The 72089-nt window shown below is 35.3% G+C and overlaps 2 protein-coding genes across 2 annotated transcripts; both read right to left on the bottom strand.

The window, feature by feature from the left end:
- Positions 1-12419: 12419 nt before the first annotated feature.
- LOC142986449 (protein SERAC1) lies at positions 12420-15094 on the bottom strand. Its single transcript, XM_076134963.1, has one exon. It carries the CDS (start codon positions 14990-14992, stop codon positions 12728-12730), a length of 2265 nt encoding a protein of 754 aa, XP_075991078.1. The 5' UTR covers positions 14993-15094; the 3' UTR covers positions 12420-12727.
- Positions 15095-19691: 4597 nt separating this feature from the next.
- On the bottom strand, positions 19692-39773 carry LOC142986596 (uncharacterized). Its single transcript, XM_076135118.1, has 2 exons — positions 39023-39773; positions 19692-23279 (listed from the first exon to the last, which is right to left on the bottom strand). Exons 1-2 carry the CDS (start codon positions 39744-39746, stop codon positions 23041-23043), a joined length of 963 nt encoding a protein of 320 aa, XP_075991233.1. The 5' UTR covers positions 39747-39773; the 3' UTR covers positions 19692-23040.
- Between the last annotated feature and the right edge of the window lie 32316 nt (positions 39774-72089).

Below are 72089 nucleotides of genomic sequence, written 5' to 3'. Positions count from 1 at the left end.
GGACACTATTCTGTAGTAGCTAAGGCTAGCCAAACACCAACGATTTTTCAAAGTTGGGTGTGTAATAGAAACAATTCTCATTAACTAATGATGGTGAAAGAAAATATAGTTCTTTAATCAGTTGTTGTAGGATTTTAATTTCGCTAACTGGTATTTAGGCAGTCTTGTCTACGCCTAGCCCCTTTCCTCATTCCAGGGAAAGACCTTTACACAGCAGAAGTTGCATTAACCGGTTAAAATTTATTTATTATAAGGTTTAATAAATGTTGTACGTAATAATATACATTACCTACGTATTATATTATTATAGGGGCAGGTGAACACCTCTGAGTGCACCTGTGGCGTTTTAAGAAAGTAGTCCCTTACTTGCCGTCCGCGTGAACGAAGTTCAATTCCCCGCAGAGACGTTTTGGTTGGTCAATGAGTTGTTTGAAATTTAATTGCAGTAATTTGCAAACGTTTAATTTAAACACCTAACTTCGTAATAACTACCTACCTACCTAAGTATAAAAAGAATCTTGCTCGCTGATTTTTTCTCTGAGGGAATCTTGTTTATTAATTATGGTTACTACTATTTTGTTGCGTCATTAAAGTTCTAATTACTGATAAGTAGTCAATATATTTTATTCAATAAGTTTGTTTCAGAAAGCCAACTAAGTTAGGGTTTTCTTTCTTATCACAACAATTACGTATGTTCCAAAATGTATTTCAAATCGTGGTGCAATAATTTAAGGTGACTGTGCTTATTCCATTATGGTACAAAAAATATATAAGGAACAATTTTGGTCGCGTTTACCGTCGTTTACGAATTTTTGTATTGATGAATAAGATTAGACCTTTAGGCATAAACATTTTAGATCTGCTCTTTTACGATCGTATATCAAAGTTTAAGGCCGGCTTAATACTTCTACATGCCTGTTTGTTAGTTTATCAGATGATATTTTGACAGTAATTTTAATTTTTAAGTATTTGCCGCTTTATCTGTCACTTTATTTCCATAGCAGAACCACCGAATAACGAACACAAGAGAAAAGGGCATGTCAAACTATTTCATTGAAGATAGCTGTCGCCAAACTCAGCCGGTGATATTTCACGCACACTGAAGTATGAAAGGGAATAAAAGACTATTACTTACAAAAATTAAATTGACCAGCCATATTTCAATGACATTAGAGCATTTGCGTGCACGTACTTTGCACTAATACTTTGTACTTTATGTCGAAATTCTATCTACGTGCTCTTAGTGTCATCTCTTAGCTTAGTACTAGGTTCCAGGTATAGCTAATCATAATTTATATGGCACATGCTCCTCCCGTAGGACACTGAATTTTGGCATCTATCTAACACTTATTTATAAACAGTTCAACTAGTTCCTTCAAAAGGCTTATATTCGGAGACAATTTTAAAAGGTCTACACTAGTGATTGAAGTGAACAAATGTACAGTTAACGTTTATCGATGTACAAGGATTTTATTAGCACAGCTGCGGCCACCACCTTACCTTAGTCCTGCTTAAGACCGTCATTAAAATATACAAGTTATTATGCCTGACCCTCGCACGTGGACTCGGTCAATGATTTAAATAGATATTATTACTTATTGTAAGCTTTTTTGAATGTCGCTTTGAATTGTTAGAAGAGGCAACGTGTAATTTGACTATTAAATAGCACGTACTTTGAAGTATGTTGATTTAATAGCACTTTTGGTTAGTATTAGAGAAATTAAAATAAGGCGTTGCGAAAAATATTTCTACATTTATTTACCTATTTTCTATGAGTTCCTAAATAAATTTTAAGTCATAGGCATATTATTTATATATATTTTTTTATTAACCCACGACGCAACGAGAGTGGTGTTATTTCTTTACAAATAGCAGCTTTACCTCTGAGTTCATCTCTAAATAATGTTAAAAACATTTTGATTATGACCACATAGATGGATGGATGGATGTGAATGAATCAAAGACACTTTGTAAGGATCGTACCAAGTGGCGTTTCCAAGTTTATGCACTATTGTTAAGTGAAGAAGGCGCGTGATTTTAATGTATTCATAAAATTTGTGTGTAGTATATTTTATACCCCATGGTATTCAACATAATATGTCGAATTTCCCCTGTTTTCAGATATCACAAGACATAGCATTAAAACAGCATAGCTTTGAATTTTATATAAAGTTTTTCTTAATATACCTTAGGCTTAACAAAAAGTATTTTGTAAGGACAAAAACAGTGTGTCTACTAAAATCCGTTATGAATACGCGTATGTAAAAATACAACGTATCAAAAGAACATCTTCAATGTTACCTATTCTTGAGATTACTGAAATCCCCTTCATCTGGGTACAAAAGGACCCTAAATAAGAACAAGGTTGCTAGACAAAGCTTCTTTTTTTATACATCTACTAAGAATCGTGACAAATGTTCACAAAATATATTTGTAAAGATTATGTTTGTGTACTCGTTGCTATGAACCTTATTTAGGCGCTTAGAAACTCTTTGAACGCACATTATCTATTTGAGTATATAGGAAGGATCTTAAGGTACCTATTGCTTTTGTGTACCATCTGATATTTTGCGATCACGTGTTTGCAAAAATCTGTATAAAGGATTCGTCTTTAAGCTTTTCAATCTACCAAGCGCCTACTTTAGTAAGCATGTGATATATTTGTTGTATTGCAAGTAAATACATTGTTATCATAAAGCATTCTAATAAAAAAATAACAGTTATAATATAATGTTTTCATTTTAGTAGGAATCACGAAAACTGAAAATCTTATTTGTGATACGAATTAAGCATTTGATAATTGCGAAAGTTTAAGTATGTTTCAGTGTTTCGCCGTCGATCTATGTATATGAACACTAAAAATGTACTGAATGCTATTGCAAAAAACGCCTTTAAAACCATTTTAACTATTTTTGAAAGACGGCTATATAGTTCATTCAGTCTTACAATACCCAAATTGTGCGTTTACTCAAATATTTCACACACATACTTATGGTTTACAGTTTTAAAATAAATACGTTTAATTATAATTCAAATCTTCAAATCAAAAATAATCATAATTTCTGTAAGGGTGAAAGTTTCAAATACCTTAAAAAATCTTTGAATTCGTGCCTTTCTCTCATGAATTTTTTAGACAATTCTTGAAGGAATGCTAAGCCCTCAAACCTCAATTAGGCAGCCTGATGGTCAAGGCACAAAAGCTCTCTCGAAGACCGTCACCAACAGTAACGAGCCAATTACCAACATCCATTTCATTTTAAAAATTAACTAAGTATTTATTATTAATTCTACGTATTTTACACTCCAATGTAAAGTGAATATTTTATTTGAAATACGTATCGTACATATTTTATTTGGTGTGGTTGTTTTAACAAAATGTCGCCGGTAACAAGCACGCTGTCACGGGCTGGCTCCAACGGTTCTGCGATTTTATTTAAGCGCTACAGGAAATTCGTTTAGAGCAGGAAATACAACCTGATGAAATGAACACCGAATCTCAAATACATTACACTTTACCCGTTTTCTCGTTTTATATTTTCTTTCGCGATAAATGTATTTAATTATTTCGTTGACGAAGTAAATGTGCATTGTGCATTCTATTGGGAAAAGAGAAGCAGGGTTTGATAGTCAGACAGAAATGTCAGTTAAATATTAACTGAATTGGTAGTGCAATGAAGTAGGACCGGACTTGCGGTCTAGACAACTCGTCACACAAGGCTTGAAGCTTCGCTGGAGGGGTTAACAGGACCACTAGCACCTATTGTCTGAATCACAATGGCGCTATTTCACACATGAAATATACCTGATGTGAGTTCTCCTACGCTAGAGTATTGCGTATAGTAATCTAATAGGGGTTGATAATTGTTGCTCATAAATAAATAACGCCAGCTTGAATCTTAAAAAAAATTATAACAAGTAAAACCACACTTCTACAAATACATTCCTTTGTAACAACTTTATAATTAGTTACGTGAATTAGTTTAACGCAGGTGAGTGTCACAATAAAATTGTCTTCAACATTTAGTGTGTCATTATTTTACGACACAGGTGATATGTAGTTAATAAAGTATTGATAGATCTGCACTACTCACTAACTGGTTTTAAGTAATAAATGTTACATCATAATTGCTTCAATTAAGAACAATAATAATAGTATTCCAATAACGTTTATTTATTATTTAGGTAATTCTTTTTTACTGTACTTGGAGGTAGGAAGAAAGAAGGACTTAGGTTTAACTGGACATTTTTCAATTTAATAGTATCTATTTCACAAAAAATAGGGAGAAGGGAGCCTATTGTCATTCACCGGGCAACTTTGCAAAGTTTTCACAGTTGTCGAGAATTTTCCAAATTGGAAAACCTTTGAACTACGAGGAAATCGAAATCCGAAAATCGTGATTGGTCGCATGATACGAAAGTCGGACCACGGAGGCAATGCAACCCTTTTTTTATAAGAACTAAAGTGTAAATTGAAAAGGCTATTGAACGGACTGCACAATAAGTACACAGTCCATTGGTTCGGGGCACAAATAAAAGTTGCTTCGATAAAAGAGAAAAGTTGAGGTAGCCTGTATTCAGTTTTCCCATCGAGTCAAGAAGTTATTTTCCCCAAGTTGTATAAGTTCAATCGAGGTCCTAATGGCGATCGCTAATCGATCCTCGTAACTTTTCGTCGTTGAAAAGTTTCGGCGGCTAGACCAGAAGTACACACGTACCTAAGCTACGTGCCTTTACTTTTTGTTACGTTATGACGGTTAGCGATTGATATTATTTCTAATTTTATAAATCAATGCTGCTACGGTTTGGTTAGTGAAAGTTTAACCCTGAAAGTGGCAGCCACCTAAAAAGCGCAAATTTTAAAAACAGTTGTAGTTTAAAATTTTGCTGTAATTTAGAGTTTACTCTTCATTTGATCATTGACGAAAAGAAAAGTAAGTTTCTACATATTGCCATAGGGAAGTACTGTGCGTACAATATTTCAGACGCATTTAAACCCTAAAACAAAATATTTTGTGTTGTTTTCGTCACATAAAGAATAACAAAATAAATTGCGCCAAATTATTGGCATTTTGAGAACATTTTGCCTAGTACATTGTTTAAAGCGCCGATAGTTAGTAGATACCTATGTATATTAGGCATGGAATGATAGCAATGGGGTAAACTATTAACCCGTATCCTTCTATAATGCTAAAATTACACCTGTTAATCTATCAAGTATTATCTACGAATAAACTATCATCGATAAATAAACTAATAGATTTTATTTAGAACCAGCTGTAGGCTTGTTCCACACTGTTAAATATTCAGTCTGTCTGAAAGCACCTGAATTAGTGATACAGTTGTCCTAGCTATTGACAAGTCTAGTTTATTCCGGACACTGGATTTTAGTTCTATTTGTACTACAATAGGTTGGACATCTTTAAAATACTTGGTAATACGATAAAGAGGAATTTCTAGTACTAGATAAGTTCACTTAAGAGGAGAGCATTTTTAGGGAGCTCGTTTTTCGTTTTCGCGATAAATATGGTGGAATTTTAGGTCTGACATTTTATTTTCTTGTAGTTATATTTATTAGTAAATGTTTTATTGTTTGAATATAGATGAATGGATGTGAATGAAGCAGGAGAAGTTTGCAAATATCGAACCAAGTGGCGTTCTCTGGGCTCTGACTACCTCTGTAAGTAGGATCCGTGGTTTTATGTACATGAGTGTTCGTTCAAATAAGTAAGTGAGCCTACTACTATTTACAACTTTTTATTTATAGAATTTATAAAAAAAATCCCTGATTACATGGGACTAACATTGTGAAACGTGGGTGTAACTCATACTCCTCTGCCTCGTGCCTACACCTTCGGGCATAACAGTTGTGACATTGTATATCTGCAGAAACTACCGATCAATACAATTTCTATTTTTAATAAAGTAACTGTACATCGGGTACATTTTGTCTCCGGAACTTCGAATCCCTCAACACGAGTGAAATCCCGCACAGAGGAAAAACTACTGCATATTTGATGTGTTAGTATTCGCAAACCGCTTCCATTCTAGACCAGTATTCATAAAATATAATGGCTTACCATGTTTTTTAAATTGGATAGGAAAGAACAAAATAAATTAAAACGTGCCGATATACCTATACATTGAAGGTTTTCATCAATTGACATTGTGTTTTATGAATAAATTTGCAACTGACATGACATGTGAAATGTATCATAACTTATAAACTTTCGCGTTGCATGATTAATTTCGAGTAACTATAGATCTCGGGTACTATTAGTAAATGAATACTTTGTCCCGCACAGGAATATCTATTTAATTTTACTATCAAAGTTAATATGCCAACAATCCATCTAGATGTGTTATCACGTAATTACTAATAATGGAAAGGTTTTAACAGAAAATTATATCATATTTATGATCTACATATAGTGTTCATACATATAAAAGCACCCCCACAATTCGCGAATATGTAGTCAACTTAATCATTCAATTTTATCTTTAAAATGAATAAAATAAGTTAGCAAGGTGGAAATGTCACAATATTTTTATATCGAATTATTCCATGGTTATGTTTTAAAATTATATAAATAACATGTGCGTAGCGCAGTAGGTGTATGGCGAGACGATGCAGAGAAAGATAGCATCCCGATAAAATATTTATGATAAACTAACTTCTGCACACAATTTCGTCCCCGTAAAAATTATTCCCGAGGTAAAAATGTGTTATTGCGGTCATTCTGTGTTAATCCAGGTTATAAGCTATCAGTGTATCAAATTTTATTAAATCCGCCCAGTACTATTTCGTTAAAGACATATATAATATATATTCATCCATACATACAAACATTCTGTTATTAGTAAGACTATAAAAAATACTATATTTTACGAGCTAAATGCTAAGATTACTATATTTTACAAGTAAATTGTTTTAGTAATTGAAAACTTACTATTTTATCATCAAGTTATCAAGAAATAAAATGTCAGTCACGAAAATTGTTGTGAACTTTTACATCAGCCTTTTTCTTCGCCTCGGGAGTCACGGCTCATGCTGGTAGCTCTGTTCTTTTCCCTCTTCTGGTGTCTTAGTTGTAAAGAAAAGGATGGGGAGTGATGTAATTTCGCACGTAGCATTGCCAAAGCCTTAGAGGAATTGGGAAAATTAGAAAGTAATTCGCAGTGGCAATAAATCATTATGAGTGTCAGTAATTAAGTATATCTGAGTGAGGTAGCGATAGAAGAGATTGTCTCATTAGACTTTAAACAAAAGTAGATATGAAAAATCTTTTGTATTGTGTAACAAAACAAAGCATTGAAAATAATATTTCATTTCGGTTTAAGTATTTTCACATTTTTGAACTAATCGTGTATTTGGTAATTACTTAGCATATAGAAAAAGGTAAACGACAGTATTTTTATTATTATTATTTTAGTACAAAGTGTAAAATTATTGGTAAGTAGATTTTTCACTTGTTTTAGGTTTGTATTATCTAAATTAATATAGCAACCTACTGCAACTAAGTAATTTTAAAGCTTATTACCGAATGGGTAAGGAAGAATTTACGAGAAGAATTTGAAAGAGCTTTTAAATTATAACGATATAAAAATGTTCAAAGTTGAAAGGCTCGTTTAAAAGTTTTAATAATTAAAACATTTCTGCAAAGGTAATTAGTCATAAATGTCATCACTTAATTGCTTTATGGTTAATGGTGGGCGAGTAAAGAATATTTTACTTTGTGTAGGTTGAGGAGAGAAGATACGAGGCTTTCTTTCCAAGTCAATATATCTTTTAATAAATAATTTCGATATGGAATATGAAAAGTTACAGTAAAAGTAGATATTTAGTTGAAAAAAAACATTCTCTCAAATAGGTTGTGGACAAAGGACTTAAAAAAATAAAATATGTATAAAGTATCAATATTTCCATCGCCCTTTATGATACTTATTCATGATACAATATTCTCTAATAGTCAGTAAGTCGCTTTTCACAAAACTCAATAGAGCAAATTCTATGTTTTTCTACTACATTTCAAGTATCCAACCACTCGAGTAAATGCTCACTTGTGTTAGAAAAAAATCAGCCTCTCAAGAAAATAAGTAAGAAAGATTTCCAAGAAAAATTCAAAGCCAAATAGAAACCTATAAGCTATGAAGCTTGTTTAATAAAAAACATTTGCGAAATAATTCTTAAAGAAGAAAAAATATTATGATAAATAAAATGTAGCTAGTAGAAATATTGAAAATTGTGAAATACTGTTGAGACGCTGAAGGATCGTAAACCGTCTGAATGAGCGTAAACAGTGGAGATTTTTGGGGGAGCAGAGGCTATGGGTATATGGGGCACGGGCCGCCCTGCCAGGAGACAACTTTTGGGGATCGATACGCACAAGAGTGGTAACCATGGTGATAACGCCTTCATGGCCGACTTTCGCCAGCCCTACATAATTTACACTGCGTACAGTGACCACCGCTAATCCGCATTTCGGTCCCATATTTGACTGGCTTTGTGAATTCCCTGATTTTGCGTTTGTTGTTCTTTGTTTCCAGTTTGTGTTTATTGATTTGCCTATTGTTTCATGTTAAAAATGATAAAGGACCACGCCCGGAATTAGGATTAATTTTTTACGTTCACGCTTTGTGAGAAAAAGAATCAAATCGGACATTTTGTTAATTCTTTTTGTGCCATTAAGCAATTTGATTACCTAGTAAATGTTTAGGTATAAACAGAACATGTTTGTGTAGATTACGCAGCTGATATATATTTTGCTACTAAATATTTCTTAAACTTCTTAAATAGGTATATTCTTTTTTATTCCTTCTACTCATAAGTAATCTACTTTTACTCAGTAAATTTTAAAACACGACACACAAAGAATATTGTATATTTATATTTGAAAAGACGTAATTTTTACTTACTCATTCTTTTATATGTATAAATTCCGTAGTTTGCACGACTGAAAAATATATTCAAATCAAAAGGTGCTTCATCTATTTTAGTGGAAACAAACGCAATGGTCACTACTTTAGAGATATTATTATTCTATTATACATCAATCTACATTGTATTACATATTAACGAGACACAAAGACGCTTTAGCTTGTAGACTCAAAGTATTAAAATGATGAAGTGTTAAAACAAGTAATTAATCCTTGGATCTCCGCGAAACTTTAGATTGTTAGCAGTTATTTGACTTTTATGCGATTCGGGCCTCTGAAGAAAACTAGCGGCGGCCTGAGGGGTGTGTGGTCCCGACAATGCTTTATCATTTTAGAATAAATTACTGCATATCATTAAAATATAGTTACCTATGTACTACTATGTAGGTAGGTACATTTGTTCACATGTTAAGGATTTTTCTTGGATGGACTTGATTTGTATGACTCTTATAGGTACTTTTGAATGTTTTACTTGTAGTAGAGGAAAAAAAATTTTCTTTACAAAAGTCATGCTAATTTAATGTAGGTAGATATACCCCTATTAGGAAATCAGTTTCGGGCGGAAAGAACAGATTATAATAAGTATTACCAATTATAAACCTACAGGAATGGGATAATGGATACATTAATAAAAAAACAACTGAATTGTTTATGATAATAGGATTAATCTAGTAGGAAAGAACATAAGAATAACAAGAATGTCGGTAATAATATAGACATATTTTTTGCCTTAGGGAAAATTGTCTTAATAGTTCAAAAAGTTTAGATTAATGCAATTATGTATCATAATCTAAATTTTTAAATTAAGTTATTTATTGTTAGTTAGATGACGATGATTTACAAAGCGTGTGAACTAAATAGATATTTATTAAAGAGACTAATTTCTTTCATTATCTACAAATTATTACTATTCGAATACAAATAAATTCAAAAGCTGCAATAATCGCAGGAATTAAATTTATTTATCAAGAGCATTCAGCTCGAAAATGCAGCAGCGGGTGGTAGAGGAAATAGTGTTTGAAGCCTGTGAAAGTTTGGTCCACCTCAAATGTCCTGAAGACTGAACCTTAACCCGCGGTGAGCCGCCGGTCACAAACTTAAATTGCGCTGAACACCGGGACTTAAGGGACTTTTCAACAGCACGACTCAACGAGAATTACTTTCACAAGTTTCTAACTATTGTAATATAACTTTAAGTTGCAAGAATCACAATTATTTTTGTCACACTCCTGGTGGGAAAAAGCCTTTCTAGGGGTGCACTAGAATGACATTTAGCCTATTTTTGTCATAATTCTTATGCGAGAGACCACATTAGGAGTTATTTTATACATACTTACAAAAGTCTAAAATGTCTTTATTTATAAGTGAAAATTTTAAAATAAACGTCTTAAAAGGCTTGCCTTCTAAATGTTTTTCTTTTGTTGTAGTTCCGAGATACAAAACATAGGTAACATTATAAAAGTGATATTGAGTAATAGATTACGTTGTCCATACGATGTTGGTAAACAAGCCACACCAATATCACAAACATAAAGACCGAACGAAAAAATAAAGCTTAATAAAAGAAAACCAATTTTCTTTCCCGTCTTTGTTCTAATCGGTGAGTACTTACATTTTACTTAAAGTGTATCCATTACGGCTGTCCTTGGGTCGGTAATTGGCGAAACTGTCGTCACTAACATTGTGAGGTTTCTACTCAATATTTAATTAAGAATGAATCGGTGAGTACCTATAATGGCCGTGATCCGTCGCCGCGTCGCCTCGGGCAACGAATTACCAACAAACCGTTAGATTTCCTAGAATCCACATTCGCGAAATCATCCATCGATTCTGCTGATTGTCGTTAGACAATGGGTGCCCTTACATTTATGCGACGGTTTCAGCAGTTCTTCCAGTGTGAGAATCAAAACTGCTGGGCGCCGGCGGTACTGATGACTAGGACTAGGACTTTACCGGGCTATGTATAGTTTTATAAGTATGATAATCTGCTCTTCAGAAGTTAATTCTGTAGTAAATAGCGTTTTAATTCCCTTAATACCTTAGATATAAATATGTTTTCTTTTTGGGTTTGACAACTTTGGTAATTTAACGCAACCTGGTGTTTTATAGGAGCAAAGTTATCATAATAATGCGAGTGATTCAGTGAGGCAGAGCAAGTTTGAGTTACAATCAATCACCAAACTCTACCGTAGAAGGTCCAATACCGTAGATGTCCGTTGAAACTTGAAACACCCAGTAAACAATACCTTCCTGAATAAGCGGAAACCGTTCGTCTTTTCTTCATTTTTTTAATGTTTGCTAACTGATTACTAGTATTCGAGTGGAAAATCCACTTGAATACAAGTAGGCAATCAAAATTATTTAAATACTAAAGCACCTATTACCTTAAACTAAATATTTATGTAAGAATGGTCATGATGACTTTTGATCTCATTAGGTGCCTAGCCTAAATGCTACTTGGCCTTAATAAGGCCACGAGTTAAAATTTAGTTCCATTTATTGACATAAAACAAATAAAAACTAAAATCCTCAATCTGGAAATTGTATATTTTTTACTAAATAATTTCAAAACAGAAGTTACAGAGCCCCTAAACTACTTTAAGCATTCGCCAAAAATAAATACTCTTGCCGATTCGGACGACGAGCTTGCTCTCGATGTTCAAAAACTTTTAGAAACTTTTTATTACCGGAATGAAACAACGCCACTGCCATCTAGTATGTCGTCCTGAACTATTTGAAGTTGAAGTTTTATATGAAAATATTGTAGATGGCCCTGTATGCAGGGTTGCCAAAGCACTAAAAGTTAAAACAAAATATAAGAAATAATCCACAACAAATTGATTAATGTATAATTAATTGATTACAACGAATACGAAATAATCTTAAAATAATATTTAGGGTCAAAACTTAGCGTTTCAGTTGAAATTTGATGGTTTATAAAATTTTCAGTACTTAACCTACAAATAATATTTATATGAATTTTTACTAAGCTTTCTGTCTGGCTAAATATTATTATCTTAATGCTTTAAAAATGTATGGTACCTGGTTAAATATAGGAAAGATCTAGTGAGAGGGTCCTAAATTGCTACCATAGCATAGTTTCATAGGCTTGCACTGAATGGGTAGGTATACCTACCTACACTTCTGTAAGATCATTTACATTAAAAATCGGGACTGTAAACTGATTGTCTGTCTTTAATACTTCAAAGCCACTGCATAAATCATAGGATTCAATCCTTGTTACTTTGGTGAGCTAAATGAGTTCCTCTTTTATTTTTTAAGATTTTAGGCTAACTCTAACTGAGGAGCAGCATTGATTAGTGTTCTAACATCAAGCGAATTAGAAAAAGTGTAGTACTACACAGGTAGATTCCTGTAATCTTTTAGAACTCAAATTTTAGTGGACCTACCTTTTCATGAGTTCTTATTCAAAGAGGCAGGAAACAGGTTTTGATGGTAGTTTCATGAGCAAAAGAAACAGCCGGTTAGAAATATAATACTCTTATTATTGAAATATAATCGAAACATGATCTAAACTCTTAATATAATATAAAAATATTTATTATGACTTAGATTCTTGAGATACCTAATGTACAAAATTTAAACAAAATACTTAGTAGGGCATAACAAGAGTTTAACATAGGAGCGGAATCCTAAGACCTGCTCGAAGCCAAGACACATTAATATCAACAATTTATAAAGCACACATATAAGATTTTTAAACAATAAATGCAAACAACAACTGTACTAGGAACTGGACCATGACATATTAATAAACAAATTAAATGGTACACTAATCAGTAAAATCATCTGTATGTGAATCCAACAACAATCTTTCAATCCAACGCAGACCATCTGAGTTTTGAGTTTCATCAAGCACATCAATTAATTTTCTTATTCTATCTTTGAAAATAGATACTAGCAAGTCGACCAAACGTCGGATAAAAGGCTCTTCTAGTTCAATTTCTTTTACACAGGCTCGCTTTAACACATCTAATACTGTAGTGTATAAAACAGATTGTCTGGTAGCAGGTTTGCATATAGACAAATGATCAAGAGGTAGTTCATAAAATACTCCACGTCCCAAGTCAGCTGAGTAAGTCTGGACAAAGTGCACAGGGACCTTGAATGCAGTTACTAAGGTTGGCATGGTTTCGGCAAAGCTTACAGTCTCCCAATTGTAAATATTGGCATACTTAATGAATTCCTTATGCAACTCTAACAATGTTGGTGAGTTTTCTTGCAATTGTCTTACATCATTAGAAGGCCATAAAACAGCAGCTGCAGCTCGAGGCATTGTAGCTAGGGCACTGCCCTTATGGGGAGTACTAAAGAAAAGAACAGCTTTTGTGTTTTCTGACAATCTTTTTAACTCATCATCATTACTTTGGGAGGATTCTACAAGTGCTTGTTTGACTATGAGTCCCCCCATGGAATGAGCTAGCCAGACCACTCCAGTATCTTTAATACCGACCCCGGCATCAATGAGTGCAGGAACCATATCAGAAGCTCTTTTACAAATGTCAGCTGATTGTGACGGACATCTCTCGAGCCACTCTGATAATGAACTCCAGTAATTTACCCCAAGTATTCTCAAATTACAGCAATCTTTAGGTAACCAGTCTCTTGGCCAGCAGAATGTATAGCTGCATTTATCTTGTTCTTCTTCAATCATTGCTAAACGCTTCTTTTTTGCTAAATAAGTTTCAAGAGAGGGTGGTTCTCTTAAAGCTTGTATAGGAACATCATGAAGAACAACTTCTAAGTCTGCCAAGGTTGCCTCATCATCAATTTCTATGAGATCTTCCATTACTTGCTGAAGATCAGGGTCAAAGTATTTAGGTTCTGGTATTGAAGGTGATTCACAAGAAGGGTCTGGACAGTCAGAATCGGTCATTGTGACTTCTATGATTCCAATGGGTTCTGCACATTTTTTGTCCCGCTGCCTCCATGTGACAAATACACCTCCTCTTAGTCCATGCACAAGTAATGTATCACATGATGGAGGTGTTGTTGTTCTGTATATAGGGTGTAGTAAGTAGAGGCCAGGCCGATAGCATTGCTCTCCTGACAAATTTGCAAGACTTACAGCAGCAGAACTTGATAATCGAACATCAGAGGATCTTAATAGTCTACACAATTCTCTTATCATACCATTCTGAAAGAAATCCAAAAGCAAGTTACTATGTACACTTAGGACGGTGAGGATTCTCAATACTGCTAAATCAAAATCAGGGTCATCACGATATCTTAGCATAGCTTCAGCTAATATTGACATAAGACCCTTATTCATCAAATGAATGATAGACACATCCTCTTCATACTTCGTTGTATAAAATAAACTGACATGATGATACAAAGCGTCAAGGCATAGAATACAGAGATCTCTCTCACTAATACTGTCAGGCTTAGATGGTATACTGTCTGCTTCCACAGAGTCCATGGCTTGTTCTTGAACATGGGTAAAGTATTTAAATATGAAATGTTGAATACAATAATGTGGGTTTATACTTTGTACTGCAATTATTAAGTCACGTAGCTTGAATGAGAGGAGTTCGGAAGTGAGTGCTGCTCTCCGGACGTGTATGGGTGGAGGCAAGAAGTAGCGCAGGTCGACGCCGCGCGTTCGTGCCAAGAGCACCGCAGTGTTCTTGTCGAGGGCTTGAGCGAGTTTGCAACAGTCCCAGATCTTGTTGTTTTTAAAAGCTGCCAGTTGCTCCAAAGCTAAATTTCTTTGATCTTTGTTACCGTGACGGCATAACCACAAAAGTTTCCATGCTAAAGAATACTTTAAGCTTTTCCAAATACGAGCAAGACCCACGGATTGTTTCGACTCTCTATCTTGTTCTAGTTTCAGTGTTACATTGTACAGTGGGTCGTCTACGTAGATATATTCAGCTTGTTGTTTTTCTCTGTCGAGTACTTTTGGGTTGACGATGCGACCAATTGCCTTATACGTTTGTCCAATATGATATGCGAGGAACATGGTAGTGCCGCCCCATATCGTTGAAGTCTTTAGGAATTTTACTAAGCCTTTTAGCCTATCGTTGATGGTCATTATGATCTAAACATTGGACGAAACAAGATGAAAATATGAAAAACACTGAATAAAAACATTTACTTGTCACTGTCGTTACATTTTTCCGATGTTGAAATGACAGTTGACACTGATGACAGTAATGTCACAATGGCTAAGCCTATCCGATTCCGGACGTTTTCGATTTGATTTCGCATATATGTACCTCCTAAAATAATAATTAATAATAAAAAAAAAACATCATATCATAATACATTAAAAACAGCTCTAAACTCACGTTATTAGATACAAATTCATATAATTATGTATGTTGCTACAGCAGCTTATGTTTAAAAAATATATTAAATAGTAGGTATAGCATTAAGTAGATAGGTAACTATATATATTACGGAAGTTAATATATTACATAATTTCCGTCCGTCTATAAGCTTAATTTACCTATTTTTATAAATGCTGTAGATAAGCAGGTAGAGAGGAGCAACGGACAGCTGCTGTGGTTCTGGGTTTTGGCTACATGCATCTCTTCTGTAGTTTTGGCCATATTTTCGCTATACTACGGCTTTTGTCGTAGACGGAGAAACTAGTTACTCTGCCTACGCTGTTTGTTTAGGTAGTCTTCATTAGCTCAGAAAACTTTGTAGTTGCCTACAATACTTTTTGGTTTATTTAAAACTATTTGTCAAAATTTACTTTCCTACTATAAAAATTGGGCAAATATCTTCTTTTTGTTACAGATGAACGTTTTTTCAGAAAAAACGTTGTATGGGGCAAAAGCATGTGGGCAGCAAGAAATAACCATTATTGAATCTGAACGGGAAAGTCAAGAGATCATGTCGGAGGACCTTGGTCGCTTCTCATCGGATGTGGGGTGCAGCACGAGGACTCATAGAAAAACAACGTCTGCTCAAACTAAATTTAATCGGCGAGATAGTAATTTTAAACACCAATTCACGAACACCGACGATTTAGAAAGAAGTAATAATATCATGGTCATAAACAAAACTTCAACAAACGGCGAAGAATCTAAGGATAATAAAAATAGTGAAATAACACACGTTTGCGACGTTCAGACAACGATAAGTTTTGGCTTAGTTAAAACAAAAAACAGCAAGAAGTGTGTTGAAATAGATTGTACAAGTTTTTTAATACCCAATATTGTGCCTCCTATTAAAGAAGATTCAGTGATAATGTTGGACAAGTGTACTTCTACTTATAATAAAACGTGTGAGAAGTATGTCGAAGCTCATGAGCATGTTCCTTGTAAAAAAGGGCCAGTTTCACTCCTCAACTTTTCTCTTGGCACGGCTGAGTATCGTAAGTATCTGAGGGAGTTTCGACGCAGCAAACTTATTGGTGGGTGTCGTGTGCCTGTGTGCAGCAATTCTATAACGAGAATGTAATTTTATGATTCCTTTATTTTTATATTCCTATTGTTGTTATACTGTGTTGGTAAATATATTATAATTATTTATTACAGTAGATAAGTTCGTTTGATTTCTCTGTCTGCGGTGACATGAGAACTATGAAATACAATTCCGTATTTTTTTATTAAGCGCCATCTACTCTTGCAGTGTAGAACTTGACGTTATCGTGTTTACACGATTCGCCTGCCTCTGATAGGTACATACTATGCTTACTAGATGTCGCTGTTACAAATTTAACAAAAGTCTTTTTACAGTTTTCAATATTTTTCATACAAATTTACATATTTATTTAAATTATGAATTGAGGCATTCATATTGTTATTTGAGTATAATTCATCACAAAATTCAATGATTCAAACACCAAGCATACCTTGTAAAGTTATAAATGTTTAAACGCTTAACTATTTTTAGTTATTAAGCCGTTTTTTGGCACTCCAAGAATGAAATAATATAGACTACCGTAATATGGTGTTCCATCCCTTGGTTTTTATGTTGAAAATCTTTGTCCTCGTCCTCGAATTATCTCAATGCCTAATTTCATGTTAATAAACTTTAGCGGTCTAGTCATTAAAGCGTTACAGGCATAGGTTGCTGGCTAGCCAGTGAGTGCTTATAAGTGTGATTGGACTGTACCTACGCTATCAACACTTACCCACTAACTTAGATTTAACTAGTTGAGCCCCGTATCCACCTTAGATTTTACAGTCCGAATCTTAGTTAAGGGCCTATAATATAGTTTGATTGTTTTTCTACCTAGGTACCTATTAACAATTCCATTTCCAAAATAAAATAGCTGTATCAAACAGACCACCGTCAGCAGCATAATAACCTACAGTCACCGGTGTCCTTTATTTTGAATACCTCTGACAACCGCGAACCTTGCATACAAAGCTGTACCAAGCTTTTGGACTATAGAGTACTCAGTTAGTTATCATCAACTTGCCTTTGATACCTAAAAATACTGATAGTAATTTCTCAGGCCTGCGGGCTTATCACGTATCTCAGTTGACAGCTAGTATACGTCAATTCTATGGTCACTGTTCAGTACATTGCTGCTTTGACGTAACGTGCTAATCACTATCATCTAAGGAAGAAAACAATGGACAGCATAGTGGCTTTGAAATGGTTGTCAAGTGAGATACGTGATAGCCCGCCTGGTCGTATTTATTGCCACTTTGCTTTTGCCAAAGCAAATGAATAACCCTCACCCAGTAAACTACTATTTGTTCATTCTTATAAATGACATAAGTACCAAGAGTAACATATTATAAAATGTTACATGTTACTTAATGGTACTTACTTTAATGCAGGCTATGGGAATTGAGGCAGTACCTACCATACGTTTTCGAAGTCGGTATATCACAGCCGTTTCATTCCAAACAAAGGCGAACCTTGTGCTGCAGATAAAATTTAGGTACGTCACACAGCTTGTAGGTAGATCTCGAATATACCTGAAGTTGGATTATCATCTGTAGTACTTTTCTGTAAGGTCGTTTCGGAACCTCGAAAGCGGAATTAGAAATCATCTATACTAATATTATAAAGCTGAAGAGTTTGTTTGTTTGTTTGTTTGTTTGAACGCGCTAATCTCGGGAACTACTGCTCCGATTTGAAAAAATCTTTCACTGTTAGATAGCCCATTTATCGAGGAAGGCTATAGGCTATATATCATCACACTGCGACCATTAGGAGCAGAGTAACAGTAAAAAGTGTTACAAAAACGTGGAAAATTCTGACCCATTCTCTCATATGTGACGCAAGCGAAGTTGCGCGGGTCAGCTAGTATTCTATAATATTCTATTCTATAAGTGCCATTAGCGCTGCACTTTCGAGTGTGGAGGTGAGATGAACTGCTCCGTGTGAACATTTTGATATTAGATGTAGAATGTAGATACATAAACTATTTGTGCAGCATTGTACACCGTAGAAACTATTGTATATACCTACCTAGTTGTGGTAGTATTTGAGGGCCTTTACCACCTCGAACGTGAAGTTTCATTCAATTTAACGCACTAATTCGATTGTCATCATTTCACTTGTCTCGGAGCTATCGAAATCGCTGTCGAACTTTCAAAAGTTGGATAATTGACAAGTTTGTTGTACAAGAAATTACTTAATGACTATGTATTGCAATTGCGTTTATGAGATAAATATTGTCCGCCTGCAGCACGATTCTATAAAGTCACTACGACACTACGAGTTTGACATTTAAAATGTACTGCACATAATAATATAGTTTCTACGGTGCCCGTTAGAGCCACTGATCAGATTTTCATACAAAATTATGAATTTTATAATAAGCTAGTCGATAGTCGATCCTCGATAGTTGTAGAGAAACGGGCTACGGTAGATACGCACGATATATCTAAGTTATAATTTATAAATTACAAAATAAAGTAGCTGTATGTAACAAGCCAGTCAAGCCACCGTTCATTCTGCGGGTCACTGATGTTTTAAATTCTGAATTGTATGAAGTTATCTCCTGACTACAGCAGCGAAGCTTGCATACAAGGCTGATAGTCGACAGTAGTAGAGAACCGCGCTACTGGTTTTTCTCAAGAGTTTCTTTAAAAAAATACGCCTGCATTTTTCAAGTGGCTGATAGTGGTTGTGTAAATGTATCGTTTACGTCATCGCCACCTCTACGGTACACTTATCGGGTTAAAGCCATCTGTCAGGGAGCTGTCAACGGGTGCCACTGAATTTACGAGATAACTCGAGTGTTGGTAAGTGGAAGAACTTTTTACCCTTACAGTTTGGCTACAATGTTGCAGTTGTGATAGTAGTGTCTTTAAGTATATTTTGGTAGTTTAAAATATTGTCATATTTTATAACAGATGACTTTTTTTGTTTAAAGTTTGTTGTGCCCCGGCGTGTAAGGGAATCAGCTGAGCTTCTATTTCAGAGTATCTTGAACCTTACTACTACTTTTTTATAGTAATTTCACACTTATTAGCCATATTAAGTTGCTGTCACACGCAGTTTTAATGTTCTCAAGATCATTTTAATATTCTTGTCTTAAGTAGATTGCACTCTTACCCCCGGTTTTTGAGGTACATTTCACGGTAGTTTATCTATTCAATAGCGTTAAAACTTATATAAAAAACGCTATTGAATAGATAAACTACCGCTAAACGTACTCAGAAACCGGGAATAAGTCTGCCGTACTCGCCTAGGACATGGTTGCGAAGTAGAATTTACTTTCAATAAAGTGTGTAAAATACCGTGAAGAAATTCTTCAGCAAATGGCATAATTATTTTCCTGTATGAGTGATGTGTAAATAAAAATAATAGACCAAATTAAATAAAGTTTTTATTTAAAATAGAAACAGCTTACAACTATAAAATAAACCGCATCTGTTCGGATAAAACAATGTGAATATGAAAATTATCTTATTATTAAGTAATACTTTGACGCTTACATATTATTTAATTCTAGCAATTTACTAATGACTTTGATTATAGACAGGCACAAAAATACAACCACAGGTATTGTTTTATCAATACTGATACTGAAAGATCCACTAGACTCGTAAATTTTGAAATGTATATATAGTATTCAAGATTTGTTGAACAAACAAACTGGACCGGAATCACTTGAATTCCATCTTTATCTTTGAATTCAGTTTTGATCGGCTGAATATCGTTAAAGGCACATTTTTGGGTTTAAATTTGCTGTTTCTATGAACCGCGGACATATTCAAGTACTAAAAAAAATATTTAAACTGCGATCTCTACAATCGAAACTATTAGGAATCGGCATATACATTGAAAAAAAAACGTTCCTACGGCAACCGCTAGAGGCGATGATCAGATTTTCATACAAAATATCTCGATAACAACTGGTTGTCAATAATATAATCGATAGTGTTAGAGAATCGCTACTCTGTATTTCCGCCTGTTATAATAATATTTTGTGGTTGTATTTTCGTCCTGACTTTACACCTAATTAAATCGTACGTTTATAATCACTGCGTATATTATCTACGTTTTGTTCCATATACTTACTATTTGTTTTTGGTTTCATTAGTAACTTATAGACAGTGTCAACTAGAAAATTACGTGCTGCTACTTAAACTAAGTACTAAGATTATATATTATACTACAATATCATACGTATTTGATGTAAATAATGCGAACATACATTATTTATAATATTTATTTTTGTTATGGTTTCTTTTGGGACCATAGCGCATAGAATGCTTACCATAGCTAGTTTGCGATTTATAAACCAACTAGTTTGTGATTTTTAAACCTCTAGGGTACTAGAAGTCAAATACACGTAGACCTTGTCCAAGGGGACTATTGTGTATCTCAGCTGACAACTTTTCTTCTAGAGAGAAGTTTAAACTATTTGAAAGCCTGTACATTGTTCTACCCCTTACTTATGATTAACACGTTACATCAAAGCAACAATGTACAGAATAGTGACTCTTAATTTGGCGTACACTAGTTGTCAACTGTGTTGTTACAATGCGCATCGAGAAAGAGGCCAAATCGCCGTGATTAGCCTCTTGCAAGATGTCTACGTTAGAGCTACTACACAATTATCAACGGCATATCTAATTACTCTTTACGATGACGACAGTCAGTAGCGAATACAAAATATTGTAAGAAAGGAATACGCAAACACTGCACTTTTTTAAAATCATGTTAGTTTTGTATGCCTTGGTAAGATAGCATAGGTATCAATCTTGCGCAGTTTCCGCTAAGCAAATTCTTTGGTTTTGAAGAAGATAGTCGCCAATCGCCATTACTTGTACATTGTACCTAAACATACGTTGCTTGTGTGTGCTATGGCCAAAATAATGGTGCGTCACAAAAAGTAATGCGAGTGATTTTACAGACACTGAACTGCTGACAATTTCGTAACTTATAACGTAGTTAAGTATCTTCATAAATAAGTAAGTAAAGTTCATAAGTTTATAAAGGCATGCACATGGGAAAATGGCACATTGCATAATATATCATTTAAGTAGGTACGTATTTTTATAACTCGGGCCAATAGTCTAGTATTTCTATTTACTATACCTCATTTCGACAGACTTGCATCGCTTTTTGTTGCGAGGAAGCTGTCATTCGTGCAGCTTAGAATTAAGTATATTGGTTGATTTACCTAAGTGGTTAGACCATAAGTTTTGTTCAGTAAATAGACAAACTACTTATAACCACGATTATGTATATTACATTAAACCTGAACTCAAGTATTTAGCCTAATTACGTAAGTACATATTCTACTAATCACTTTACAAAACTTATACTAGAATCTTTGGGTCAGAAACTCAGAGTTTTTTGGCTTTTATCTGCTGTTTTCTCTATTATAGTTAGTTAAGTACTGAATAAGAAAAAAAAACAACGTGTCCTACTAATAAACGCGGTGAAAATTCAAAGAAAAGACAAAGAACTGTGAAACTAAGACAGATCTTTGTCTTTTTCACTCATATACCGTTTCAAAATTGATTGAAAGTGACAAAACAATGTATAACTAATTAGACTTTACAGGATGTTTATTAGTAAAACCGTTATGCAATAGCATAGCTTAATAATTTTTCATATATCTATATGGAAAAGGACAATTTCAAACTACTGAAAACAGGGAAATTATAGTTTTATCAGATGGTTACGACGAAAAATCAAAATAAACTATATGAAAATAGCATACATTCACATTGCACTAGGTATTTTAAGTAGATGCAATGTGCGGTTACATAAAATCAAATTCACGAGCGCGCTTTTGTCCGTCGGTCACAAAAACGATACGGTAATGAACAGACTTTAGTAGTCCCAAACAAAAACTAACAAATCATTTGGCATTTCTGAAGCTTTTAACGTTATTTAGTACGGAGTTAGTATCTTCAAACTTTTTCCACAATTATATTTCCAAACATAGGAGAAAAATGTGTCCTAAGAATATTTAACTTGAAGTCTGGTAGAAAAAACTACTAAAGCAATATTACACGACTTACAATAATTGTATTTGATTGAATCTTATAGTATGTATATCACCAGATCTGCTCATCATTCCTCACTGCAGAGAGCAAATTAAGTCGTTCCACGGCGCCCGATCGTTAGCACTTGAGATAAACACCTAAAAACTTGTAAACTATGACGTCAACTTGTAGCTAGGAATTATACGAATATAGGTACCTACTTTATTACACGAACACGATTGTAGACAAAGTATGCTCTAAATAAGATTTGTGAAACGCTAGCCTACAGATCTCTACAATCTGTAGTTTGAAACCCCGAAGACATTAGACTATATATTATCTATATCTATTTTCTAACAAGAATAAATTGTGCTGGCAAAATGTTGGCGAATATGTATCACTCTACCTGTTGTCCGAGCATTCGTGGCTAAGTTTTAAAACAATCTTTTGGTTAGCCAGATATAATTTCATCTCGAGAACTGTGATTCGAGGCTCGATTTGAACAGCCAACAATGAAGATGTTTTCCTCTTCACCGACTTAATAATCCGACTCTAATCCGATTCTAATCAAAATCATTTAGGACCGTAGCACACATCGGCGATTGGCGATTCTAACATTTCAGTAGCTTAACGCCTCCGAATTTCAATCATACACAAACCGTGACCAGCGAAAAATCGCTGTATAACTTTAAAAAGAAAACAATATCGGTTATATCTATTGATAATACGTGTGTACTGATGTGGAAGTTGCTGACGGTGGTGCTGGGGTGGTGGCTACTGAAGGCGAGGGTAGCGTCGGGAGAGGCGTCGACGGTGGCGTGGAGTACACCTTGCGGTCCGGCGGCAGCGTCGGAAGGGGGGAAGACAGTCCGAAGCCCCCCAGCCCGCTGATGGACGAGCCTCCAGACAGCATCTGACCGTGGACTCCACGCATCCCGAACATCGGCGTCGTGCCTGTGGAATAATTACTTACTTTAGTTTTACGACGATAAGATAATATGATGCTAAATTGATTTAGTTATAGATTACATCGCTGAGCTAGATTTATTGTATAAAATTGATTTTCCATATTAAATCTTAATTTTCATTGTTTCAAATTTTAATCTTAATTTCTTGTTCATTCGTATCGGTGCGAGATTAGACTTATAGTTTTCTCAACCACTCAGTAGTATGTACAATCTGTAAAGAATGTATTTTGAGTAGGTAGGTATACTCAAATGTTTTGACTGTCGTAAATATTAAGAATTAGATTTAAAGTAATTTTCTCCATTTTATTACGATTTTATAGCAAAGAGCAAACCAAAGAAGTCACCTAAATGTTTTTGTAAACCACAAGCTCAGTGGAAAAAAATAACGAGCGGTCGGGTGCGGCCGCTGACAACGCGTTGATATAATAAATGTGAAGACGGCGTAAAACCTCACGTACACAACATGGCCGAGATAAAATATGTAGACGTTAGGCTATAATTGCACAGTGCGCGAGTTCCCATCGATCGCGCCTCGCCTGCTGCTCGTCTGTTGTCGGCCACATGCACGCTCCCTACCTAATCGCCATAATTTAAACAAACCTAGCAACAGCTCCCAATTGGGCGGTTTTAGGAATAAAATCTTACTGGGAGTTACTATTTTCCAAGAATATTCTACTTACTAGCTACGTACGTAAACGTTTTAAACAGAATCCCATTTTCTTGGAACGATTCATCGGAATCAATAAGAGGTTGAATATAAATTCCAGAACAAAAATCATTTGATTACGGCATTCATCATTTTGCTTTGTGGAGTGAGACAGCCGAGGATTATCGATATCCGAGTGGCCTCGATCTATGGGCTCCACAAGCAATGCTGTTTCTGGGAAAACTAAAATTAACCTTTATTTAATTATGTAAATAAACTATTCATAATTTAAAATAAATGTGCTCAGTGCACTCCAACGTTTCATAAGCTAACATTCTGGTACTTGTCATCGCTTTTTAAAGCCCATAGATCACGCCAGGGAGAGGGCCTCGCCGATGGGATAAATTGCTTTCAAGTTGGCAGGCGACGAGAGACGTGCGCCGGCGCAGCTCGGCTGCCGCCCGCGCTCCTCTCCACCGACATTACTTTAACTGTTTAACTATAGATTTATTGGAATATAAGTGGCCCACACAGGTACATTGAACACTACACCCGAAATAATATTTCGGGAGCGGAGTTAAAAGAATTCGCATAAGTCGCACAGCAGTTGCACATAAAACACAATTTATAAAATGAAAATTAAGAAAAATTCGCCAGCGAATTATGTGAATCCTGAATGCCGGAAATTTACGATGTAATCAAAATATTTTTTTATGTCATTAAAGCAATAAAACTGGATAATTATTTTTGTATATTAGTACGTACACGTTTCCCTAATTACATTCATTTACGACGCTGGAAATGTATGTGAATGCGTGATGGCCGAGAGAATGATTAACATAAAGATAGAATATGTTCTGTGACTGGCATTAAGGATTCACGAGGACGCAATATTCCAGACAAATAGGACAATAATGTTTGTACACTGGACACGGTTCTCTCCGTCAATAAAATGTAGCGATGATGTAACTAAAGAAAAATATACGGAATTCAATAAATCCGTGTCTCAGTGTACGAGTATATAAAAAGTCGCGTTTGTGCACATTCGCGGTGACAAAGAGAGAATTTGAATTCTTAATACCTGATGGGAAAGTATCGATGAAGAGCGAAAACTTTCAAGTCACAAACGTTCGGAGATAATCTGGTATTGCGCCATCGATCCTCCCTAAATCAAGGAAAATTTACTTTTATTAGCAATAGCTTGCTGGTTTGTTTGATGTAGAACAGTTGTTAATACAAAAGCTTTTTGTTTACGGTATATCATTATGTTTCTGACATACGCTTATCAGTAGTTCTATTAATAGGTAATTTTGGTGATCTTACCAATTGTCACAGCATGTAAAAAACAGACCAAAAAAAAAAAATCGTACACGATGAGTTTAAATCAGAAACACCCTATGTGCCTAAAATATATTTCTTTCGATAAATTTCCTATTTATGTATTGTTCAACTAAAACAAAACAAGACATAGCAGTTCGAAAGCTTTTTTATTTCAACAATCATGTTAAACTCGCAAAATATTTTTTACAAGATGCCTTATTTTTTTGTTGACTCACAGATCTTCCGTCCGCTTTTTTTATTAAAACACGAGTCAAGGATGCCATATGAAAGGGTTGAGTTTTTTACCCAACTCGGAATCGATGGCAAGGGATGTTTAGCATTTTACTTTTTTAGGGCAATCTGTTTATAGTAGCAAAGGCAACGGACTGTTTTTGCTCGGAGATTCAGAGATCTCGAATTAGGGACCACCCATAAACTTAAATACGTGTTGATGCATAATTAGCACGATAATTATGGTAAACACGCAGAGATAATTCTTATAAGGCCTAATGTTAATAATACGCCTTGTTAGAAACGTTTGAAAGGCCGCTGTAAAATGATATCTATTTTCTATCGGAGACCGCTGTTAATTGTAGCGTTTTGTATCAGTTTATATGTATCTTAAATCATATTAAAGTTAAGTATGAAATAAACATATATAAAATTAGAGGCACTTGTGGTGAAATGAAGCCAAAAACATTGTCTTTACGTCACGCGGTCAGAAAAAAAAGAGAACCTGTTATCAATTTCAACATAATCACAATCAATAATAGAAGTTAGTCTCCGAACTGTAAAAAAAAACGCAAGTACTAAAGAATGATTCTGTTGAGAATTATCGAATGATATCTGTTCATTCCTTTATAAGAAACGATCGATTTCGAGTCTGGACCGCACACATCGAGATGCACTGATCTGTGTCAATTACAGTTTCTAAATATATCCAGTACAAAATAGAACAATACCGACGATGTGTTTATTTAATACATTATTACCGTTCAGCTGTCTTTCTGATGCTTATCGTTTTTTTTAATGTGCATTAAATTAATCTTACTAATATTATAAATGAGAAAATTTGTGTAGTATGAATCTTTGTTAGTCTTTTAAGTTTAGATAGAGTATGAATGCTAAAGTTATTGTGTGTGTGTCTGTCTGTATTGTGTGTTTGCCTGTTTTTGCAAAATTACTGCTTTATCGAATTAACAGTCGATGAAATAGTTTTACCTGTCAAGGTACAAATACGTTTTCCTAACGATATTTTTCTCCTTTTAGTTTACTATTATTTATAGGCGTTAGAGTAAAAAAATACTTTCTTCGCCGTAATTACTTGTGCCATTTTAAAAGAGACTTCCTTTTTCCATGATCCGCTTCTTATACTATATTGTGCCTTGTGCTTTATATCGCTTGAATTCTTTAAATAATTGTGAAACGAAAATAGGTTTTCCCATACTGAGGTTGAATCAAATGTTATAAATCACGATTGTTATTCATTGTCATCGGATCTTACTTGTGGCTTACAGAAAATTTATTATCCGTGCTTCCACAGCCACCACTTTGTAGTATGTTATTTTATTACAAAAGTGGTTCTCTACAATGATATTAATTGCAATTTCGATTATTCTGTTTATTTTTGACAAATGCAACGTTAATTAAAATAAAGATAATTTGAATATTATGCATTCAGATGTCAAGATGCAACTGCAACGACGTTAAAGCCACAAAAGCTGAAAGCTGAAATTCAGCTCCCATTAACACGGTTTTAATTCATTAACACGATGATGAAAAGTAAGTATAGGTATATTAGAATAACCAGATCACATTTGTTTCGTGGAATATCAAAGCAATCGTACAAACAAACCTCGGCCGTCCTTCGTAAATAAAAAATAACACCTCATGTTTTGTGAGGCAAGGCTTACTCATATCTTAGTGAGAACGTTCAAACGCCGATAGGGACGCTCTGCGTTCTGTACTGAAATACAATTTTCAAACAGACGTCAGTTACGTTAAATCAAAAAATGCTCATAAACTGAGCACCTATAGTCGAGCATAAACAGAGCATCAAGGTTGTCGTTCTTAAAAATCATTCTCGATTTTTTTTTATTAAAGCTCGTGTTAAAGTTCCGCCGACGGCGATATTTTTGAAATACCTATTGCATTTATAAAGATCAAACGGTTTGAACAAACGGGCGTTTGTGTAAACACATCATACTCGTGGCGCGTAGAGCTCGAGGCGCGGCGTAGTCATCGCTCGCCGACGCGCACGCGCCCGTACGCAACATAACGCACCATTATCTCCACGTTAACTGAAATACATCACACCACGCTCTCCGCTCTCTGTACTTTTATATCTTTGAAATGGTTTCTAGTTCACATATTTTTCTTTGATAAGAGTTTGATTTGAAATTTGTTTTACTTATTTCAATTTACTTCAAGTAGTTAATGTTTGTCGGATGGGCTGGGTATCAACTGGTAACTGTATATCAACACTTCCTCAAACTAAAAGGCTGAAGAAGACATTAAGATTCTAAGGCCAGGTACCTTAGAATCTACGTTTTACATGTTGAGTAGAAAATAAATAATATGTGTTAATAAAATAATACATCCAGTTCAGTTTTTATATAATTTACTTAATTAATTTCCATCAATCTTCATGTATTAAATTAGATGTTATGTTACACAAAACCGACAAATCATAAAGTAAACAAATAGAACAGGCCTTCTCTATTCTATCAAATATCTACAGTCGATACAGACGAGTATCGAAAATGATAATGAAAATAATATCGTAAGTAGTCATTTAATATGTACTGCATTAATAATTCCTAAAGCTCTCGCTAGAGGCGCTAAAAAGATTTTCATAAAACGTTTCTCGATAGCTGGCTGGTTGTTGGTCGATTGCAGTATTGCATCGCGTCTCAGGACATCCAATGTTTCTTTCACAAAAACCACTAGCAATGCAATAGTCGTTACTGGACAGTATTGCATTGAGATGCATTTGTTTCGATGCGCATATAAATAGCTAGCTTACGAAGCGGAAACAACATTGGAATTCAATTATTTCCTCTTCGAAGACAAGAGAATAGACGGCAACAAATTTAGGAGCAATGCAGTTCATACTTTTCAGATGCATTCTTTTTTTCCGATATGAACATTTTTAAACTGTTGCGGCTTGCTCACATTATACTAAAATGCTAGATGGGAACTAAACGCGATAAGAAATTCAATGGTTACAAATATAAAACGTAAGCTGTTAAACGTCGAGTAACAAAGGTATCGATTTCAAGGAGATAAAGAATTATCAGATGCCGTCAAAGAGTTTTACAATAGTAACAATTCCATATTTGTTAAAAATTGAAGCTGTTTAAATGGGCCTCTACGTGTTGGCTTCGGATCCACATACGCCTTTTAAAAGTCCGGTATTCTATATTTCCGAGATGATAAAGATACATACAACAATTCAAAAATACTTAATACTCATTAATACTTATAAAAGCAAAAATCCGACTGCAATACTGTTTCGTCCATTTCTTATTGGAATTCTATTAGTTAAAAAATGGTGGTCGAACATATAAGGTATGTACAAAAACATAAGCTATGCTTATCCGATTCTGATTGGCCCGTGTGGCAATAAAAAAGAGGAATAACATAAACTAAACCTTCATTAATTTCACGTTCATTAACTGGTATTATGTACCTTTTGAAGAATAATATTTAGCCTACTGTTATATTTTCACGGATAAACCTATGTACAAACTAGGTAAACCAAAATTTGGCACAGTAAAAACCAAGTACCTAAGACCTACATAAAATCTCACTTTTTTAGGTTGGGGTAAGGAAATAGCAAAAACAAAGTGACAGAATAATTTAAAAGAAAACAATTTCTTGAAAATATCGAGATACTAAGAAAGAACAACTTTTTTCAAATTTTATCCTGCAGTACGAAGAGCAAGGAAATCAATAAGAATTCCGAATCTCTACTCAAATCGAATTACATTCCGTCATAAACGTGAACACAATAAGACGAGGTCGGGATCACGTAAACGGCTTTATATCTTCCAGTTCGTATGGAGATCTTAAAGTGTATGAACATCACCGTTTCGGTGATGCAGGCAGCCATTGCACATGTTACCACAGCTTTTATGACCGTCATAAGGGAGCGCTGAAACTTCTCAGAAGCGGGGCGATGCGCACATGGGAGGTAATAAATCGTCGATTATCCGGCCTGCTCCGGACTCGGCTATTTATTAGCTATGTACATCACGCCTTATATTTGGTGTTATATTGGCAAGTGCTTCGGCTGTGTACGATGACTTTGAACTGGTATGTGCGTTTCGGAATTTGTAGCGCCGTTGGTTTTATGTTCAATCTGACTTACTAATAAACGTTGAGTAAGTTTTTATTAGTAATAGTGTTTTGTCACTGTCAATCAGTTTTAAAAACGTATATTATGAGTAAAAACGACAAAGCACTGTGTAACCATAGAGCTAACAAAACGTTTTTCAATAAGACAGAAAGACTGTAAGACAAAGGCTTCTTACACTCCGACTACAATGCATCTGTGTTTCCTTATCAAGTTCATGAATAAAACTATTAAAATACTAATTTGCGAGCCATATAAATGAAATTCGCCTATCCACTTCCGAAGCCTATGACGTATGTACTATAGACTTACCCTCTTATTAATTAAAATATATGAAATTATGAAAGGCCGATAAAGTGTTTTGTTTCTTTCACTCCTTAGCGAAATAAAAAAGGGAAAACATATTATAGTGTGTTTATGAATAAGTTAGCGAAAACACGTAATTATGAACTACATATTTATAAAGGGTTTTAGATTTTTTTTTAGAACATTTTAGGAAGTAAGCGACTACCGAAACACATCCAACAAGGATGTGAAAACTGTACCCAAACGGAATGAAACTGCAGCAACGCAACAAAGTAGTAGCAGACAGCAAAATGCACAGAAGGAAGACATGGAAAATGCATTACTCGATCGATACGTCCGAAAGCACGCCAACATAGAACAATGTTCGAGATACTTATTTCCCTAACCTACATTTCCCATTGCATTTTGCATCACCCATCACTTTTCAAGGCACGCTGTATTGCGCTTTCCACAGCCTTCCGCAAATGCATCGAGGCCGCTACAACTAACGGCCCGCCGGACTGCATACTGAGATGCATAAAATGTTTCAAAATGCAAATACCTAAACAATTTCTTTAACAAACGTTTTTTTAGTACATCTAAATATGTATTTGATAATAATTTGCGTAAGTTGCACTCCAAGAACAAATGCACTCCGTGCACCATTTGCATGTCACGTTGCAACATTGCAACGGCTGCAAAGCGCAATCGCATTGATGCAATTCACTAGGAAAACATGAATGTACAGGAGTAATTTTAAAACGAGGCTGCATTTTGTATAGTCATTCTGCAGCAAGTTTCAGGAAATATTGAAAACCTATTTTTAGTACTAAATCTTCAGGCAAAAGTGTTTTATTTGGTTGAAGTAGAGACAATGTTACGTGACAATACGTATGTAATTATTACACTTGTCTTTAAGATAGTTAAAGGTAAAGTAACAAAAATGTATTTGTGCATATCATTGCAGAATGTGGAACGTTTTCCCCGCCCACAATGAGAGTGAAAGTCTTTAGCGTAGCGCCTCATTCCTAGGTTCTACACGGCACGAATGTATTTCTGCTTTTCTACGACGATACGACTTTTGATTCAGGAATTTAATACTTTTTTAAAAGGTTTTTCAGTGTGCATGTCAATTTGATATTAGGTACAATGTTTTCTTTAAATGCATTTAAAAAAAATATATCAAAAAATAATCTCGTTTGGAATGATAATTGTACCAATCAAAGTAAGTATACAGATTTTTGTTAATTTAAGTAATTTTTTCGACATTATTGGATTTATTTCCTGTGTCATCGCTATCACTACTTATTACTCATACGATTTTTTGTTTAGTAAAAACAAAGAACCAACAACAGTATGCTCTTAAAGACTTAGTAAAGTTACTTAAAAAACAAAATGTTACTTACGGATACTCATAAGATTGTCGTTTACCCTTCAAATAAAGTACATAAAATCCTTTTTAGGCCTTAATTTCTTCGAATACTTTTGGTTTTATGTTTCTTAACGAAACCGGACAGAAAAAAGCAGTGTATTATAGGGTCGAACGATTTTAAAGCCTCACAACGAATATGCACGATTATTTAGTGTTTTGCAAACGTTGAAATCTTTGGCCATAGTTACTTTAGTAATATACGAGTAAATTACTTTTGTACGCGTAATGGTATAAGATATAGCTTAATAGTGTCATGTCGAAAGATAGCTCAGACAGCTGAGATTGAGCCTCATCTGATTAAGTGACTAGTATGGTAAAGATAACAATAAATTACAGCGTGAGACATTCTCAAAGCTTAGCAAAAATCGCATTACTCTACCAATGAGTCTCTAAAACCTATTAAAAATATGTCCCGAACAAAAGAAAACATACGTAACGAAAAATACTTTGATAGACCGATATCTCTACAATGTTCACGATTTCCGGGAATCTAGCAAACCGAACAAAAAGCGTTCTGCTTAGAACACGTCTGCAGCGCTTACTACTTGAGTATTCTTATTATTTTAACAGCTTAGTATTTATTAGTATTAGCCTGCCTTATTTCTGCATAATAAATATAAAATATTAATTACATATTTCGAGTAAAATCTGAAAAAATTACTCGTCACGGAGACACGTTTTATTTTTTTAGAAATATGGTACAGGTGACTGAAGTAGTTATTCAAACAAAATTAAAACTTTTTAAACAATAACAAAAGACATCAACACATATTTATCACAAATTTATTAATTCTTAAAAATATTAAATAACGCCTACGAGAAAAGTTTCCGTATCGGATATAACGTGTAAAAAGCTGTACTTCCATGTCCTACATTCACTTTCAATGTCGGCATCGATCGGTAGACCTCTAGCGTGCTTCTGCTTCCCTAGTACTGTATCATGAATATTAGTCAGACTGGGGTTCTCAAATGTAGAGTAAGTTACCATTGGCGTGAGGCACGATATAATTCTCATTATTATTTTATAATAATTGCATTATTTTAAATTTAAAATTTAAATTTTACCCATGAATGTCCCACTGCTGGGCAAGGGTCTCCTCCCGTAATGAGGGAGGGGTTAGGCCTTGAGTCCACCACGCTGGCCAAGTGCGGGTTGGGGACTTTGCATGCCCTCAATAAATGTTTTAAACAAATTTTTAGGCATGCAAGGTTTCCTCACGATGTTTTCCTTCACCGTTGGAGCATGTGATAATTATTTCTAATACACACATAACTTCGAAAAGTCATTGGTGTGTTGCCTCGGGTTCGAACTTGCGACCACTTGCGTGTGAGGTGTCAACTTATACCACTCGGCTATCACTGCTCTAATTGCATTATTATTAAGTTAAAATTTAAATGGGCTTAAACCTGTTAAAAAGCTGTCTGTGTGTGTATTGATGGTTAAGTAGCAATTTTAAGAGAAATATTTGTCCGGCAATAATCATTTAAAAAGCTAATGGTGAAAGCATTATGCGAAATGGACCTTATCAAATCTGGTGGAAAGATTTTACAACGATTCCATAGTCCAACTATCGTAATTAGGAATACACGATGTTTTGAATCAACAATAAAAAAATAAAATTTGCAATTTTGAGAAACCAATATTCATCAGTGCCTCAAATTGACAGGAATCTTTTTCAGGACAATTACCGTTAAACGGCGTTAATTTTGTTTACTTTCTCGATATTTTGAATACATGAAACTGTAATTTGTATCCGGTCCGTGTTGAATATTTCGAAATATTGATTAACTCTGTGGAGAAGAACATAACGAACAGATGTAATTGTCTCTTAAACAATGTAGAATTTTATGACGACGTTATTGCAATATAAAATAATAACAAAATATAATTTAACTAGCTGACCCGCGCAACTTCGCTTGCGTCACATAAGAGAGAATTTTCCCCGTTTTTGTAACATTTCTCGTTGCTACTCTGCTCCTAATAGCCGTAGCGTGAAGGTATATAGCCTAAAGCCTTCCTCGATAAATGGACTATCTAATACTGAAAGAATTTTTCAAATCGGACCTTTAGTTCCTGAGATTAGCGCGATCAAACAAACAAACAAACTCTTCAGCTTTATTATATTAGTATAGATTTTATTGGCTACTTCACATTATGCTTATTACACGTATCCAAATAAAAACATGTTTCTAATATTATACTAAACTAACTAAATCAGGATGACGTGCACAAGTGCACGGTATCGTGTCTTGCTTCAATAATGGAAACGCACAAGTTGCCTGACTAACCAGACTGCAAAACGGCGGTCTGGCAGACAACTTCTCTGCTCAGTTACCAGGAGAACATGGACAGAGAGGCGTTCTCCCCAATCGATAAATCTGCGCGTACATTGAAAGTGAAAGCACCACTACGCATCCCTTGTCACATACGACACGAGATACAAACGTCAGTTGCAAAATTTCTCGGATATAATAATATGTATGTTCGTTTATTTAGTCCAATACGAATGCTAGTTTCTAAATCTATGCCAAAGTTAGTGTACAATTAAGGAAATATAAAGTTATGGTATAAAATTCCTCTTAATTGTGATTTGTTGGCAGTATTTGTCATTTACATTTTTCTTCATATATTTATCGTCGTATCATTTTGTTTGTTCCCAAGAATAATGAGAATATTACAAGATGTGATGTATCGACGCGCCTACGGACGTGTATGAACAAAAGAGTTTTATCATAATGTCAAATAAATATTAAACCATATCGTGTCGCTCAACAATGGATAATTCAGGGGAGAGGGAATATATTCGCGCCATTTTCCGCTAGTGTTCCCCACTCAAGATTGGAAAATGGTATATAAAGGTTGAATTGGTACAAAATGGAAATGATTATATTATTTTTTGAATAGGGTATGTAGGGCTATCTTTTTACCAACTGGTTTGTCACTCCTAAAGGTGTTTACTAGCCCCTAATAATATTTGAAATGTAATACAAGTTACATAGTAAGTTAGTACAAGTTTTACTTTGTAGAAAATAATATATTTGATAAAATAATATTTAAAATATTAAAGGAATAAGTATTTCAGCAGTATTTCAACTACCTTTATCTAGTCTACTTAACAATACTTATATTTAAAATTTGTTATTTTGCAAACATTAAAACCGCCGTATATTGCCGCGCCATCACCGCTCAAATCGGTAGAAATACGAAAAGAAAGTACCCTAGCGCTTAGAGTTGGCGCGCAAACTATCTCCTTACGTTGTCTTATGCCCTGGTACTCCAACCTTCCAGCGGGAGCATATCGTCAATACATTCGCGCCGCTTGTTCAGACGGGTATGGCGCAGCAGTCACTAACCCTGTATCGATTTCGTAGGCACTAACTAGATTTACTACTATATACTATGCCGACGGAAAGTACTAGGACCTAACTAGGGCATTGGTTTGCAAGGTCAATATCAATCAATGAGTGACCTCTAAAGCACAGTGTACGGTAGACACAGTCTCACTAAGACACGTTCTACAATTTAATAGCTATTAGCTAAAAACATTTGCTAATATATAAAGTTATTTGTGAAACTATAAATGAAGGTATAAATTTTTATTTGGTTATGAAGGATTTTTTTAAATTCTAACTCAAGTCCAGATCGAAAATAAAAAAGTGTTGAAAAATTTGAAATAACATTTTTAAAAGAGGGTGTTGTGCGGTTTGTTTTGTAACAATTTCATAGGTTTGTCGTATATTGTCTAAAGGAGCAGAGAGAGCATGATTATAATCAATTAAAAATATAAGCCTTTGGTACAAAGAACTAAAGTCCGTAAGAATTATATCTTAGTAGATTACCCGCGCATAAGAGTTGTAAATCAGTCAAAATAGAAGTTAATGGACTTAATATTAGTGTCTTCTTCTCCTTATATTTTGGTTAGTGATCAACCTAGTGTCAAAATTAAATATAGTTCTAACAAAAGCATTTTTTGCATTTGATTTGTTTTTAAAATGTTATCGACCCATATTTATTTTTTCATGCTAATTCACTGAAAGTTTGGCGCACCGTGCCATCACTGTCTCGCCGCGTATCGTGGGTTTGATTTCCACCTACGGCGAATATTTGTATGATTAGCACGGAGCTTTATTTTGAGTCTGATTGTATTCTATAATGGCGTTTCACCCACGGATATTATACCCATTATAATTTAAACAATAAAAAAGGAAGTGAATTTCAGGCGTAGTTTTCAAAACCACTGAACAGTATTGAACAAATTGTTCCCTATTTGAAATGTATTTTATTTATACGTACTAACTACGAAAAAACGTTTATACATTTTAACTTTTATAATATTTAAGCCTTATTTTAGTCTAGAGTTATATTTACAATTAATATGAATGAAAACCTTAAAATTATAATAAGGTATATAAAATTTTAGTTAGAATAATATGATATTTAATTTAACCCCTTATGTCTTACTGGTGGGCAAAGTTCTCCTACCGATCGAAGGGGGTATCAAGAAATATAAGTGTAAATAAAATCACAAACAGGCAGAGGTTCTGATCTTCAATCTTCTAGTCTTTAAAACAGGGGAAGTACCCAGATTGCTTTAAAGACATTCTCAGAAGCAAAACTTAGTAACCAAGTAAAGATTTAATCTTAATTCTGTCACATTATTTGCCACTCAAAAGTTGAGGTACTCAAAGACTCAAGAACCATGATGACTGTGAAAGACGGTATCCAGAGGGTGTGACGTCATCAACCGTCTCAAGTGGTATTCAAGTGATTTGTACTGATTTATTATGTGTTATAGAATTTCAACGCGTGTGGGATTACTCCTACCTATACCAATTTGGTTGAATATACTAATTGTTTAAAATCTTGATACTTAGCTATACTCTCCAACCTTTAATAAAGCTACTCATGATGAATGTTACTACTGGTCGTTTCGGTTGCGTTCTTCAGAGGATGCGATTTTATTTCCAACTTCGCTTGCGTCACGTAAAAGAGAATGGGTCAAATTTTTCCCCGTTTTTGTTATTTTTTTTACTTGTACTCTGCTCCTAGCGTCGTAGCGTGATGATATATATAGCCTTCCTCGATAATTGGACTATCTATCACTGAAAGAATTTTTCAAATCGGACCAGTAGGTAGTTCCTGAGATTTGCACGTTCAAACAAACAAACAAACAATATCTTCAGCTTTATAATGTTAGTATAGATATGTGGGTAAGGGCTTTATAGAAGCGTAATTTCAAGTTTGTGGAGTTCCTACTCTTGTCTTGTGGAAAACCGTTAGGATTTGAAACTTCATACTAATTTCTATTGTACTGTGTCCACTTGATCGGCATTTCAGCGCCACAGAAATTAATACAAAGTAACGAATCCTTTTACACACGCCGTTTAAATGTATGAACTGCCAAAATTTCAACTAGTAAGCAATTTCATAGTAATTTAAAACGCGCAGCTTTTCTGTCACTTCATTTACCGAATAAGTTACCAGACACTTGTTTATAAAATGTGAAACTGACTCTAAATAAAATATTATATGAAACTATCCTTATCGCTACAAGTGCAACGTAAACTTTGCCTATTTATTTATTGTTAAATATTTTTTTTCGTCGATTGTACAAAGGCGCCGATCGTTACATACAAAGATCAAAGGAAATGCTTCATCATAGCGCGATGTGTTATAGACTATATGAATTGAAATTAAAAGCCTTCGTGAAGACTCAGTAAAACACTATCACACCAACATACAAAAAATCTCGCAATTCTATAACAATAGGAAAATTACGTCTTTTTCCCATACAGGTCGGCAGAAATCAGAGAACGCAACTTGGCACGATGATGACAATCATCCCGTCTTTCATTCACATCATACATGTCTTGTACAGGACGTCATTACCACCAGTAAAAGTACTCAGCCCTTTTAGCTAGACAATATCAACGTGCGCCCATATCATTTCGGTTACGCTCACGGTCATGAAAGGTTAAATAAGACTAATTAATATAATGTTAAGAAATAATACCCAATTTCATTCATTTGTCCGTAATAAGAATTAAGTTTATTATTAAATCGCCCATGGTGGCTTTAATCTGAAATTGTATGTAAGATCATACAAAGCTTATGAATGTGCCTCTACGAAAGTGCTACGACGTAGCATTTTTATCGTAGACAGTCGACAGCCTTAAACGACCACCTTTATGATCCATGTATTGAACTTTTTAAATAAGGGTATTTGGTCTTAATAACCGAATTTATTTTAAATAATATACGTATTCACCAAATAGCTGTCATAGTACATATATTATAAGGTATAAGTGCGCGTTGTATTCTAAATTAGAAATAATTAATTATTAAGGCAGTCAATTCAATTTAAAAATTATTTTCAAAATTTTAATCATTACCAGCTTTTTTTTATCAAGAAGCAAGATATCAACCTGTCCATCATCAATATTGCACAACATGTATTGTACATTACGCAACTTTAATGACGATTTAGGAGAATCATTTTTATGATATTTTTGACACTTTCGATATAAGTTAACATTTAATTTTATCGTGCAGACTAATTGCGCAATATTATTGCAGTTGTCACGTTGAGCGACACAGCTACGTGTTCGGGCCAAAACAGCCGGCCCGCAAATTTCAACTGATGCGGTTCAACGTTAACTGCAACCGAGCGGTTCACGTGAAAAATTGACGTGCAACTACCAGGACAACAGAAAGTAGCAAGAGATCGAACTACGTTTCGAAGGGGTGGCTACTATGGAGCGAAATCGAGTGTTAGAGGGTGAGGTGGGTGGTGGCCACCGGATTGGTCAGTCGGCACTACGGTCGCACACATCAATTGCATCGTTGCACACAAATGCAAATTCTGATGTAGATGGAGACTTAACCCTTTCCCGCCAAACTTGTGAGCGAGTGCGAAGTATGTTGCTTGCTCTTTCATGCAAAAACTACTGAATGGCTTTGTTTTTTAGCACTTAATTAGTTTACAAACTATACTTTATTATTTTTATATTATTGGGAATTCAACGCCATCACCTATTACATTTAACTGGATGTTCATGTTTTGTTTCGCTAATTATAGCATGTAATGCAAAAGTTTAAAAGTTCGGATACCTTAGGGTACTTTTCAACCTGAGAGAACTTTCCTGGCAAACGAAACAGATAGATGGAGATGTATAATGTGTGTAATGTATGTCGTTCGTCGTTTTTTGTGTGCGATAGACATTTGAAGAAATGCATACTAATTAAACAATAACAATAAGAATTAATATCTTCATTGCTCATATGTAAATTGTAAAACGGCCCTAAATCGTAAAGTCAATAAAACGCGCTTTTTTTATTAATTTCAAACTTGGTATGGTTTAAGAAAATTTTAAGCAAAGGATTATTATATGTAACAAAAACAATAACAATCAACAACTACAGAACGCTGCCAGTTTCTTATTGCTTTGTAGAAAAGAGCGAATCTGCTGACAATTACCGGTGCCGTTTCCGAACTTTGAGATAATAATTTTGTACCTCCTAAGTGATTGATACAATGTTATGATCCTTCTCATACTGATGTATGTTTGACAGACAAGGCAAAGAACAATATTATATGTAATTTCTATTCCCCTTTAGAGAAACGAGTGTATGTAGACATTACGTGCCTTGTGTATGTAAATGATAATATTAAATAAACAAACACTCACCATGCTCATTGGCGACGGCATACTGGTAGTTCGGTATGAGGTCCGGCAGGTCGTGATGCGGCGGCGGCGAGGCGGGCGGTGGCCGGTAGCCGGGCTCCACCGCGCCGTACGCCAGCGGCCACTCGCGCTCGTTGATGGCGCCGTACGTGCAGTACTCTCCACCGTACGCCAGCTGCTGACTTGCACTACTTGTATGTGAATACGCACAAGCCCCATAGTCTATTGGACCACCACTACTGGTTCCGGCCCCGCTTCCACCGGCCAACTCGTAGCCCGTCGGCTGCGACGGCGGCAGCGCCGGCACTCCACCACCGCACAAGTAACTCCCACTCCCGAATTGAGGTTTCAACGCCTGACACTTTCTGCGGAACCCCCGGGGTCTCCTTCTAAACGATCCCTCTTCAAACATAAACTCTGACGATGGATCGATCGTCCAGTAGTGGCCCTTCCCCGGTCTACCGAGACCCTTGGGCAGCTTGACGAAGCATTCGTTCAAACTCAGGTTATGTCGGACAGAGTTCTTCCAGCCCTGGTAGGAGCTGCGGAAGAACGGGAACTGTTGTTGCAGAAATGCGTAGATTTCGCTAAGAGTGAGCCGTTTGTTAGGGGAGTGTCGAATAGCCATGACGATGAGGGCTATGTAGGAAAAGGGTGGTTTTTCCTGGCGGCGCGTGGCGGGCGCGCGGCGCGCCGCTTCTTCGGTGGTTTGGTCCTCGGTCTTCATGCGTGCGCGTGCGTGCGCGTCGGTGCGCGGGCTGGGCAACAGTGCGCGCGCGCAGATGCCGCCCGCGCGCCGCCCGCGCCGCCCAGGCCGCGCCCCGCTGCCGCCCCACCGCTCGGCGCCACCACACCCACGTCCGCCTTAACACTAGCTTATTGGCAAACCGACACTCGGTGAACCGTTCTAACAACGCGAACAAAAAGGGATCGACACTACAACGAATTCCAGGGTGCAGAAAATTTGCCAACCGGCAGGTTTAAGTATAGGTACAATAAATCTTGTTTTCTATATCTTCAAGTTTGGTTGTCTCATGGAATATTTGCATAGTTACAGTTACAACAATATTAATGTTAATTGTATTTAACTAGCTAACTCATGCGACACATTTCCCGTGAAATTTAACTGAAACCAAATATTATTATCTTTCTGTGATCCAGTATTAAGGCCAAGCATTAGATCCACATAGAAAGTAGAACTTTCGCTTAATCCTGAATAATGCATGAAATAGAAAAATTCTTATCTTATCATCTCGAATGGATAGCCATTGGCAGGTTACACTGTTATGCTTGTAAGATGTTCGACTCGATGCATTGTTTTAAGGTCTACTCCGGTGGGATTCATAAGAATGCATATAGATGAGGTCATTGCACTCTCGTATCCCCAGTCTGTATCATCCACAAACTCATACAAACACCCAAACAGCGGAAAACCCGCTTAGACAATAATATTTACCCGTCGCAAGGACGCCTGTCGAACGGCCGCTCTTGACCTAGCACAATTAAACCAAACATTTTACTAGAACTATAAAACAGTTATACGACGTACACCAAATATTTACCATAAAGCGTAAACCAAAAGTTTTGCATTAAACTTGCCGGATTTATATACTCCGCACTCGTGTAAACTTTAACGGCCAATCAAATATGTGCTCTATGTGTTGATGATAAGAATCAATTTTCGTGTTTCGTAGTAATGAATCGATGGTGTTTGGCATTCTTCACACCATTGAAGAAATTGTTGTGGAAGACATTGTATGGAGGCTTAACATAGAAACTTTAACTTTTTAATTTAGGCTACACAAGTTAACAAAATTCCAAAATACGTTAGTTTGTATCTGTCCTTACAAGAAGTTGAAAATACACGTCGTTGCGTTAAATTACATTCGTGTATAGTTAACTTTAATCCTTAAGGCCAATTCCTAAACTAAATCTACTGTAAGATCTACTTTCACGTGTAGTTCACAAAACGCGATCAAAAGATTTTATTTTAGAAACAATACTTAGAACTGTATCTATATAAAAGTAACATTAAATAGTTTCAATGTTTGTATACATCACGTACTTTTTTCAGTGGCGTCAAAATACGCATTCTATAATGACGTAAGTTTGAATGTCGTGATAAATAAATAAATCATTATTATCGAATGATTCTATAAATACGAGTCGGACGGGATGCGCCCGCGCCGGGTTGCTGATCTCTCCTATAAACAATCACTGCCACTGTAGTAAACATTAATATTATACTACCACTATTGTAATATCAAAATTACTTTCGTGTGATCTGGAGACATTTTGCACTACCTTACCTTTACAAGATTGATTTTTATAGCAAAACACATAGAATCAACACTATTCCTTAAACTAAATATTCGTATTTATTACTGGTGTTTGATAAAGTGTAATCCACAAGAATATTGTTATGATTATACTCGGTAATGTGGAAATATCACTATAAATTTTAAAATGGTTCAGCAGGTACGTTGGCGATGACAAACGTGTACGTAGGATAACTCAGTATTTCAAAGCTACTTTTCTCTTTCCAACGCAGTGTTTTCAGGCAATACGGAGTTAAAAGGAAGATGCGCTCCGTCACGAAGCGCGCGCTAAGCTCCGCCCACAACATGGCGCGGGCGCTAGGAGCGGCGCGCGCGCAGGCGGCGTGGATCATTGCCTGATCTTGAACCCTCCATTCATCACCTTTTACGATCTAGTGATGTTTGCTTTGAGGTTTTTACGGTTTCGCCTTAATTTTTGGTGTGCAATTAGACATTTTATTGCTCCAGTTTAATTGATTTTCCGACCATTATTACAAACCAAAAATTCGAGAAATCGCATTCGAAGTGACATCTTACGATTTATTGGACGTGTTACACATGTTGGCACAATAAACGCCGACGTTTATACGATTACTATGTAACGTAAGGCGCGGTTAGACAACTACTACGCATTTATTCAGATAAGAACATCCTTCTTTCAGTGAGTGACCGTGGCCTCTAAGAAATACATTTGCGGGCGTCAGCTATAACCGGACAGGTATTTTTAATGTGTGCTTATCAGTTTAATGGCTTATTATTATGATGTTAACACTTTTAATACGATAGCACTTAGTAAGCTTAGCAATACTAACACCGCTTTTGTGAATATTTATCGATGTTGTTAAACAATTTTTTACAGAGATTTGTAGAGATGTTGAAATAAAGTCTGTAATCACTATAACTCCTTTGTTAATAAGTATAGATAGGTAACGTGACCAAAGCTCGACTTAGTTCATTAATACCTTCTTATCATTTTTATAAAGTTTAAATCTGTTTTATTAAACTAGACAGAACACCGATTACATAACCAAAATTGTGCATCAAATATAAAGAGACAAGAATTATATTATCATAAAAGTAAACCATCATCTATTTTTATTTAAACGGTACGGTTACTTTGTTTCTAATTCGTTTGTTAAATATTGCAATATGTTCTTATTTAGTAGCTTAAGTTTATTTTTATTTTAATATCTTATTATTATTATTCACGGGTAACATAGGCGAAGTATGTAGGTAGTTACTATATTACCTAAGTTTTATGAAGGCAGTCTCGCAATTTCATTGCAACTCGACATTAGATTGACATAATCTAATTACTATAAGTCTTGGCTTATCTTTATTTGTACAACTATCAGATAGATTACCAGATGAAAAGTTAGACAGTTGTTTTATACATTTAAATTACTTACAAACTTAACTACACGTTTGGCGTAGTAGTTCGAGTGGTAACCTCGCCACAATAACCGTAGCGCTGCTTGTGGCGGATTCACGAGTATTTGTTCCAAGCCTGAAATTTATCTCTATAAGAATGTATTTAGAGGTATATAAGTATGTTTATCAGTTATCTGGTTACCATAGTACAAGCTCTGCTTAGTTTGGAATCAGATGACCGTGTGTGAGTTGTCCCAAAAATATTTATTTAATTTCTGCCTATGATTGTATGTAGATCGTGTTGTCAGGGTTTTTAAAATTCTTCCTTATTTTCTTACACATTTAATAAAGTTTAAATGGAGTGATGTAGCCGTAAGTTACTAACCACCGGTTTCTGTGGCGTTCAGAAATTCAATAGCGTTTTTTTGTATGAGTTTTAACGCTATTGATTAGATAAACTGCTGCTAAATATTGTATCTCAGAAACCGGGGGTTAGAGATTCATTGCCTTACTTATAACTGCTTGATTAATATACGCTGCATAAGTACGGATGTATTATAAAAAAAAACAACAACTTAGAACAGAGCTTTGTATGCAAGGTTTGCGGCTGAAGAAGATTAACAACATACATAATTTAGAACATGATTTGTGACTAAGCAGTACAGCAATTTTATTATGGAAATACACAGAATTTTTAACTATAACTTAGATGAATCGTGCATGCTGAGTCTCTCTAATGGTACGAGTACTAAGTTGGCGTTGTGTTTTTGATATTCACTAACAACAAATCCAATGTCGGTTATCGGCATTCAGCCTCCAGTCTCGAAGAATAAGCACCTACGAGCTGACAGAATACAATGCTATATTATCTCCGTCCATTATTATTAGACACAAGATATTACACAAGTAACTACTTGTTCTCGTATCTCTGCTGACTTTACGACCGGACATAGCGCGACTTTGTAACGACAGTCCACGCATCACCTTACGCCGCTCTTTGATATACGACTAGCACGTTCCGTGAACTCTATGTGATTATGACGTCATCAGCTGTGACGTCACAGTTGTTTGTGTTGAAGCTTCTTTGATTTGTCCCGCAGCGATAAGTGTTGAGTTTGTAACTTAAGATGTAAGTGATTGTGAATGATATATGAATAGGATTACTGGAATGTTTAGTTTAACTGTTGAGTGGGAATTGAAGACTTTTGAAGTTTAATATTGAACTACTGAATTTTGAGATTTGCTGTTAAGTATTTCTTAGAGTTTGCTCGGAGTAAGAAAGTTAAGGTCGTAGATATCCGTGCCTCGGTGAGCACATATTTAAAGACGTCGGTCCTGCGTTTTACTTCTCACATGACAGTGTCGGTTTAGCTTACGGACCGGACTATGAGATTTAGATGAAGGAATAGAGAATGTTTTGTTGCCACTCTTGTTACTAGAGTCCAGGAGGACATTAAAACAGTCTCACTTTATTGAGTCGTAGACATTATTAAGATTGCTTAATTTCATATTTTCTAACCTATAGTCTCATAAGCTAAAGAAAACGCTCTGAAGCCGTTTGACAGTATGAAAGAATAAAAAATAATGGCCTTAACGGCCTACTAATCTCAAAATGCAAACCAAATGGCTACTTATTGTTGGTTAAAACTAGTCTAGGTAAAAGTTCTCTATAGTAAATATTACGTACGGAACCTATAAATGAGAATAATAAATATTCCAAACTTGATACGACGACCACGCAACCCAACTTCCGTACACATATTATCACTCCATACAAAAAAGTACAAAAAGCGAATCACAAAAAATCTGTAAAAAATTATAATAATCTGTGCTTCATTTTGAATTAAAAACTTTTTGAAAAAGCGTGTTAATTAGGGGCAGACAGTCGATAACAATTTTGACGGGGTCCTAGGGGAGCATGGGATAGCAGGAGGTATTCTGGTACCGCGAATGGAATTGTAAAAACAATGGTATCCTAGCAACGGATGCACAGGACATCGAAGCGCTGCGCATGCCCGAATATGCACGTGCTTGCATTGTTTTTTTTCCTTTTCGAATGTTGATTTGTGTTTCATTCACCCTCATGCAAGTTCATGGCCTCGCGTGTCTTTCGTTTTGTATAGGTTTCTGTAATCGTAGGAATATCAACAATAGTTCAAGATATTTTACAGATAAAAAATTTAATGCGTAAGCCTTATTTTGTCATTTGTTAAGTCTTTGGATTTTATAATTATGTTTGTGTCAGACACTATTGTTATTGTTGATACGTTTATAATATCACTATTCATTTTAAAACCGCCTCTCAAAACCAATATGTTTATGAAAGAACTTTATTGAACTCTTTATACAGGGTGTCCCAAAACTCAACGATAGTCCGAGACAGGATGAAAGGCCAAGTCATATCGGTTCTAGAAAAAAAAAACCATATCACTTAGTTCAGCAATAATAGACATTTTTCAAAAAAGTTGAAATTCCACACCCTTGGTCGCATTTTCAAGTCCTGTGATCACCAATGTCACAATTTCGCTGTGTTTTTTTAATTTCGTAATCTTCATTTAATATGCTACTTATTAATTGTAAAACAAATTTATGCACAAAACATCGTTAATTTCATAAATAAAGTTAAGTTTTAGTGAGTCATGGTTCACAAAAATATCGTTAGTTAACTTTGACGCTTCATATTGAAAAAAAAAATTGGAATGATAATTGCAATAATATCGCAATTGTAATGGCAAGACTTATCACTACATAGTATAAAGCAAAGTCGAATGTCTGAATGTAGGTATGTATGTTTAGATCTTTAGAACTTCCCTACGGATTTTGATGCGGTTTTATTAATAGATATAGTAAATAAAGAAAAAGGTTTATGTATAAAAATGTTAAACTTTATTCTGTTGAATATCGCCCGGAACCGGGCGAAGCCCGGGCGAGCTGTTTTATTCTACAGTTGATAATTTGCAAATAATACTTATGTAAAAGTAACAAAAAAATAGGTGTTCCGCATATGTACTTTATAAACCGCTTTGTTGAGTGATGCCAGTCTACTTTTTATAATTTCACGACGGCATATAATACACACACAACAAAAACACGTCATTACTTGAGTGAAACTCAAAAATATATTGTAAAGTCGCGTTTTAAATAATTCGTTCGTACATTTTAAATCATTCCCGCAAAACAAGACTAGTTCTTAGAGCGAAAAGGAAAGAAACCGACAAAAAAGATTTTATTTTAATATTATTTATGCAGATAGGTTTTAAAGCCTCAATAAAAGAATGCAGGATGACTATAAGTTCTAGGTTTACCTCGGCGATATGAAATATGAGATTCTGTTAAGAGTTTGTAATATATTATGTTTCCTCCCATAAATATGTACAAAAATAAGCTTATTTATTGTAGGTACAAAATACTGTAAACTGTGACTGAATGTCATTTTTAATTTCATATTGGAATCATCTACCATATGACGAATTATTATCATGGACAAATCTAAACCGTTCACGTTCACCCGCCATTCTGATGATGCGCAATCATTTTCTACTAGAAGCTTTTTAGACTGGTCTTCGGGGTTCACACAGATATTTCTACTGTCTGTACCAGGACTTCATGAGTATGAAAGCGGTTCATGCCTCATTACCCTTTCCTAGGTGGAGCCTATGTAAGCCAATGGCCAGCCACTTTCATTCAACCCCTAAGCAAAATTTCAATGCTCAAACAGCCCCCGTTACAACAACATCCATGAATGAGCTCTGTACATGCATTACCTTCACACATTCATTGATAATTTGATGAATGTGTGACAGTATCGCAGAAGAAAAATGACGAAATTTCGAACATGCTAGTACGAACATACGTCGTTTTAACTTTCAGGATTTGACGACTCTACATCTAAAATGACGAAATTGTGAGCTAAGTTGTTCAGACATACGACCTTTCATACACTCGGATCTGCCAAGTTTCGAGTCTCTTTTACATCTTATCTCCTAGTACAGTCCAGAAAATGTTCTGTCGTTACGAGGACTTCATGGGGTTATTAAAGGTCGCATTCCCCCCCACAAGGGAGAATCAACTGCAAGCGACCTCTCCCCAACCCAACATTTTACCAATAAGAGCCTCCGGGACGACGCCATGTTGCATTTATAGGTAAAGAGCTCACTATTCAAAAGAAAGGTTTATTTGTACAATATATTATCAGTGGTTTTCTAATAAATTCAATTTAAATTTTAAGATTTATAAAACGAAGTCGGAAATAAACATTTTTTACGCCTGCGTAGCAAACGCTGGCTGAACTCTATGAGATAGATGAAGACAGCATTTGTTTAATACACTTTAAAAACAACGTCTACAAAAGAGAGGGCGATGGTATAATATTCATGTTAGCGGGTTAGAATAGATGGTCGAAAGCGAACTTTTATTTTTCGTAAGTTACACGCGCAAAGCCCCGGATTCACTGTACTAAAAAGACACCAGAATAAAAAAGAAAATATTATGTTACTATTGAAATAAATATATTTGAAACCTTAACTTTTATCTTTCTTATATTTATTTTTCCTTGGTTCGCTTGACGTTTTAATAACACTGTACTATTTATTGGCTGTTGTCATAAGCTGACAACCAAACTGTGACATGACTCGTGTATGTGAGGCGGATGTCCATCCACCTCATCGCGTTAATATTATTTTCAACATATGCTAGCTCCTAGACTAGTATCATTTTCCGTCTCCGTCCTACGAAACGTTTTCCAACATAATCTGATGATAGACTAACTACTATCTATCTCTCTCGCACACAGCAGGGATTTCTCAGACTAGGAGTTCTGTGAGAAATATTTTGCTTTTTCAAGTAGCAATTTTAATAGACTCCATCCCAGAATGAATAAAATTCTGTATAATTAAATATTTTGAATAATATACATAATAGAGCTTTTGTCTTGTTAAAACACTTTGAAAGTAGTTGATAAAAAGTTTCGTCAAGGATGAAGGAGTGAGTGCAACAGTCGTCGCAGGTTGCATCGTTGCACACAACTGTTCAGTTAATTATACACACCCCTAATGTACATGTGTGTGTCTAGACTCCGAGGGGGTTGAATAACTCAAGCCTGATTGTTGTGTTGGAGTATTGCTCTCTCAAAGTTTTTAACATTTCTCTCTCGCACCAGTCTCCTCAATGTTTATGTGATCCTGGTACAAAATGTCAAATCCGTGCTTCTCTGTGGCCAACAACTTCCATGATAAAATGTATTTCCTATTTTAGTTTGCTTACCGACTGTTGGGTTACTTTGTCTAAAATATTTTCAACTTTCATTTTCATTTTTTTTCTGAATAGCCTTACTCTGAATGTAATGACTAGGAATCAATAAATTTTGCTAAAAAGCTATTCGTAAGATAAGCCACTAGGAATTTTCTCGACCCAAATTAATAATGTTCACACAAGCTAGTGAGACAGCGAGTTAGCGAGGTTAAATAACCGGGATTCTTGAAACTATGAATTAGAACCGCTGCTATCTACCTAGAGATAAAAAAATAATAGTTTACAAGATCATAATATTGTGAAAATAATGAGTTAACCAATTTAGTTTGCTTACCGTTACCGATCGTTGGGTTACTTTGTCAAAAACGTTTTCTACTATCTTACGTAAATGAATAATTAATGGTAATTTTCTTTATACTTATAAATAACGTTCATAAGCTAGTAAGCGAGACAGCGAAGTTAAATTGTCGGGCTTCTTGAAATTTCTCGGCCAAAAATAATAATATACCTAACCTTTTCAGATAAATATCGTTATGTTAGTTAAACACAATGTACCATACTATCATTAGTGTGGATTTAGCTTATTTTGAATACTTTAAATAAAATACATTATAGGCTATAGGTAATGTAAATAATATTCTTTTAATAAAATAACAGAAGAAAGATTTCGTCAAATTAAAATTGGCAACTCCGTGGTCACGTATGACGCCAATGCGCGCACTGATGAGGTTTACAGTTCTTTCTGCGCATAGGCGCACCGTACCAAGAGTGCCAGGAACACATGACGTGCAAGGATGTTCTTGGTTCGAGAACTCCATCCTTGCCACGTCATCACGTGGTCTCTGCAGTCCACACATACAAGCCTGCATCGTTGTCATTGGTTGCACACAAGTGCAGTGACGTTTGAAGTTACCTTAAAATATCGTTACCCGCCAATTTTTCAAAATGTTCGAAACATTTTGAAAAAGTTTGTCATTTTAACATAATATTAATAACACTTTTTTCGGGTACTTTGCTGACGGCTCTTGGTTGCTGTATCGAAAGCAGGACTAGAAAATAAAACCTTGATTGAGTTCCAACATTGTACTAGTTGTAAATTATTACAGCGAATAGTGCCTAGATCTATTGTATTTAAATGAATAAATGATAAAATTAATCTCCAATTTGAGTTCAGACTCATTATGATTTTGATAGCGCGGAAAAACATCTTTATACTTGACTAAAACTGACAAATTGACTTTGAAAACGTCGAGCACGAAGCCCGCCACTACGTTTTGCGTGCATGTGTAATTGTAATGATAATGAAATGCAAACGCTGCAAGAACATTTTGAGTTTTAATGATTTAAAACTTAGAAAACGTATTTCGAGTTTAATATATCTTATACTAAAATAACGTCGGTTCACATGGCGCTGCCAACCGAACTCGGTAATCCTCTTCTATGATTTTTGATGATTCTATTATATGATAACGCTTAAATAATAAACATATTACCCTTGTCATTCTTTCAATATTTCATCATTCATGATGATGATTCAAAAAGTAAAATAACTCTCGCTAAGTGTGGCCACTTAGCGAGAGTTCTACATTTTGCAAAATAATATGAATAGATTTTTTTTACATCCTAATATCAGTTTACTAGTAACAAAAATAGAGAAGTCAAAATAAAAACAATTTGAATGTATCAAAAGTAACTAACTGCTTTATAAAATAATTAATCTAAAACAAAATGGTATGAATTAGGTATGAATGAGTCAGTTTAAATATCGATTGGCCTACAAAGGTCGTAGGACACGTGAAAAAAATTACCAATCTACCAGGACAACATAACGTAGAGAAAGATCGAACATGGAGTGATCGCTATCGAGATATAAATGTGTATCGCTATGGACTCTGCAGTCCACACACACAAGCTTGCATCGTTGTTATTGATTGCACACAAGTGCAGTGACGTTTGACATTACCTTTTAGTGTATTTTTCCGCCAAGTTTTAAAAATGTTGAGTGTTCGTCATTTACTTTATGCTTATTAATTTTTTAATAATAAATGCATGTAGTTACAATGACGACGAAGAAACTAAAATATAAAAATGTAAAGGATGCAATTTTAATATGTTATGTGTTTTAATATTTAAAAACTTGGAAAAAATATTTTTTTATTAAATATCTACTTACACGTCAGTTTACGTTTAGGGTCACATGTGGTAACCAAATTACTGTGCTCTAAATCATGTATGCAATTCACCAGTTTGTTTTTTAATCATCGATACTTGAATGATTCTTTATTTTATGCGACCATGCGTCCGTTCGATTTATTTACCTTATCCAGTATCAGATAAATACTCTGTTTCGTCAAATAAAAGTTGGCCAATTCGACATTATGTATAAGGAAGTAATCATATAAGTGGTGACATTGTCAAAAATACTGTCAGTTTCTTTTAATCGCTATATGTCAAAAACTACGCTGTCCAGCTCCTTGATCCTTTACTATATTATGTAATTACATGTAATCTTTGTAAGCTGATTTATTTGTTCTTTGTACGTTAGTTATTTCTCTTATTTCTATACGTTTATATTTCCCCAAATATACGCTTTTCAATGCGATTTACAGGTTAATTACATAATATAAAAAAACATGAACTTCATTTGTCGGAACCACTTCACTAGAGGTACATAGTATGCTAATTAAAAAAATCTATAAAATAGTTTAGTTCAAAACGTCAAAAGACATCAAAGGTTATAGGCTTTGAGTTTTTGTCCATTTCGGTCGGGCAATATATTTCTTATACTTTGCTGTTCAGCCTTTTTACTCTCCATTGTTTTACATAATTACGCGTCATCGCTGTAATGCGACTTTTTTTATCTCTGTACATTGTAGTTGTATTTTTGTAATCTGGGGCATTATTACGTACCACGAAACCAATATTTTACGCACACACATGCAATAATACACACAAATACACTCACCTACACATGAGTGTCAAAAATATGGGTATTCAAGACGTGTTATCTTTTTAATGTGATTTATTTAGTTCCGGTCATTTAATTATTTCTCTTTTTATTGGGGCATAAAATTATATAGCAAACCTTATCAGGCGTTTGCGTCTACTTTAGTGCCACTATCTGCGTCTCTCAATGTGTCTGTGTCTGTCTCTATCTAAAATAAGTACCTAATGCGCTTGAAAAAAACATGAAAATTACTTTATGTCATTAATCTCTTTAAGGCGTTATGTCTTTTCAACTATACTGCTCAGCGCCTTTATCCTACAGTGTTATATACCTAATTACAAGTCATCTTTGTAACGCGACATGTTTGATCTGGGTACATAGTAGTTGTATTTTTGTAATCTGGGGCATAATTACGTACCGCAAAACCAATTTTTAAGCTCACACATACAATAATACACACAAACACGCGTACACATCTGTGATAGTCGTAAATATGAGTATTTAGTATTTGTTATCTTTTTAATGTCATTTATAAAGTTTCGGTAAATCAATTATTTCTCTTATATTTGGGGCATAAAATTATACAGGAAACCTAATTACGTGCCTGCGCCTCCTTCAGTCTCATTGTCTGCTTCTGTCCGCGTGTCTGTGTCTGTCTGTACCTAAAATAAAAACCAGATGAGCTTGAAAAAAACATGAAAATTACTTTATGTCATCAATCTCTTTAAGGCTCTATTTCTCTTCAACTATGCTGCTCAGCGCATATACACTACAGTGTTATGTACCTAATAACATGTCATCTTTGTACCGCGACATGTTTGATCTCTGTACATTGTAGTTGTATTTTTGTTATTTGGGGCATAATTACGCACCGCAAAAGCAATATTTTACGCACACACATGTAACAATACACACAAACACGCACACACACATTATGAGTGTGGCAAATATTAATATTCAAGACGTGTTATCTCTTCAATGTGATCGATTTAGTCCCGGTAATTTTATTATTTCTTTTATATTTGGGGCATAAACCTATGTAGAAAATACTAATTAGGTGTCTGTGCCCGGTGCAGTGTCAACGTCTGCGTCTGCCCGCGTGTCTCTACCTAAAATAAGTACCTAAAAAAATATGAAAAATACTTTATGCCGTCAATCTCTCTAAGACGCTGTATCAAGTAATGCAATTGTATGTAGTAGTCCATACGCATTACAGTAATACGACATTGTTGAATATTTTAAACTAATTGAATATTTTTTACGTTCCATTTTCCTTTAATATTTGTGTTATTTATAGAGATTTAACAAAACTGTATTATACTTGGATAATGTTATTCTATTAATTTGTCAAAAATGCCTTCCAAAACTTTACACATTTTTCAACAAGATCGTCACAATATTTTTTATTATACACTACTTCATGCACATCAACATTCCTTGATGTTTCAAAGTCAACGCGAGCAATACAAAATAGGGCTTTTCTTTTTCCGGTCATTCGCATATGTGTTTGTATCTGAGCATAATATTGTTTGCGTAGTTTACCTTTACTATAATATGTTATAAAAGTGTTTGTCTTGGTTGGACACTTTACTTCTATAACGCAGACATCAGTAAGTCCGTCAGGCGAGGCACTAATCATAGGCCACTCATTCTTTAAAAAAATACCAGATTCCACTATCTTTATATTTTGTATCTTCGCGACTTTCTTTAAGATATCTTTGTATTTTGTATCTTCGCGACTTTCATTATCATAAAAAAACAGATTCCACTATCTTTATATTTTGTATCTTCGCGACTTTCTTTAAGATATCTTTGTATTTTGTATCTTCGCGACTTTCATTATCATAAAAAAACAGATTCCACTATCTTTATAGTTTGTATCTCCACGACTTTCTTTAAGATATCTTTATATTTTGTATCTACACGACTTTCTTTAAGATATCTTTGTATTTTGTATCTTCGCGACTTTCATTATCATAAAAAAAACAGATTCCACTATCTTTATATTTTGTATCTTCGCGACTTTCTTTAAGATATCTTTGTATTTTGTATCTTCGCGACTTTCATTATCATAAAAAAACAGATTCCACTATCTTTATAGTTTGTATCTCCACGACTTTCTTTAAGATATCTTTATATTTTGTATCTACACGACTTTCTTTAAGATATCTTTGTATTTTGTATCTTCGCGACTTTCATTATCATAAAAAAAACAGATTCCACTGTCTTTATAGTTTGTATCTCCACGACTTTCTTTAAGATATCTTTGTATTTTGTATCTTCGCGACTTTCATTATCATAAAAAAAACAGATTCGACTGTCTTTATAGTTTGTATCTCCACGACTTTCTTTAAGATATCTTTGTATTTTGTATCTTCGCGACTTTCATTATCATAAAAAAAACAGATTCCACTGTCTTTATAGTTTGTATCTCCACGACTTTCTTTAAGATATCTTTGTATTTTGTATCTTCGCGACTTTCATTATCATAAAAAAAACAGATTCGACTGTCTTTATAGTTTGTATCTCCACGACTTTCTTTAAGATATCTTTGTATTTTGTATCTTCGCGACTTTCGTTATCATAAAAAAAACAGATTCCACTGTCTTTATAGTTTGTATCTCCACGACTTTCTTTAAGATATCTTTGTATTTTGTATCTTCGCGACTTTCATTATCATAAAAAAACAGATTCCACTATCTTTATATTTTATATCTCCACGACTTTCTTTAAGATGTCTTTTTCTAATATTTTTCCTCTTTTGACAGCCTTCGTTTCGTTAAAAGTTACAGCACCAAATATTTCTGCAACTAAAGAGCCATCTATTGTTGTACACTGAGCAGCTTCGTGCATATTTGAAGATGTTATACGTCCATAGCGCTGCCGTTCTAGTGAAAAACAACGTACTTGCATAAAAGTAACCTTCGAGAAAAACGCGCTTAAAGTTTTTTATTTTATTTTTGTTACCTCCTCGTAACTAACAGGAATATTTCTAATATTTTTGTTTTATCTGGTAGCTCTGAATATGAACTTGTGAATGTGCTGTGTTTATGTCTACATATTTTAATATTTAAATATTCAAAAATTACTCACGACTAGTAAACCTGGATTGGATATACATATATTAAGTTGCCAAGCATAAACAACGTATGTGTAGCATTTGCGAGGTTTATGTCGAGGAAATGCACTTGTGATGTTTATGACTAGCAAAGGTATGCGATAACATAGATGTTATTTCAGTTTTTCAACCTATTTGTAGCAAATGCGTTGATTATGCCTAGCAAACAGTAGTGAAAGGTAGCTAATGCGTTCAATCTGGTGTAAATAAAAATACTTTTAATATAAAATAAAAAGTCTTATAATTTAAAAAAAAGGTACAAAATGAGCATAATATGCGTGGGACATTATCAAAAATAAGTTACCCTTAGCCTATATCACAAATCAACAATTATTAATAATGACTCTTACATTTAAATTCTTGAGATCACATATTCCTTTTCTTGAGATCATGTATTAACCTTGCTCAAAATTATAAAAAAAAATTAAAATACTACTAACATATTTGGTAATACAACATAAAAGCCTATCTTCTTGGGCATAAAAATAGAAAAAATCTAAAAAGTTCAAGACAAATATTGGTAAGTTAAAAATTTCGTGTTAAATCGCTAACATTGGAAACATATAAATTATTCCAGAAGAGTTTTCTATTCTCCGGCATAAGAGGAACAAGCTTTGAAAATGGCATTTTTCGCTCTTGATTAATGCCTCTCGGTGTTAATTTTGATGTAACTTCAGGGAAATTTTCAGATTTTATCAGTTTGCAGACTGCAGAAAATCAAGAATCTGAAATTCGTCATCAGTGAGACTTTTATATTTTATATTGTAAAACCCTTTTTAGAGTTTTATATTTTATATTGTAGAACCCTCTCTCAATTCTTACTACCACCATATCTTTTAAGTAAATTCGTGGTTCATTCTTCCTTAATTTATGTTGCGACGCGAGATCTTTATCTTGATCTTTTATTTATAAAAGTCTTGTACTTCCATTACTTTAACATGAGTTTTTTTTTTAATTCGTAGTCAGTCAGTCAATAAAATCTGAAAAGTCGTAAACTTTGCCCATTTTTCTTAAAGCTTGTTCAACTTGGTGGTGAAATGAGTGTGCTAACATGAACGTGTGGCCACGCTCAAAATATTTAAGGGTAATCGTTTTGGTGGAAATTAAATTGCTGTTGATAACTTGGACCATAAAACTTAATAATGCCCAGTTTTTATTCTGGGCCGCACAATTATCCAACCAGTGTTACGTTTTCAGCATCGCGTTTGTGAATTAAGAATGCTCGAAAGGTTGAAATGATGTCCTCTTGATTTCGGTCAGTTATGGTTTCAACTTAAGACAGAAGTAGTACTTAAAGGACTTAAGTAGAGACTAAATAGATTAATCGACTTGGTATTATATAGATCTCACAACTTTTAATATTTTCACTTTACTTATCATAAACGTCGTAAGAAGCAGATGCGTTATTTATGGTTAGTATTTTAATTCCGTTAACGCTGGGTGAACTTATCGTAAATGATGCAAATTTCTTTAAGATGCTTATTACTAGTAGGCATGTTGACAATATAGTGTTAAGTCTTTTTACAGTAAAATTAATTACGATGCTTATAACTAGGATTATAATCGGATTATGGTAATTACGTTGTTTATGGTTAACCGTAACTTTAAATCTAAATAAGATATCAAAAAAACGGTGAGTGATCCCGGTAGATCTTGTTTTGCTGAACCCGAATTAACCAATAACTCGATTTTTGCAAAAATGTCGATTACGTTGTTTATCATTAGGACGGCAGAGTGCGTCTCAAACCATAAATTTGAATCTGATTGAGCTTTTGCACCCTCTTTTACTTGAATACATCTTGATTCCGTCATTTCCTTCTTACAAAATGTTATAAAACTTTCGACGTCCAACACAGGATTTCTTGAAACGATTAATTAAGTAATGAATAGACATCTTTTCAACTTCTTTTTTTTTCACATTCATATTGTGAAAGAGAACACTGTATTTGAAGCTCCCTAAGTTTTAATGCAACTTTGTCGAAAAGAATATTTCTATTCTGATCTGAATCAACTATTATATCACTTGTACCAAAATCTTTAGCTTTTATCATTTTTGGTGAGGTACCTGAAATACCTGAGAGCTTAGATTTTTTCCAATAACACTTGGCAGCAGTCGTTGAAGGCTCCTCACTTCGACGATGTAGCCTCATTAACAATGCTATAGTACTATGTTTGCAGCCATCTCTGCTGGCGGCACAATCCTCGCAGGTTACATTTAAACTTCTTGATCCTTTTCATAACATTCTAACTTCTTCTTCTTCTCCTTTCTATGGTTAGTGGTCAACCTGGTGTCAAAGTTGTTTAAGCCGCCAGAAGGCCTTTGACGTGGCTTAACGACTGTTATCTTAATAGACAACAACCGGGACCGACTTTTTACGTGCCCTCCGAAGCACGGAGACGCCCAGTTCAAATACCACTATGCGGTCACCCATCTATGGAATGACCGTGCCAAGATTTGCTTAACCCACAGATCGTTTACCGACCGGTGTGCGCAACTGGCTATGGGCGACATTCTAACTGCAATGATAAGTTGTGGTACGTACACGGTGTTCTGGCTTGATTCTACATTTAACCGTATAAACATCATCATCAAGCGTTTATTTGTGTCTCTGTTTGTATTGGTGACGCCATTTTTCACCCCTACGTCCATACTACTATACATGCTCTTCATGTGTGTCCTTATCGCAGAAGTATAATGATGAATATTCGACCATTGAAGTTCGAGCATACGACGTTTCGACTTTTAGTATACTATATTCGACATCGCGTAAATATCTAAAATGACGTAATATTGAGCTGAATAGTCTAGACATACGTCCTTTTAAACTTAAGTCCGCCAAAATTCGAACCTCTTTACCCGCTATTCCCCTAGTAAAGCCAAGAAAATGCTCGGTTGTTACCAAGACATTATGAGGTTGTGGAAGGTTTTGTGTTTCCCACGTGAGAGACAAACAACTGCAAACAACCCCTTGCCAACCCCACATTTTACCGCCAAGAGCCATCACACTGTCATCTCATATGCGCCATGATGCATTTGTAGGAAGAGAGCTAACTACCAAAAGGACAAAATACAAAAACAGACGCAAAAAATACGAATTAAATTTTAAATTAACTTGCAAATAATGTTTTACTTGACATTCATTTTAGATTACGATTATTTAATAGATATGATTAACCTTTTCGAATGCTCAAAAAATCAAAAAACGAATAATGGTATCATGGAAATAGCATTGAAACCTTTACACTCGTGTTTGTATCTATAACCTAATATTACGCGATGATGTTGTTTTTCATAAATTTTTTTGACGTCTCGACACCGTATTCATTGAAACTGTAACTTCATTCGCAGACGTGAGACGAACATATTTCAGCGGGTTAATACCTACCACTATCAAAATAATATATGCTAGCTCCTAGACTAGCAGCATTTTCCGTCTCCGTCTTACGAAACGTTTCCCGACGTAATCTGATGATAGACTAACCGCTATCTATCTCTCTCGTACACAGCAGGAATTTTCAGGTTACGAATTATATACAATTATTTTTGCCTTTTCAAGTGGCCAATGTAATAAAGTTCTTTAATCTGGAAATAGTACAATTTAGAATGATGTAAATTACAGTACATTTGTTTAGTTCACGCACTTTCTAAGTTTTTAATAAAAGTTTTACATTAAGGGTTGAAAGAGCGAGTGGACAGTTCACTCACACATTGCATCGTTGCACACAACTGCAACTTACACCGATTTGTACACACGTGCAGGAGATAGTGACGTCCAGAACTGAAAATTTCCCGCCAAAATGTTAATTGGTTGTTTCTATTTTCGGACTCATTCTTTTTATCTTTTGACACTAATAATAAAATTGATCTTTGTGTAATACATAATTCATTAAAAATTTATTAATTTAAATGTGTTAAATGGCTCGATTTCAATACAAAAACCAGAGAATTGATACAATCTACATACACATTAAAGTATAACCATTGTAATATCAAAAATGCTGATCAGTTGCCTCGCAATATTTTTATATAGATAATACAAGCATAAACTTGATTAATGTGGTTGCTCTTCTACAGTTTTATAATTTTAGCTTGGGTTATAATAGGGAACATGCAATATTTTTAGTTTTGATTTCATTTTAAAGAATTCCATGTAAAATAGGTCATAACTATATTAAAAAATTAAAACAATCTAATTTATCGTAAAAAAATGCGGTTTTAAACGGATCGTTTAAATTTTCGCGCCAAAACAGACCTACACTCACGATGACGTCACTCCTGTCTGTCACTGGTCGTGCTTGCCTTCGTCGGTTATCATAAATTGCAAATTTTCTCGACTTTCTACTTATTTTTTTGTAATAATTTAAAATGGAGTATCCATCAACATCAGGTGATCACAATAATACCCATAAAATTCCGATAAAAAGTCGTGTTGACTCATGTTTTGTGCCAATGTGTCCATCTACTTCAACAAAGTTTCCAAATAAATTGTTTTTGACTGGACCTTCTGACCCAAAACTGAGAAGAAAGTGGTTTCAAGCTGCAAAGAGGAATGACTATTATTCTCCAAAGACTATTATTCGTTGCTGTGAAGACCACTTTGACGTAAGTTGGCGAATACTTGTTATTATTGCTGGTACTGTACCTAAGTATTTACAAAACTTCTCAATAATATATTTTTAATTTGACAGTTGGAGAACGACGTCGAAAATTGGATGAAGTTTAAAATGCTTGGGGGGAAACTTTATCTGAAAAAGGATGTGGTACCTCATATTTTTGAATGCCAAAATAGAATGATACCACTGAAACCTAGATCAGTAATAAATAGTTCTCTCGTTGAGCTAAAATATAACTGCTATGTTTAGAAATCGCTGAATAAAATGCAAACAAAGTTTAAAAACTATGATTCATGCATACCGTAGTAATTTAGTCCCCTTCATTTCTACACTTGAAAACTCTGGACTCACGACAAAAAAAGTTACTACCATGTCGACACTAACTTTTGGTAAATTCCTGGAGTCTGCTTTGATAAACCCAACTTCCATTTTTATTAAAAACGTAAATAATATTCACTGCTAATAATCAATTTCACACGCAAAGTTAACCTCTCAAAAGTTGACATAGCAGGAGTGACGTCACTGAACGCTGATTGGTGTTTTGAAATGCGTTTCCTTTTTTCGTAATTTTAATTCGTAATTATTGTTAAAAATCAACATAATTTAAAATAAAAATGTTGAAGTAGTCCTTCTTTTATAATTTTTTAACATTTTAATCATAAAATTTTCATAAATATCGTATTTGCATGTTCCCTATTAAAATAGACGATTTCCCATCCCTAATGGATATGTGTGTGTATTGATATGATAACACCCCTTCCAGACTAAGTAAGGGTTGGAGCCTGATTGGTGTGTTAGAGTATTGCTCTCTCAATGGTTTTTGATGTATCTCTCTCACACCAGTCTCCTCACTATGTATGTGATCCTGGTACTAAATATCAAATCCGTACTTCTTTGTGGCCAGCCACTATCGACAATTGACTATTTATTTTGCTTGCGCTGCTGAGTGCTGGGTTACTTTATCCAAAGTTTAACCAATTTTGATTTATTTGTCTAAGTCTAAGTATGTTATACATTTACAATGAATTAAACTAACTAAATAATATTTGGTCTTTATATGATAAATTAAATGTTGAAATGTAGAGCTATTAATAATGCATTGTTAAATATCCCTGCACAGCTGTCATCCGATAACGTGTGAAGAAGATTGGCAACATTGTTACGTTGACTGATTATTTTGTTGCGATTATTCTTTGGATAAATCTAAATTTTATTATTTATTCGGAATTAGTTATTTTAGCCCGCTTCATTAGAACTTATTCTAATTTAAAACTTTATTAGGTCTTCGTAAAACCTACCTTATGTGATGTAAAGATCTCTGCAACATTATTATTACATTGGAGTCGGCTCCACATTTTCAAATAATTATTATGAAACAAATTGTTCCCAAATTTAGTTATTAGTACTCACTTCATATATATTCTTACCCATTTTTTAACGAAGTAATTGTTGTTTCACAATTTTCGTGTCAGTTGTGTTCAGTTAGTTTCATGAGTCGTTTCTGGGGTGACCATTTCAATAATGGCGTTCACAGGCTCAGTTTATGGTCCCATGACTCAGCAATTTTTCCAACGAGTACCTGGAGAATATGACGTAACAGGAGTTTCATCGCAGTGTTGCCATCAGAATTAAACGATGCATCTGATCTACCCCCGGCAGTCTAGGTTGCTGCATCAGTGTGAATACGAGACTGTAAATAGATCAGCAACACAAACACATACGAAGCCTCTTAAGGGCTGTTTTCAACTACTACTATCGAATGTTTATTGAGCATTTTCAGAACTTAACCCTCGCTTTCAATTATTTGCAAGCTATCTCTGCTAGAATCTACCTCCAGCTGGAATTCAATATTCAATAACTACTTTAACCCACGTTCATAAAAATAAAGCCCAATCTATGGATCGAATCGAATATACCTTTACAGATTGAAAACTCTAACTGGCTAACACATCCTGCACCATTCGGTTAAGATGCCCTTGATATTCGAAAATGTAGTATTTTCGTGTGAAACAATGATTATGAGACGGTTTTAAATTATCTCGCGTAAAGACAACATTGCCGTCATTCTTTATTATAAATTGAAGAAACTCTAAAGTGACTGTTAGCCTACATTGTCAATAAATCGACTGTGCGTCATTTTTGTTTCAAAATAATAATTGCCAATTGATTTTACGTGTTTCGTTAAAATCCTACAAGTCGAAAACATAATAAAAATTGCTAGATTGGCGTAGAGTTGATGGTATAATGGTCAAATGTGTGAACGCCTTTAAGGGTGGAAAACACACACATTTACGTGATGCATATTCTCTCATTAGGGATGTGATCGACACGATAGTACTAAAACACAGTTAAAAGAACTCCTGCCGTGTCATGTGAGCTTAGTGTACTGCAATTCTCGAATCCCATACAAATTGACTATACATTCGTTATATTTGTATAGCATTTAGTGACGCGAAAAACTAATCGACTCATTAAGAAATGAGTGCAGCAAACCGAATAATCAGGGCTAGCTTCCTTTGTGTTATAATACATTGTATTAAATGAGAAGTAATTAACATGTTTACTTAAATTGTATTATTTTTATACCGGAGAACTTATCTAAGAGCTGTATTTGTGGTTATTGTGTTTCCCGCCACTATCTAATATCCGATAGTAGTTTTGGCGGCAAAAGAGGGCGCCAGGTAACATCACTAAATACTGCATTTGTGTGCAACCTTGCAGATGTGTGTTTATGTGTTACTTTCATCCCTACAACACGACTCTGCATGTCCTTCTCAGTCTAACTGCCTTCTTTTACAACCCGCGAAAATTTGAAACTGTTACCGAAATATTAAATATATTATAAATTTTTGTAAGTTACTTTCGTAATAAAAAAATTGCTTATACAGAAAATCATGTAATGAGTAATCAACGTAAATCGATTAATTTTATTATTCAATACAAGTCAATTAGTTCGTTAACAGTTTTGCGGGGTTTTCAAAAAAATGTCGACACCGTAACTCTCGCAGCCTTCAGTCCCGCTTCGCATAAACTTTCATTTCCACCCCTTCAGAGTCGACGGGGTTCTCAAAGGTTTCATCCATCGAAAACGTGAGTCGAAATACTAGGAGAGCATAAGCAGGAAGATGTATCACAATGCGAGACAGATAGATTCAGAGGAATATAGGTTTCCTGGGGTACCGATATTGGGCGGAAACCGGTGCATGCTATTGGGGAGCAAATGTCCACGTGTGCAAAGTATGTGTGTGTGTTCAGTGTGTGTGTGTGTGTGTGTGTGTCTATCTGTATAGTACAGAAATTATCATGGCGGCTATTGACAGGAATGACAGGTAACTATCATAGACAAGTATAACATTTATTTAAAGTTAATTATTCCAAAAGTTCTAACTGTGTACTACACATTGTCTTACATTTATTCAGAGTCATCAAATATTCTAAAAATTCTAACTGTGAGGACCTAATCCACCAAATTAATTTCGAAATCAATCGGAAAATAAGTTTCAGTTGTGTCTATAACACATAAGACTAAGTAAGTTATGTGGTACGGGGATTGAAGAATTGAAAGATTGATGGTACAAATTGACGTAAAAATGTCGAAATAAAAACTTGCAGTTAGAAACTTTTCCTGACCTTGATGAAACTTTGTATGGTTCATATGTGTGCCCGAAATTAATTGTTAGCAACTGGGGTTGTGCTTGTGTGAGTGAGAGGCAAAGGGGATGGGGGGAAATTGTGACCACGTCTGCAACGGCGGCCATGCAGTTTCATAGGACGTGCGCAATAAAGCTAGTGTTCTACGTATGATTCGATCTCTCTTTTACCATGTACTGATAAACTTCTCGGTACTTATGGGAACCTGGTGTTTTGTGTCGTTTCCTCATTCCTCTGGTATCGACAAATTGTTTCTGGGTACGAGGGAAATGATAAACGTTTTGTTAGAGGAATATGCGATTGTACGGAGTTCGCGCACGAATAGAACCGACCCCTGTACAAAAGCCGGAATAGTTCTTGAACTTTTTGAAGAAAAGATAATATCTAATAACGTTATTAATTATTAATTAATTATTGTTAATTATTCATAGCTTAGTTTAATATAACTTAATAATGTTAAAAGTATGTAAAAAGTTTTTCTGTAAATATACAACAAATCTATTTTACTTGCCATATTTTGATATTAGTATTACAATAAGATAACATAATTATTGTAAATTACAGATCAAGTTCTGAGTATTGTTTTTTGAGGAGAAAATTTATGAATCTAAATATAATAATGTGAACAAAATCATGATTTAACCAAAATATTTATTTTTATCATCGCTGTGATTTTTTTATATTCTTAAACTAAGTTTTAGTCCGTGCAAGCTGGTACATACGTATGCTTCCTTCCTGACAGCGGGAAAACCGTTAAAAAAGCTCTCTGTTCTAATGTGAGCCTGGTAGTTAAGGTCGCTTGGGAGGTTATTCCACGCGATTCATGGTACAGAGGCTACGCGAGTGCTACGAGTAACGAGTTTCTCGTGAACTCGTTTAATCCATGGGTTCAAAACGTCTTGAAAACAGAAGTGGCAGAAAAACAAAGTGATTATGGAAAAAGGAATGATCCAAAAAAAATTCAAAACATACTTCCTAACTTAGTAATGGTTATTTAATAATTTCTCTTATATTTGGGGCATTAAAAGTCTGTGCCTACTTTAGTGTCAACGTCCGCTTCTGTCCGCGTGTCTGTGTTTATCTGTACCTAAAATAAGAACCAAATACACTTAAAAATAATATTATAAGTGCATTATGCAGTCAATCTCTTTTAGGCCCTATATCTCATTAACTATGCTTTCATTTAACGAATAGAGAGACCCCGAATTTCAAGCAAATGAGTTTAAAAGACAAATGTTATTTGAGGTACCGGGTTGTTTTAATAAATTGATAAACTTCAGATTAGGTTAAAAATAAAACGGACGCTTTCATATTCCTAATGGACATGTATATGTATTTCCATAATATCTACGGGGTGTAAATATTATATCATATCATTACAAAGCCTGATTATTGTGTCGGAGTTTTACTATCTCAATGGTTTTCGACGCATCTCTTTCGCACTAGTCTCCTCACTATGTATGTGATCCTGGTACAAAATGTCAAATCCGTACTTCTCTGTGGCCAACAACTTTCATGATAAAATGTGTTTAATCTTTTAGTTTGCTTACCGACTGTTGGGTTACTTTGTCCGAAATATTTTCTATCTATATTTTAATTATAATAATGAATACTAATGCAAATATAGTTACGTAGATGAATGATTTATGGAGAAAAAAGATTAACATGATTAATCAAGGGTTTTTTTTCTATTTTAATAAAAACTGTTCACACGAGCTAGTAACTCAGCGAGATAGCGAGGTTGAATAACCGGGATATACTACTATAATATACGACTATAAATTAGAAATTCTGCTATCTATCTAGAAATATGTATATAATAATTTTCAAGATCGAAATAATGTACAAGCATTGAGTGAACAATTTAGTTTGCTTACCGATTGTTGGGTTACTTTGTCTAAAACATATTCTATCTGCTTTTTTTTTCTGTGCACCCATGCAACGTACTGGATCTAAATGAATGATATATGCGAGAAAAACGATTCGTATGATTAATCAATAGCAATACACTACACTAATAACAACTGTTCGTGAGCTATTAAGACATCATGATAGCGAGATTAAAAAACATAACCTTCTCAGGTAAATATCGTTATGTTAGTTATAAACAAAATTATAACAATCTTCAGTCTAAATTTAGCTTATTTTGAATGCTGTAAATATTATATAAAAAAAGAGATTTCGTCAAATTAAAGTTGGTAACTTTGAGGTCACGTAATGCGCGCACCGATGAACTTTTCAGGTCTTTCTGCGCATAGGCTCACCGTAACAACAGTACTAGGAACACATGATGTGCAAGGAAATACTTGGTTCGGAATCTAATCGATATCTGAGAGCCCCACCCTGGCCACGTGATCACGGGGTCTCTGCAGTCCACACACACAAGCTTGCATCGTTGTCATTGGTTGCACACAAATGCAGTAACGTTTGACATTACCATAAAGAGTGGTTTCCCACCAATTTTACAAAATATTTAGAGTTTATAATTTCAAGTTTGTTACAATTTTGAACAAACTAAAGTATACAAATGTTACCGTAACAATTTATATGTTTTTGCGAACGATCCGGAATCCGTAATTGTCTGTGGGGCCGACCACTTCCTCGATAAAGTGTGATTCCTATTTAGTTTGCTTACCGACTGTTGGGTAACTTTGTCTAAAATATTTTCTCTCTCTATCTCCCTCGTAATTTTTAAATTTTCCTTATAACCTTTAAATTTAACTAACTTTAATCATTGATTTATATGTAATAATAATGTACTGGATCAAAATATTTTTTTTAAGCTTTTTCATACATATATTTTTCGTTAACTTGTTATGTACAAGTAGAATTTTATTAACATTGTAAAAACTATGTTATATTTCAATTTAGACGTTTATTACTATCTTAAAACTTACAGGAACTATATTAGTCTATTCTTTCGGTGAAATAACACGTCAAACATATGTCAAATTCAAAGTTCCGTGTGTCATCTATGCGCACTGATGGTGAATTACAGTTCTGCGGCGCATAGACAACGCGGTGGTTCATACCAAATGTGCCTTTGAGAACTAGGAACACATGACATGAGAGGTGGTTGAACGGACGTGTTTCAATTTACCACCCTTAGCGCCGCCTCTGCAGCCCCCACACACACAAGCTTGCATCGTTGCATACAAGCGCACTTTCAGTGACGTTTGACATTGCCTTAAATTATGCTCACATCGCCACCTTTACGACACCATCCATAGTTCTATACCTACATACATGCACTAAATTTACACACACATTGATACTATGATGAATGTGTGAGAGTATCACAGAAGAAAGAAGACGTAATTCCGAACATGGCTGTTCGAAAATACGTCCTTTTAACTTTCAGGGTTCGACAACTCTAAACCTGAAGCGTCGAATTTGTGAGCTTAGTAGGTCAGACATACGTCCTTTTGAACACTCGCATCCGCCGAATTTCGAACCTCTACGGCTTCTTAAGTCCTAGTACAGTCCAGAAAATGTTCCAACGTTAACTTTTGTCACCAGGTGTTCATGACGTTATAGAAGTTGTTTCACCCCCGAAGTGAGAAACAACTGCAAGCTACCTCTCCCCTACCCAACATTTTACTCCCAAAAGCTTCCACAATGACATTTTCTGTCTCGGTCCTACGAAACGTTTTACAAGAAAATTTTATGACGGACCAACCGCTATCTATCTCTCTCGTACACAGGAGGTATTTTTCAGTCTAGTTTTATGTGCGAATTGTTTGACTTTTTAAAGTAGCAATTGTAAAAGAGTTATTCAACCTGGATTTAATAAAATATAAAAAAAATCAAATAATAGTGTTTTTTTTTCTTGTTAAAACACTTTCAAAGTAGTAGATAAAAAATTTCGTTAAGGGATGTAGGAGTGAGTGCAATAGTCGTCACAATTTGCATCGCTGCACACAACTGTTCAGTAAGATATACACACCCCTAATGTACATGTGTGTGTCTAGACTTCGAGGGGGTTGAAGCCTGATTGTTGTGTGTTGGAGTATTGCTTTCTCAATGGTTATCGACATATCTCTCTCGCACCAGTCTCCTCACTATTTATGTGATCCTGGTACTAAATGCCTAGCATGGACATCTTTGTGGCCATTGCAATCGACAATTTACAATTTAGTTCGTTGCTGGGTTACTTTAGCCAATGTTTCGCACACTTAGATTTTTATTTATTTGACTGCGTTACGCAGTTTACAAATTGCTTATACCTATGCCTATTTCAGTGATCTCGTTTATTTTAATAAAAGCTAATTATTTTTAAATAGTGGTTAGCAATCTCTATAAATTATTGACCCGTCAAGTGATAAGCAAAATAACAATTTAGGTATACTAACCTGTTATGTACCTGTTATCAAAGTATTAATAGGCTCAAATATTTATTTAACAGATATAACACTATTCAGAAACAGTTACCATAATTTAATGCGGTGTAAAAACGTATGTTCCTCACGCTGTTGCAAATTAATATGCATTAACAATAAATAAAACTGAGTTATTCCGGTCTGATCCCCCAAACCGATCCACTACCAATTAATATTATTTTTTAATTCCGGTCTGATCCCCTTCCTATATTTAATGGATAAGTACAGTCAATAAAAAACAGATGTTATTCACTACTTTATAAAAAAAAATTGTAAAGAGAAGTTCAAAGGTTTTTGGATATAAACGTTTGTTAGTCGATTACTGTTGGGTTATTTTAAGAAACGCTGATCAAAATCAGGTTAAAAAAAAAGAGTGACCTGTGCCATTTTTGAGTTTTTGTGAGTCTCATACAAAAAAGTTTTGGTAAAAATATGGTATTTTTATACATTTTTAAGTGTAGGTATTACATTAAATATCTCAAAAAGTTGACGGACTTCAGTATATAACTTAGGGTTTATAATCCTATCGATACACATTAGTTTCATCTATGGGTAAAAAGCCTTATAAAGTATTGAGTCAGTTTTTATTCATAGAAATAAAAACTGATTCGAGTTACAATCATCGCAGATTTATATTATTTGGTCTTTTGAAATAGAAGTACTACCTATATAACATTATAACAGTAATCACATTATCGCACAATGATCTTTTGTTAAAACTAGGATTTGAAAAAAAAGATATAATAAAAAAAAATGTAAACATAAATCAAATAACAAACATCAAATTTCAATTATTAAATACTGATATAAAATTATCACAGTAATCATATTCAGTGTAGAAATAAGACTAATACAGTCTCATTAATAACCGATTTCTCAGAACGACATCACGAACTTAACTCATCAATGATTGGTTACTTTGGAATCAATAGACAATACATTCACACACCAACAGCCTATTTCGCAGGTAAATATATTACAAAAGCTTCAGACTTTGCCGCAACGATGCCAGAAATAATTATCACTTGCTCTTACGGTGAAGGAAAACATCGTGAGGAAACCTTGCAAGCCTAAAATTTGTTTAATACATTTATTGAGGGCATGCAACGTCCCCTAACCTGTACTCGGCCAGCGTGGTGGACTCAAGACCTAACCCCTCCCCTCGTTTCGGAGGAGACCCTTGCCCTGCAGCGGGACAGTAATGGGTAAAAAAAATAAAACAAATAAATAAATAGGATTCAACTGTTGAGCTAGCCAAAGAAATGAATAAATCTAAATAGACTGCATGTTCCTGAAATACTTGACTTCTGGGTCAAAATGTATAGAGATGAGATTAATAATAATAATAATAAACATTTATTTCGGAAAAAATACATCCATAGGTGTTAGTAACTTAACTTAATAATAATAGGCTTATAAAACTAGTGTTAGTAATCTATATCTAGAACATACATATTATAATACTCCGGTGTGGAGCTTCATCCAATGACGCATCAAAGGAGAATCCCACCGGTCATTAAACACGTTCAGGAGAGTGTTGGAGGTGGCGCGGAGCCGCGCGAGCATGGACGCGGAACGCTTGCGGATGACGGCGTAGAAATCATCCGTTCGCCACTCCGCAAACATGCCGGACGCACTGCAGCATCGCGGCAGCCCCAACAGCATCCTGAACGCGTTGTTATACTGGACACGGAGATCGCTGTATGCCCGCTTCGTAAACGTGGTCCAAAGGCTGCACGTGTAAAAAGATTGACAGTACGCCTTGAATAGGGTTATTTTAACTGGTTTTGTACAACGTGCAAACCTTCGGACCAACATATTACACCGGACAGCCAGCGACCTCCGTTCCCTCTCGACGTCGAGGTTATCCTTCATGTCGCCGGTGACCCAATGACCCAGGTATTTAAACGCTTGTACCCAGCTTAACGGTGTACCGTATAGCGACACTTCAGGCACTGCCGCGTAGTTTATCGTGCCCGTCTTAAACGCGAGAAGCTGGCTCTTTTTGACGTTGTACCTGAGTCCGTGAGCCACCGCATACGACTCACAAATGGATAACAGCGTCCTAAGACCCCCTATCGATGGACTCAGCAGCGCCATGTCATCTGCGTAGCTGATGTTGTTCATACAGACACCATCAACATGACATCCGACACGAGCGCTGCTGAGCTCACCGATAAGGCGGTTTATGTACAAATTAAACAGTCGGGGTGAGCTCAACCCCCCCTGCCTAACTCCGCACGCCAACCTGTACACATCAGACTGTACATCTGCCCACCTGACACTATTGTCCTGGTTAGCGTACCAGTACCTGAACAAGGAGGTGACTTCATTTGGAAGTGTCGTGTCTCTCTCCAGCTTGTTCCAGAGTACGTCATAGGACACTAGGTCGAACGCCTTCGACAAGTCCAGAAAACAGGCAAATACAGGCGTCTTTCGAGTCGTGTAATACTGAACAGTTTGCTTGAGGCACAGAATGGCACTCTCCGTCGATAGCCCCGGTCTAAAACCAAATTGGGCATCGTGGAGTTCAACGTGTTGAGCCATCTGATTATCAAGCAAACCGTCCAGTACTTTAGCGACAATCGTAGCCAATGAGATCGGCCTGTAGTTGGACACGTCGGAGGCGTCCCCCGTTTTGTCCTTGATGATAGGGACAACCACAGTATGCATAAGGTCTGGCGGCAGGTAGCTATGCGACATACATAAATTAAATAGGCTTGACAATACACAATGTAGGTGCGGCCCAGCGTGCTTGAGGTGCTCGACGCTGAGGTCGTCGTGACCTGGTGATTTGCCTTTCGTCATGCCCTGTATTATTGTAGCAACCTGTTTAGGTGTGAATGTGACAATAGGTTCACCAGTCCCCGACTTGCACCCCTCGCCGCGCACCCCCTGCACTGACTGTAAGGGAGAATCAACCCTAAAATGATTTTTAAAAAAGTTTGCGATATCCCTCGGTTCATTTAGGCCCGCGACACTCGTAGGAAGGCTCGGTTTATCGTTTAATTTGTTAGTTAGTTTCCAAAATTTACCAAACTGTTTTTTAGAATGATTTTTAGCCAAAATATCGAGTTTAATTTGATCTTGATTTCTTTGTACATACTTTAGTTTTGATTTAAATATTTTTCTAGTTTCACACATTTTTAAATAAGTTTCACCATGATTAGGCGCACCGAGGGACAACCAGTTTAAATAATACAATCGAGCCTCCCTATGAGCGGTGCTCACATGCATATTCCAGCCCGTGATATACTTACGGCGCTTAACGCGATCACCGCCCACATAGGTCAGCTGAGCGCCGTTCTGAAGAACTGATATTAACTTAGAATAAAATCTATCTATTAATTGAAAGTGCTCAACATTTTTGCAAATTTTATTAGTACATTCTCTACATTCTAATGGTATTTCTAATATTTTTAATTGATTATTACAGTATTCAAAATAGTCTTTAATTTGTTGATTATCACGCTCACCCCAACGCACCTTATTACTACAATTATTTCGTGGTGGTAGTTTCTTAATTAACCTGGTTAAGTTACATTCAAATAGGACAGGATAGTGTGATCACTATCCTGTCCTATTTGAATGTACTATGTGACTGGTACACACCATACAAGACCTTTGCACTAATAATTAAATTTTTAGCCGCGCTAGTTGTAATTCCTCGATCGAGCCATCGCTTAGAACCACTGGCCTGACAAACAAATGTGTGTGTATCTTTCGGTAATAGCTCGAAATCAGTACAGCACCATTTCTGATCACTACACACTGACATTAGTTCACTATGGAAACGTGTTCCCGGATGGGCGTTAAGGTCACCCAATATTATGACAGATTCAATATTACAAGAATCAATAACAGCCACTATTTCACCTAGAAACTGAGTATACATAGCTAAACTATCCGACTTATTATTATCATATGGCGCGTACACCGAAAATATTAACGAAACGCGATTTTCATATTCAGCTTTTATTGCAACTATTCTATCACTATCACACTTCACAACCGACACTGAAGTAAACAAAGATTTCCTATATAGGATTGCCGTGCCTCCGTGTGGTCTACCGACGACCAGTTTCTCCGACGTGTCAATGGCAGATTTCCCTGTATACGCGAAGTTGTCATCTAGGTTTCCTAGGTACGCTAGGTCGTGCGGCCAACTCCATGTCTCTTGAAGAGCAATAATGTCTGCATTTTTACATAGTCTTTTCACACACATCTCAGACCTTCTAACACCTTTACAATTAAAGGTGGACATCATGATATTTATCTTATTTATTGACTCCATTGTTAACCGGTAAATGATTATCTGACGTAGACTGTTTCTTAGGTGGCTCACGGCCCTTTTTGAAACGTATAAAGTGTATAAACCTTCGAAAACGTATTCCTTCGGGCCATAGACTGTCATCAAGGAAGGTTTCAATTTTAATCTTCGATACAAACACTTTAAAAGCGTTATAGGACTTTTCAGACTTCATGTTCACCTTTTCCAGTTTAACAGCTAGACCTGTCTTGGTTTTTATGTAGTCACATATGTCGGACTCCGAAGTCGACTTGTCCACATTTGATATAAACAGTGGAACGAACGAGTCTGCCGCTTTAAAGTTGCTGGACGGTGAAGCTTGTGCAGTCCCCGTAGTCCCACTGAAACGGTTTCGCTGTCTTCTATTTTGTACTTTGATCCATTCACCGTCAGGTTCCTGGGGTTTCCATTCACCCTTGCTTACCATCTCCGCCATCGTAGTGGGTTTGCAGGCGCGGTCGACATCACTGAATTCCAACAAAGTGGAGTTTATAGGTGCAAATGGGACACCAGCATTCATATTCGTCTGTGACGGACAGAGAGAGCGGTATTGCAGCGAGTTGTTTACATCGACGGAGTCGGCGCGAGCGCTTTTTTCTGCATTACTAGCGCTTTGTTGTGGTACCGCGGCCGAGTCGGCGGCGGCGGCGCAGGACATCGAAGTTGAGGGCGGTCGCGCGGCGCGAGCGGGAGGTGGTGAAGTGTCGTCACTCACGCTCACCTGTGACTCAGACACATGCGACAGGCCGGCCGGCCCGCTGTCTAACAGATACCCCCCTCTTCGCATATTAATGTATGACAAGGGCGTTGTCACGATATTTGGTACTTCTTTTCTTCGATTAGATTGTAATTCTTGTTTAGTGACGTAATTTGATTGATTTGATTTAATATCATCAATATCTTTACGTAATAACAAAAGCTCCTTCAGTAACTTCGTAACATCCACACTATCAAAACAAACCGGCGGTAAACGTTCCAAATTATATGCGACAAAAATCGGTATTTGATCGGGTTCTGTTGTTTTGAAAACCGCAATCATATCTTCCACATCTTTTTCTTTCTTTTGCTTTCGCCTCGAGATGATTTTCTTGGTTTTAACCGATGTAAACAATA

Source organism: Anticarsia gemmatalis, chromosome Z (genome assembly GCF_050436995.1).
Source record: "Anticarsia gemmatalis isolate Benzon Research Colony breed Stoneville strain chromosome Z, ilAntGemm2 primary, whole genome shotgun sequence".
Lineage (NCBI taxonomy): Eukaryota > Metazoa > Arthropoda > Insecta > Lepidoptera > Erebidae > Anticarsia > Anticarsia gemmatalis.
The sequence above is the reverse complement of the archived record's forward strand: the minus strand, read 5'-3'. Positions and strand labels throughout refer to the sequence as shown.

Excerpts from the sequence above, each read along its gene's own strand:
- LOC142986449 (XM_076134963.1), bottom strand. The coding sequence starts at position 14,992 with ATGACCATCAACGATAGGCTAAAAGGCTTAGTAAAATTCCTAAAGACT.
- LOC142986596 (XM_076135118.1), bottom strand. The coding sequence starts at position 39,746 with ATGAAGACCGAGGACCAAACCACCGAAGAAGCGGCGCGCCGCGCGCCC. Across the intron at positions 23,280-39,022 it reads TGCCGTCGCCAATGAGCATG|GCACGACGCCGATGTTCGGG; the intron begins GTGAGTGTTTGT and ends ATTATTCCACAG.